The sequence below is a fragment of the Nicotiana tomentosiformis genome, chromosome 7 (assembly GCF_000390325.3).
Source record: "Nicotiana tomentosiformis chromosome 7, ASM39032v3, whole genome shotgun sequence".
NCBI lineage: Eukaryota > Viridiplantae > Streptophyta > Magnoliopsida > Solanales > Solanaceae > Nicotiana > Nicotiana tomentosiformis.
In genome coordinates, this window is record NC_090818.1 from 75,315,099 (window position 1) to 75,387,187 (window position 72,089).

The following is a 72,089-nucleotide window of genomic DNA, read 5'->3' on the forward strand; positions in this document are numbered from 1 at the left end:
GGGAGACTGGTAGAAAGCTAAGTAAAGCATTATGAGTAGATATGAGAAATCATTATAGAATATAAGCAAAGGTATGGTAGTATGACAAGGTTCATAGTCTAGTAGAAGAAGAGATAAGAAAAAGCAAGTTTTGAGATTATAGAGAGATGTAAGCCATAAGATTATGTTACATTATAAGTAGTGAATTGGCGAACTTATTGAGAATTATAAGAAGACCGATTTAGCCCCTGGACTTAGAGATACCACTATTAGGGAGTAACCTAAAATAGCTAATATCGAGACAGAGACTCGAAGAATTAAAGCAACAGTTGGCATCACAATATTAGAAAAAATAAATGATTCAGCAGTGAAAGGATGAACAACAGAAGAATAACCATTGTGGGTCTTTGAGAAAGAAAGTTCCTTGAGACAAGTGTCATAGGCAAAGTTAAGCACATTAAAATCAAGTATGGCAGCTATATATACATACCACTCCATAAATGAAAGAGATTCGGTTGCCCTAGTACGGCAAATTTAACCTAAGGTGAGTTATAAGATAACCAAGTGAGATAGGTTATGAAGGACGAAGATGTAACAACTTAACCTTTAAAGAAGCGGAATCCAACAACACAAGATGTTAATTTCTCTCCTAGGAAGTGGGGGTGGGGGTGTTGATGGTGTAGTGATGTATCAAAAAAGAATCATGTGTTTCATTTAGTAATAGAGTGGCAAGAAGGACTATGACAAAAAGGTTGCAGACAAATGGGATCGTATTTACTCAGTCTTTACATCTACGTCACGAACCCCGAACCATATGTGAGTAAACTATTAGGGAGAAGCCAATGACGATCTTCTGGCTAGAGGTTCCAATTGTTGTTAAATGCAACTGGGCATTTTAATGTTCAGAAAATTACTATGAGGGATAAGTGAAGGCAAACCGATGTAGCCCAATAGGAGTTACTCAGGATAGAGATATAAAGATAAATCAATTGGAATAATCAATAATTGACTTATGGAGGGCCTTGTTGTGGCTAAAAAAGAGGTCCAAACACGTAATTAAATTATACAGAATGACATAGTGAATCCAAGAGTATGAAGTTTCAGTTTCGTAAGAGCATAGTTGCAACTCTCAGAAGTATTTCAAACATAAGCAATGTTAGATAAAGTTTAGTATAAGCATTTTAAAAGCCAAAGGGGGACGATTGAACCTAGTATACTAGGAAGGCATTTAAAAGTTGTGATCAGAAGTAATAGTACCAGAGTAAAGGTAAAGTGAAAACCAATTAGGGATGATAGTAGACAGTTCAAAATCACCTATGGTTTTGCGAAGTACTAATGTAATGAGCTCGCGGCTTAATATGAACAACAGAATCATTTCTAAGTGCAATTGGCAAAAGACATTAGCCAAGAGATAAGAAGGGAAAATTTGGTCTAAGTGTTGAGATTTGAATTCGACATTATAGAGAAAAATGGCAGGTAATGCCAAGTTCTTCAGAATTTTTATGTATTCTATAAAAAAGTAAGTTAGTAACTCATCGTGAAGCATGTCCATTGGATGAAGGATTAGAATCAAGAGCGATGTTGGAGATTATGTATACAGGAAGTTCCATAATGTGTTGGAACCAAGATAAGTTCGTAAACATACGTTTCAAGCGTCAAAATGAATACAGAAAGGTAATTGTTTATACTTCGAGGTAATTGAGAAGGCACAAGAGGAACTATCTGATCTACGCTCTAGAGTTAACTGCAGTTGTACACGCAGTTGAGGTCGGAGGCATTATTTATTTGGCATACGAGTTGACATCCTCACAAATTACAAGAGTTATCTTTATATCCTCAAATAGGAGGAGCTAAATACATGTCTGAGGCGATATGTTGAGTATTAAAGATTATGGCGTTGATGCTTTATGCCATCTATGAAGGGCTAATATGGTAGCCGATGCTGTAGATCCATGGACAATTTAGCTTACTTGTCATGACCCAAATATCTACCAAATCGTGATGGTACCTAACCCAACCCGTTAGGTAAGCCAAACAACAGTTACACAATTCTACTGAAGATCATCAGTAATCAATAAATGAAATAGCTAAGTTTCCAAATAATAACCCAAGGATTGGTAGTACAAGTCATGAGCCATTAAGATTTAGGTTTACAAAGCTAGTACAAAAATAAATACAACATCTATTGGAATATACATAAACAGAGTATGAATCCAAAACCACCAAGGACTAGTTGTAGCTATATCCGGAAACAGGTACATCTTCAATGCCAGCTCCCTTCATATACATCAACTCAGCTCCAAGATCTGCAACCAAGGTGCAGAAGTATGGCATGAGTATAACCAACCTCATGTACTCAGCAAGTATAATAACTAACCTCGGCGAGCTAATAATGGCAAGAATTATTAATGATACTCGCTAATATTCTGTCCAATCCCTGAATTTCACAAGTACACAGCACTGGTGCTGTCTAGTCATACAATACAGATAAGACCACATTGGTGCACAAAGAGATAACGTGCTAAGTCCTGAATCAGTTAACAATCCAGCATATAGAGAATATATGTGTTCAATATCAATAAATCATCAAACTTGCATATAGAGAAGATATGCGTGAAATACAAGATAATCCTTCATCAGTTGCATATAGAGAAGATATGAATGAAACACTAATTAATCCTTCAACAATTGCATATAGAGAAGATATACAGAATTAAACAAGTCAAGTCACACGGAATCACATATAGAGAAAATATGTGTTGTCTCATTCCATCAAGTAAGGTAGCAATTAGAGAAGATATTCATAAAATCATGTATACACTCTGGGGCTAGCAAATACAGAAGAGACACAGCAAATTCATGTATACATCCTAGCAAATTCATGTTTCCATGTTGTGAAAGTATCATGAGGATTAGTCACATGTGCTAGTTTTTAGTGCAGTACAGTTAGATGAGAACTTGGCTTATGAGGAGGAACCAGTGGCCATTTTTGAAAGGCAGGTTTGGAAGTTGAGGTCAAAGGATATTGCATCGGTAAAGGTTAGGTGGAGAGGTCAACCGGTTAAGGAGGCGAGACCGAGCATGATATGCAAAGCATATATCCACATCTTTTTGGCACTCCAGGTATGTTTCTAAACTCGTTCAAAGACGAACATTTATTTAATAGGGGAAAAATTTAATGATTCGGCCGGTCATTTTATGTATTTGAGCTCCGTTTTTCAATTTGATGTTTTCCATATGTGTATTTATTATTTTTGACTTGCAGGATTGATTGGTTTGGCTTCGGAAAGTTTCGGGAGTGATTTGGAGCACTTAGTGTCATTTATGGAAGCTTAAGTTGTAAGAGTTGATCGAGGTTTGACTTTTGAGCAAATGACCTCGGAATGGTATTTTGATGGTTCTAATAGGTTCGTATGGTGATTTTGGATTTAGGTGTATGTATGAATTTGGATTTGGAGGTTCATAGGTTGATTTGGCTCTTTTTGGCAAAAATTAACAATTTGAAGGTTTGGAAGGTTCATAGGTTTGACCGGGAGTTGACTTTAGTGTTATCGGGTTCAGATTATTGTTTCGGGAGTTAGGATAGGTCTATTATGTCATTTGAAACTTGTATGCAAAATTTGAGGTTATTCCAACTTGGTTAGACGTGGTTCGACATGAGTTTTGGAAGTTGGATTAGTTTATTAGGCTTGAATTGAGTTCCGATTTGTAGTTTTGATGTTATTTGGGGTGACTTGAGACCTCGAGTAGGTCCGTATTATGTTTTGGGACTAGTTGGTATGTTTGGACGGGGTCCGGGAGCCTCGGGTGAGTTTCGGATGGGTTTCGGATCATTTAAGGTTGAATTGGCGGGTCCTGTTCTTGTACTTTCGCACCTGTAAAGCTTTGTCCATAAATGCAGACAGTGGATCGCAGATGCGGAGGGGAGCAGCGCAGGATGAGTCTGTAGACGCAGAAGGTTGGTCGCAAAATGAAAGCGCAGGTGCGCCCAGGGAATCGTATAAGCAACTCTGCAGAAGTGGAGCCTTGAACGCAAAAGCGAAGGCTAGAGTTTAAGTGAATTTCCTGCATCAGCGAGGGATTTTTCGCAGATTCAGCGTCGCAGATGCAACATTTGCACCGCAGAAGTGGAATCACTAGGCAGTGTCTCTTTTAATCGAGGGTTTGGCCTCATTTATCATATTTTGAGATTGGAATCTCGGATTTGGGCGATGTTTGAGGCGATTTTTACCACTTTGATTGGGGGTAAGTGTTCTTGACTTAGATTTGGTTTTATTCCATGATTCTATCATTGATTTTGGTCATTGGTTGGTGAATCTAAGAGGGAAAAATTGAGGGTTTTGGCAAAACCTTTCTAAAGTGGAAAATCGAGATTTGAACCCCGATTTGAAGTTGGTTTTGGATTAAACTTATATATTTGGACTCGTATTCGAATGCGTGTTCGGAATTTATGAATTTTGTCGGGTTCCGGGAGGCGGGTCCGAGTTGACCTTTTGGTTGACTTTGTGCAATTGATTAAAGATTCAATATTTATTATTTGGGTTCACTTCCTATGGCTTTATTTAACGTTATTGAGTTGTATTTGACTAGATTCGCTCGTTTGGAGGTCGATTTGAGAGGAAAGGCTATTTTTGGAGATTAGAGGCTGCCAGGTGGAGGTAAGGCTCTTGGCTAACCTTGTTAAGAGGGAAATCCCTAGGATTTGACTTGTTTGCTATGAGTTTTACGGTATTGGGAGTAGTGTATATACGTGGTGGAGAACATATACGCATTTACCGAGTTTATTTCATGATTCTGGGTAGAAATTCGAATATTTCATGCTTTGTTTGATTATGTGCTCATTTGATTCATTTATTTATTTGTCTTATGTGACTACGTTTGCTCTCTTATTCATGTTAGAAATCATGACTAGGCTTATGATTAATTGTGAAGGCATAGGAACTTATTCTTGAGTTTGGTGGATTTTGTGAGGGTATGGAGTAGTTATTATCATCATCATCATCATCATCATCATCATCATTATTATTATTATTATTATTATTATTATTATTATTATTATTATTATTATTATTTTTATTATTATTATTATTATTATTATTATTATTATTATTTTGTGAACATGTTCAATCTTTTATACATGATGTTATCTTATAAATGTTGGCTTTTATTTTTTTAGAAAAAGTTCTCTATCCCAAAACATGGAGAAGCGTGGATCTTAAAGTCACTAGAAAAGAAATGAAAAGATTACAAGTGCGATTTAAAAGGTCAATATACGCGAAAATATAAGATTAAAGACGCTTTGCTAAAAAATAGATCAAGTCGCATACCGAGGGATCAATGGAGTGGTCTTATTTTTTATTATTTTTCTGATAAAGTTAAGGTATCAACCGTGAAAATTCTCCTAGTATGCTCATTTTCATAGCATTTTGATTTTAGTTATTCTCAAATTTTATTTCAAATTTATAATATATCATTTTAATATTTCAATGACAGAGACATACCTGAGCAAATAGAAATAATAGGGCCAAGCAAAAGAGGCCTCACACAGGAGGATCCAAAAGTATTGATACATTGATGAATGAGCAGGTAAACCTGTGAAATTACAAACTATAATATTTTAAACCTTTTTTATCACGCATGTCTAATATCATTTTTAGTGTATTAGGCTGTAAATGGATGGATTCTACACGAGCAAATTTTTTTATATTAACTCATAAAAACGTAAGAATGGTAAACCACTAGATGATGATTCTGCCAAGACAATCGTAAGATTTATTCTTTCTTTTATTTTATAAATTGGGAAACATTTAGAACATGAGAAACATGTTTCTTCATTCATTCAAAGATATTAGGTATTCCTGTTCATAAATTCCAAAATGGATTTATTGTGTATTCTATGGTCAGGAAATGATAAATGAAAGGATGAGCAATAGTGAGAGATCTACTAAGCAACCTCCTCGTAGTGTTGCTTGGGAAGGCGATGTGTATTCTCAGGTGCTGGGGTAGTAGGTCTTCCTTAGAAAATATTATTACAGATGATTCGTCTAATGAGGTTATACAAAGGTTAGAACAGGAGATGATCGAGTTAAAGGAGAAATAAAATGAAGAAATGAATATGATGAAACAAAATCAAGAGAAGATGCAATCAGAATTACTCCAAATGAGACAATTCATGCGCAAATATGCTCCTAATGCATCTATGCTTCAAAGTAGCAATGGCACCTCAGGTAAATATGTGTAATATGATTTATAAAAAAATAGTAGTGGTTATGATTTCATTGACTACACAAAGGTGAAAGTTGATATATGTGTGTTAGTGCGGTCTTCTTTGAGTTTTGAGATTTTGTGTTGACTCTTGACAAAAATAGCTCTGTGATCTTCCTAAGACATTCAGTAAAGTCCTTCACCAACTTCTGCACTGCATCTACACATTAATCATCATATTACTGTTTCTACCGATCATCTATACTTTTTGGTTTTAAGGCTCTTCAAAACGGAACAGGGTGTTAGATTAGTGCTTTACTGTTGGGTTGTCAGAAGGAAATACAACAACAACAACAACAACAACAACAACAACAATCCAGTATAATCTCATTAGTAGGGTCTGAGGAGGGTAGTGTGTACGCAGACCTTACCTCTACCCTGGGGTAGAGAGGCTGTTTCCAATAGACCCTCGGCATCCTTCCCTCCAAGAACTCCCACCTTGCTCTTGGGCTGACTCGAACTCACAACCTCTTGGTTGGAAGTGGAGGGCGCTTACCATCAGAGCAACCCACAATAATTGGATATATATATATATATATATATATATATATATATATATATGATGATGTTGTTCCAATCTTGTTTATCAATGGAGCGACTATATTTTCTCGTTTCCCTTTTAACGTAAAGTTCCTTGGTTTTAGAGTTCTTTTTAAAAAAAGCTTGTGATGAAAACAAATTTGGTTATGCAGTTGTAGATGTTTCTGTCTTTGTGTTTGTCAATTATTTGAATAGTTAAAGAGATTGGAAAAATTGGGTATTCTTGAAGTTGTCATAGTAGTTAATCATATTAGAATTTGTCTAAATTTTCATTCTGCTTGTTACTTTTCAAAAAAAAATATTCATTCTTATTGAAGTTCGAGTCTTTATGCAAAAGAGAGGATTTCAAAAGTTTGATTCGGTGGAGTGGTAAAAGTCGGAGATTCCAAATGCGGAAGGATACTTTTTTCAATTGTATTGCTTATGTTGAACTGTAGTACGCGTGACAAAGATACTGTCTTGTCACTCATCTATGAGGAGTTGGAAAGAATCCCGCTTACGATGGTCAATTACATTTTGATCTGTCTTATTAAAATATTTATTCCCTGACAGTTATTTAGTCGAACATTTTACCTCTAATCCTATCTGATGAAAGATAAGCATTAACCAATGGCTAGATATTCTGTAGAGTTTAATTGGGCATAACAATAGTCAAGAAATGCGATATTCGATAATTTAGCGGGTGTAAGATATCAAAAAGATGAATAGTTGCGAATTGCATATATAATGACGTTATATTCGTTTGGATTACGTATATAATGACGTTAGCTATTTAGTTTAAACAATATAAGTTTATTTTTTAAGTTACCATGACATTAATATTTTTTATTAGTACTTTCTTTTGTTTGTTAAGATTTAATGAGATATATTATGTTTTTTTTGAATTAATATTAATATATTTATTTGGGTCATATTCTGAACTAATATAGTAACTATTATTAATGGTGGCTAAACTATTGCTATTACCCGCTTGTGACTTTTTGCGCTAATTTAGTTGGATATAGCAGCTATAAAAATGAACGATAAAAGGCAAATTAAGATATCTTCTCAAGGGATATTACAGCCGTTATAATTGCTGGAAAATAATCGTCGTTAAAAATATTGACTTTTAGCGGCAATTTAGTTAGACATATTAGCCATTAAAATGGACGCTAAAAGGAAAAATTAAGATGTTTTCAGAACGGATACTATGGCCATTTTAATTGCCACAAAATATTGGCCGTTAAAGATGCGAACTTTTAGCGGCAATTATTTTGAATTTAGCGGCTATAAAAATGGATGCTAAAGGAGTATAGTTAGCCATTTTGGATTGGATTTAGTAGCCATTATAATTGTCGCAAATAATTACCGTTAAAGATAATAATTTTTAGCGGCAATAAACCATACATTTTACCGGTTTTGTTAGAAAGGCCGCTAAAGGCTTTGCCGACCTCGGCTTCGGCGGCAAAAAACTAATGGTCGGTAAAAGATACAGCGGCTATTGTTATTGCTGGTAAAGCCGTTTTGTATTGTCGCTAAAGCCCCTTTTTATTGTAGTGCATGAGCACATATCCGTATGATATTAATTAAGTCCTCGTGAACCCTTTATCTATAATTCGTGAGCATATACATGCATTTAAAATAATAAATACATGGTTCAGACTGAGAATTTTGGCATGAAGGGTAAGCGTGCGGCTAAGATACAATTATGGCACATTGGACTTGATGATCAGACATTGACTTATGAGGGATGCTATTATTTCCCTCTTGCGCTTGTATTTGGATTCGTTCCTCCGAAGTCATGTGATAACCCATGTTACTTTGGGCCCTGTGAGTGTGGTTGGTACATGAATTTTGTACCAGGACGATATATGGATTCTGTATCGGGTTATGTGATGCATGGATTGTGTATCGGGGTACATGAATCTTGTATCGGTTGAGCATGCATTATTATTATTATTATTGACTCGTTTTGAGGTATTTATCTCATTGTAAATTGTTACTTGATATCCTTATATTTCAATTGGAAGTCCCGACTCCATTATTTGAACATGTCATCTTTTATTATTATAGCTGAGCAGCGATAGGTTTAATTTGTGCTAGAAATGTATGCTTATCCGTTGATATTTTTGACTCTTGTCTCTCATGATATTACTTATTGTTCAGTTATCAAATTCTGCTATTATATTTGTGTGGTAAGTATTCGGAAGCATCTAGCCTCGCTACTACTTCTTTGATAGACTGGGTTAGGAGATCTTATGGAGACTTAAGGTAAGTTGCACTTTATGGATCTATTTCACATGTTTCTGTTTCTTTTTTGTATTTCTATCTATTGTATTTCAGACAGCTTGACATGGATACAGACTTTGTTTTCTTTCCGTATTTGCTTGTACACTAGTGGTACCTAGTCTTGAGAGCGTATTGTATTGGCCGTGTTTAGGCATTGCTTGTGCTATTATCATATATTATCACTATTTTGAGACTATTTCCATCGTTTATTGCTATATATCTCTGTTAAATAATAAAATGGACTTTATTTGTTATTTTTGGCTTGACTTGCTTAGCAAGTTCGGCTAGGCGCCATCAAGGGATTGAGGTAGGATTTTGGATCGTGATAATTTATTGAGACAAATATATTTAAAATATAGTTCAAATTATTTTATTGAATATACATCCAATAAATTTTACATGGGTACAATTGTCTATTTATATGTTTTCTTTAAATCCACATTGAATCCTTAATTAGTCACGTAGGGAAAGATTTAACAACTTCGAATTCAGTGATTCTCTCATATTGATTCTCTCTTCCCTGTTTACTGTAAAGAAGATATTCTTTCTTTAACCTGCATCCTCTTCAATTTTCTTAAAAATCTGAAAAAAGCCAAGCAAAAGGGGGGAAAAGAGGGACGAAGAAGAATTGGTTGAAAAATGAGGGAAAACAAAAACAAAAACAAAAGAGATACTGCCAAATTTCAGAAAGGATATAACTTGGCTAAGATAAAAGTAGTAGTGTGTCAAACAAAACTTTTTGTAAACCCACTATCAAATGATAGCAAATAATTCTCACAGGATATGCCATTTCCGTCAACATTACTACATACTTATTATAATATGTTTTGACAATTCAGCTTGACTTTTCTTGCTGAAGCGGCACATATCCATTATTCATTATCATCCTTACCTGCCGTCGCCGGATTTTAAGATCGCCGGAACGGAAATGGGTCGTCGAAAAATGCTTTTCCCGGCGACCCGCTTCACTTTATTCTTCTTAGTTTACCTGATTTTATCCCCTTCCCTTTCCTCTTCCTTCCCCTTTCACAAGCGCAAGCATCACAAAATCGATGGACCCATCAAGACCCTTGTCGTTCTGGTCATGGAAAACCGCTCCTTTGATCACATCCTAGGTTGGCTTCACAAGGCCCGACCCGATATCGACGGCCTGAACGGCTCCGAGTTTAACCTGGTCAATGCGTCCGACCCTTCTTCCCCGAAAATCTTTGTCTCCGATGATGCTGTCTTCGTTGACTCCGACCCGGGTCACTCCATTCAAGCTATTCGAGAGCAGATATTCGGGTCCAATGATTCCTCCGCTAACCCGGCTCCCATGAACGGGTTCGTGCAGCAGGCTCTCAATATGGGCGTCCATGATATGGAGCAAACCGTGATGAGCGGGTTTAAACCGGAGTTGTTACCGGTTTACAGGGAGTTAGCGAACGAGTTCGGGGTGTTCGACCGGTGGTTCGCGTCGGTTCCGGCTTCCACTCAGCCAAACCGGTTTTATGTTCACTCGGCAACTTCTCACGGAGCTTCCAGCAATGTCCGCAGAGATTTAATCCATGGGTTCCCTCAAAAGACCATCTTCGATTCTTTAGACGAAAATGGCCTCTCTTTTGGAATTTATTACCAAAACATCCCAGCTACGTTTTTTTTCAAGTCACTGAGAAAACTCAAACACATTTTTAAGTTTCATGATTATGCATTGAAGTTCAAACTCCACGCTAAACTTGGGAAACTACCAAATTACGTGGTGATTGAGCAGAGATACTTTGATATTAAACTTGACCCGGCTAATGATGACCATCCATCCCACGATGTAGCACTTGGACAGAAATTTGTGAAGGAGGTTTATGAGACTCTGAGGGCGAGTCCACAGTGGAAAGAAATGGCACTGTTGATTACGTATGATGAACATGGCGGGTTCTTTGATCATGTACCCACTCCGGTATCTGGGGTGCCTAATCCTGATGGGATTATAGGGCCTCCTCCATATTACTTCAGATTTGACCGCTTGGGTGTGCGTGTCCCTTCTTTCTTGATTTCCCCATGGATTGACAAAGGCACTGGTGAGTCGCTTGATATTGACTAATTACTTGTATTTCATTTCATTATCATTTAACTGTTTAAGGTACTTTTGTGGTTGATATTTACTACTTAGCATTTTATAAGGAGAAATATATGTGGTAGAGCTGGTGATAGGAATAGGATTCAGTGGGGTTGTTGCGTTTTTAGGATTCTTTGAGATGAAAAGTTTGTAAATTAACTAGGAAATCTTTCTAGTCGTGGTATTGCTATATGTGTGCAGTTGAAGCTTATGAGTTATAACCATGTTGAACACGAAAGAGGTGCCATTACAACTTTACAAGAATATCTTGCACTAATGTATCCTGTTGAAATTAAATCAACGGTACATTAGATGGTAACGTCAAGTAACCTATATGCTTGGAATATATTCTTCTATGATAAGAAACTGGCGCATATATAATTTGCTTTTTTTGGTAAAGGTGGATCAGAAGTATGTTTAACCTTACCTTATCAATATGTTTGATGCAGTGATCCATGAAACAAATGGTCCAACCCCATCTTCACAATTTGAGCACTCTTCCATACCAGCAACTGTGAAAAAACTTTTTAATCTGAAGTCGAGTTTCTTAACCAAACGAGATGCATGGGCTGGGAGCTTTGAGAACTATTTCCACCTGCGTAAGACTCCCCGTGATGATTGTCCAGGTACAACTTCATCAAACCATGAACAATTATTTAGCGTATTGCCCAATTACTACATGCTTAATACTGAAAATACTATGTTCATACAGACTGACTAATAGTCACTTAGACTGGAAAGTAAAGAGTTCCATGGAATATATATGGTTGTTTTTTAGATGTTAAATACTTTAGGAAACACTATACAGTAAAAATATATCTGCTAAAATTCTTCAAAAGCACATATGGTGAAGACTCTATTACTAAACGTTTATTCGTACTTTTAACGCGTTATGACTACTATTACTAGTAAAAGCTGCTTCTTTCCTCAAACGAGTTATGATGCTTAGCAAACACAATTTTTTTTTCTTCTGGATAAGCTGCTTTACACTTCCTTATGGAACACTATGGGCTCCCGCGTGAACTCGTTTTCCCGACTTCAAGAGGGTGTTCTTTTAAGCTTTTTCCCACTTTAGCTACCGCAGGAGTTGTAGTTCTCTTTCATCATTTAAAGCAATGGGGTGTTTTCCATCTCTGGTATTGGTGAAAGCTGCAGTTATCCTTTATTCTGGTGTGTGATATGATAAAACTGATTTGATCTTTTATAGCTTTTAGAATGTCGGAGGAAGAAGAATGGGGTGCTTTATCTTTGATAATTTGTGAAAATTGCTTCAATGCGAGCTTGAGTTCTTGATAGAACAGATGGGATCTCTGATATAACCATCAGTTTGGATGAATTGAGTGGACCTATGATTTATACTTGTGTGGAGTTGCGTGAATAAAAACTTAATTGATGGTTAGAAAATTTGTTTAATTATTTTAGGTTTGACAAGAGTGGGTTGCTCTAGTGGTAAGCACCCTCCACTTCCAACCAAGAGGTTGTGAGTTCGAGTCACCCCAAGAGCAAGGTGGGGAGTTCTTGGAGGGAGGGAGCCGAGGGTCTATCGGAAACAGCCTCTCTACCTAGGTCTGCGTACACACTACCCTCCCCAAACTCCACTAATGGGATTATACTGAGTTGTTGTTGTTGTTGTTGTATTTTAGGTTTGCAACACACTCCTGCACATGCAAGCCTAATTCTGTTGGCTAGGCCAAGTACATAGGGAAATATTTATAGTGATGACAGGCGGTTTGAAACTCGAAATGAGGACTCGTGCTTGCTCTAATACTATGTTGTAATATGTGAACCTTCATTGACAAACTTTAACGGTTACAAGGGGAATTGTTTTCGTTATTTATTATATGTTTGCAATAACTTAATATGCATTTTTATTATCTTTGGCCATTAGGAGTCTCCTAATTCTTCAAATAAAACAAGAGCCTTATCACCCATTTACCGGCTAATCATAATCATTTGATCCGTATGATGTCTGAGCAGAGAAACTTCCCGAGGTGAAGACAAATCTAAGACCATGGGGACCAAGAGAAGATGTAAAACTCTCTGAATTTCAAATAGAAATGATCCAGCTTGCTTCACAGCTTAATGGTGATCATGTGCTCAAAAGCTACCCTGATATTGGACGGAACATGAATGTTGGTGAAGCTAATCGATACGTAGAGGATGCAGTCAATAGGTTCTTGGAAGCTGGACGGGCTGCTCTAAGAGCTGGAGCAAATGAGTCTGCCATTGTTACAATGAAACCAGCCCTCACTAGCCGAGCATCAGAGGGAGGATTCAACAAGTGCCTGGAAGCCTAATAATTTGGTTTATGGGTCTTGTAAGTACTGCCCTATTATATATGTGTATATATATTATGTTGCATGTAATCCACGTTCCTGCATAACGAACAACACTTGCCATCAATTGTCCTTCTAATGATAAATAAATTATATTATACTCTTGAGGAGTAATGCTCGTTAAAAAAAATTAGGAAAGCTTTTTCTTTGTAAGTGTTGAACCGGTTATTGTAATCACTTTTAAGTATAGAAGAATTAACCCAAATAGCCGCCCACCCAATAACCTTAAACTAAAAATAGTCGGTGAAGGTATAATATATGTATTGTATGTGTATAATTGTGTACAATTAATGTATAATCTATGTATATGGCTAGAAAAAGTAAACAATTAATATGACCGACTATTTTGTGTAAAGATCACTTTAGTAAACTCATTTTAGAGCCCGTTTGGCCAAGCTGTCAAAAACTGCTTATTTTGAAAAGTATTTTTTTCATAAGTGTTTTTTCCAAAAGTACTTTTGAAAAAAATAGTTTGTGTTTCGCCAATTCATTTAAGAAGTACTTTTTGCAATATTTGGTAAACAAATTATTTTTGGCCAATCTTTCTAAAAAGTATTTTTAATGTCAAATTACCAAAAAGGATAGTACCAAGTGTAAGCATTTAAATTTTATTGGATTTAAATCCAATAAAATAATTTGGACTATATATTAAATATATTAGTTCAAATAAATATTATGGGCTGATATAATTGGATCAATTACTCAAGTCCAATATATATGGATTAAATAAATAAGTCTTAATCCATTGGGCTAGCCCATTTAATTGGGCTAAAGTGATGAGCCCACTTCATTAAGTCCAAGATGTCATCTTCCTACAGGCCTAGTTTGGTGCCATATGATGTGGCACGCCAAGTCAAGCGAAAAAGTCAATAAGATCATGCCACGTGTCAAAATGACAAAGCATGCCAAGTCACATTAAAAGGCGAATGAAATCGCGCCACGTGTGCAAGTAACATGTTCTGGCCAATCAAATGCGGCCTTGTCACACTTCAATTTGATTGGCCGGAAAGAGTTTGTTCTTTTCATAACTCTCCCCTCCTACAACTATAAATAGGGGTTTTCATAACCCAGAAAAGACACCAGAAGTTATAACAATATGCAAGAGAAAGCTCGTGGATCAAATGCTGCAAATTTCTTTACAAGTTTCAAGCTTCAAGCAATCAAGTTCAAGTTCAAGAAATCAAGTTCAAGCTCAAGAATGAAGAACAAATCAAGATTCGAGTAGTACAGGTTCAAATCAAAGTTCGTTCTAGTGAATTCAAGATCATCATTTGTGGCAACAACTACATATTCAAGATCAAGCTCAAAAGCCCTTGGATTTATTTACTATTGGAAAGAAGAATCAAATGATTCATAGAGATTGTACACTCATATTATTTGAAATCAAATACTACGATTGTGGCAATATTTTTTGATCTCGATTATTTTCTTGACGCAAATTTATTGTCTACAAATTCTGGCACGCCAGTGGGACAATCTCTACATCTCATCTCAACTTTTCAATCACCAAAGTTCAAGAACATCGAAATGGCTTCAATGAAAACCAACACCAGATCAACATCCACCAAGGCTGCTAATTCCAGGTTCTACGCTGATGTGGAAAGCATTCTCGATGTTACCTTTGGAAGCTTTGGACCATTTACAAGGAGCAAAGCAAGCTCTTTAGGACAACAAGCACTACAAGTGTCGTCCGCATCAACCTCTGTTTTCGGATTTTCATCCTCAAAAGGAGCAAGATCTTCCACGAACACACCTGAAGGAGGAAGCAATGTTGCTGAAAAGATTAAGAAAACTCTTGCTCTGCTTGACCTCTCCGGATCCAAGAACTCTGCTGTGAAGGAAGATGATGATATTTCCAGTGATGGATCCTCTCCACTTACACCGCATAGCGTGAGCCTATCGAGAATCAATCTGTGTGATAATCCATGCTACTCTCCATCGTCCACAATAATCATGCAAGCCATAGTGACAAACGCTTCATCTGTCGAGGAGCAGTTGGCAAACTTGACGGAAGCAATCTCTGGATTGACCAAGTGCATGCAAAATCAAGATGTTAGAATTGACAAGCTAACGGTCATGATGGGAATCTTGATGGAAGAAGAATCCACCCATGCACTTGGCAAGCTCCCAGAAGTTCCAGAGAGTGATTCTCCCCAAGACATGTAGCATCCGCTAAGGCTATCCCTATCTCATCTGAAGGGATGATTCCAATCGATCAACTGAAGGAGTTCATTGAAGGAACTATTAAAAATAAGTATGAAGTTGTTGCCAAGTCTTCTCTTACATACGCAAAGCCGTATACTGCAAGGATCGATATGTTGAAGATGCATGTTGGCTATCAACCTCCAAAGTTTCAACAGTTTGATGGTAAAGGTAATCCAAAACAACATGTGGCGCACTTCATTGAGACGTGCAACAATGCTGGGACTTATGGAGATTACCTTGTCAAGCAATTTGTCCGCTCGCTAAAAGGAAATGCTTTTGACTGGTACATAGACCTCGAGGTTGGATCTATCGATAGCTGGGATCAACTAGAGCAAGAGTTCCTCAATTGCTTTTATAGCACGAGACGTACTGTGAGTATGATAGAACTTACAAATACTTGTTAACGAAATGGTGAACCAGTTATCGACTTTATCAATCGTTGGAGAAATGCAAGCCTCAACTGCAAAGAGAGGCTTAGTGAAGCTTCTGGCATAGAGATATGCATCCAAGGTATGCATTGGGGACTCCGCTACATCTTGTAAGGTATCAAGCTTAACACATTTGAAGAACTTGCGACTCGTGCCCATGACATAGAGTTAAGCATGGCCTCCGCCGGAAACGAAAGGCTGCCTATCTATGAGCCTCGCAAAGGGAACGATAAGCAAGAAGTCAGGAAATGGAGCAAGTTTGCACCTAAGTCTGAAAACAAAGAAGCTATGAATGTCAACACATCACCTGTGAAGTTCACAATGAAGGTGAGCAAGAAGCAGAGTACGAAATCCACTTCTTTTCAAGATAAACCAACTGGGAAGTTGACTCTAAAAGAAATGCAAGAGAAGGAGTACCCATTTCTGGATTCTAATGTGCCAGCAATTTTTGAAGAACTCCTCGAGTTAAATCTCATTGGGCTTCCGGAGATGAAGCGGCCAAATGAAGCTGGTAAAACGAATGACCCAAATTACTGCAAATACCATCGACTTGTGAGCCACCCTCTAGAGAAGTGCTTTGTATTCAAGGACAAAGTTATGGATTTGGCTCGTGAAAAGAAGATCGTGCTTGAAGATGAGAAAGCAAGCACAAACCAAGTCTCTATCACCTTTGGCTCATTCAGTCCGGATGAATTATGTGGTTTTAAAGAAAGTAAAGATGAAGAATTACTGGAGAACAACAAAGTTGAAGTCGATCAACCTAATGATGATGAAGGTTGGACGTTGGTGACTCGTCGTAGGCGCCACAAAAGGAGCCCACGAAAAGAATCAATAGAACAACCAATAAGGAAGATGATGGTAAAAAGACCAAGGAAACAGAATCCAGTTAGGCGTTTGAAGAAAGCAAAAGTGGAGGTGCACCACCCTCAAAAGCCACGACATCCAGTGACCTTGTAGGATTTCTTGCCATGTTGGTTCCGCATGAAAATTTCCCGTGATGGTATTGAAGCCTTTTGTTGCAATGCTAATAAAGGGGAAGAAAAGAGTGATGACCTACCATCGGCACCATCTTCGGAAAAACTCATTGAGTCCATTCCTCAAGAAGTTAATGCTTGTGAGGAAAAAGTTACATTCACAAATCACGATCTTCTACTCGGTGACACTCCTCATAACCGCCCATTGTACCTAGTTGGCTATATGCGCGATGAAAAGGTAAATCGAATTTTGGTTGATGGAGGATGCTCAGTGAACATCTTGCCAATTCGCACTGTGAAAGAACTTGGTATTCCCATGAACGAACTCTTGGAAAGTCGTGTGATGATTCAAGGATTCAACCAAGGGGGCAAAGAGCCATAGGTGCGATCAGGTTGGGAATCACCATTGAAGATATGCAATCAAGTGTATGGTTGCATGTGATCGATGCAAAGACTTCATACAATGTCTTGCTTGGAAGGCCTTGGATACATGAGAATAAAGTAGTTCCATCTACCTACCATCAATGTTTAAAATACTACGAGGGTGAAGTCGAGAAGAAGATAGTTGCTGATGATGAGCCATTCACCGAGGCTGAGTCACACTTCGTCGATGCAAAGTTCTATTTGAAGAACCGCATTGTGAAGGAGCTAAAAGCTGAGCAAGAATGACGAGCCCACAACTAAAAAAGCTGAGGTGACTACTGGTAGAGCCAAAGCTGTTACTAAGGAGGTACATCCTAACTCGAATAAATGTTATAGATGGGATATTGCGTCTTATGGCAAGAAAGTAACTCATGCACTCCAATATGTCTCTAAAAGGAAGAAAGATGAAGGTGAATCATCTAATCTCCAAACTAACATGCTGAAGGAGTTAACTCTTCCGGTAAAACGAATTGAGGCAGTAAAGTTGTCCTCAAAGCCACTTGCAGGGTTTGTGGCCCAAAATCGTTTGCAGAATGTGGCACTCCCTACAAAGCGAACAGATGAAGGTTTTGATCCTAACGCTTACAGGATATTTGCAAAAGCTGGATACAATCCCAATGAGCCGTCAAAGTTAGGGAAGCTCCCATCAGAAGCTGCGACGAGGCAACCACGTGAAGGTTTGGGATATAAGTAACCGTCACCAGTGCGCATCTCCATAAGAAGGGTGAGCAGCAATTATATCACCGTAGAAGATGAATCTGCCGCTTCTAACAAGCCTTATGTCTTTGATCGACTTGGAAAATCAAATGTGAGGACTTCCGTGTTTGAGAGGTTGGGTCCATTAAAGAAAGGGAATAAGTTCCAGAGAAATTATCGAAATACAAGAACACCCGCTTCGCCCAAAATTCAGAAGATCTCTAAAGATTTCCAATGTTTGGTTCCTTCTAGAATGAGGCCACAAACAAAAGTCATGGTTTTGTGTAATGAGGTACTAAAGGTGAAGCCATACACTGTGGTCTACACTAAAGAACGTGATGAAGACGAAGAAAGTGTGGGTTCTTCGTATCATGTTACTGCACAAGGCGAGCACGGTGTTTAATCTCTAATGGAGGATGACGAGAAATTGGAGGATGTTTCACCGTGTTATCACATATCCTTCAACGATGGGGACCCTCAAGAAGATGAAGATGCAAAAGATGCTCCCCCGGAACTTGAAGAAGGGGTGAAGGCAACGATTGATGCCTTAAAAGAAGTTAACCTTCGCACAGATGAAGAACCAATTCTCACATACCTAAGTGCTTTACTAGCAATCGATGAAGCAAGCACTTATATCGAGTTACTCAAGAAGTTCAAGGATGTCTTTGCTTGGAGTTACAAAGAGATGCCTGGCTTGGACCCTAAAGTAGCAATCCATCACCTTGCAGTCAAGAATGATGCTCGTCCTGTTAAACAAGCTCAAAGGTGCTTTAGGCAAGACTTGGTTTCCTTGATTGAAACGAAGTTAACAAACTCATCGAAGCTGGCTTTATTTGTGAAGTTAAATACCCAACATGGGTTTCAAGTATTGTCCCTTACTTCTTGGCAGATCACCCTATACCTGATGATTGGGAGCTAACTGACGAACTAACTGATGAGGACGCAATGGTCATCGAAGTTCAACATCCATAGAAGATGTACTTTAATGGTGCTGCATATCGCGGAGGAGCTGGTGTAGTATTTGTCACTTCTTTATGTGAAGTTCTGTCCTACTCTTTTACGTTGATGCAACTCTGCTCTAACAACGTTGCTGAGTATCAAGCACTAATACTTGGGCTTGAAGTGGCTGTCGAAATGAAGCGGTTGCAATTGCAAGTCTTTGGTGACTCTCAGTTGGTGATCAACAAGCTTTTAGGTAGTTACGAGGTCAAGAAACCTGAACTACGCCCATATCATGATTATGCAAAAAAATTAATGGAGTGGGTCGGTGACGTGACTATTCAACATGTGCCAAGGAAAGAAAACAAGAAGGTTGATGCTTTATCTGTCCTGGCTTCATCGTTAATCCTGCCTGATCAAGCGTAAGTTACTGTCTGTCAAAAATGGGTAGTACCGCCGCCACATGAGGCTGAAGGTGAAGAAAATGAACTCAAGCATCTTGTCGCTGTTTCTGAAGCTGAGAAAAAAGAATGGCGACAACCCATTATCGACTAGTTAAGCTATGGGATACTTCCTGAAAATCCAAGGAGAAGGAATGAAATCCGTCGTTGTGCACTTCGCTTCCTTTACTACAAAGATACTCTATATAGAAGGTCATTCGAGGGAGTACTCTTGCGATGTTTAGGGGAAGAAAAGCACTCCAAGCTTTGCAAGAGGCACATTCTGGGGTATGTGGGTCACACCAGTCTGGATCAAAGCTCCACTTCCATATAAAAATGATGGGATATTATTGGCCAACGATGGTAAAAGATAGCTTGGAATACGCTCGAAGGTGCGAGGCTTGGAATACGCTCGAAGAAGGAAAATGTTGCAAGTTTCATCCGAGTAAACATTATCTATCACTTTGGCATTCCTCGTTACATAATAATGGATAATGGCAAGTCAGTCAACAATAGGTTGATAAACAAGATTTGTGAACTCTTTGGCTTCAAGTAACATAACTCTTCTATGTATAATGCTTCCGCCAATGGTCTAGCCGAGGCATTCAACAAGACTCTATGCAACTTGTTAAAGAAAGTCGTCTCCAAATCCAAACGGGATTGGCATGACTGTATGGAAGAAGCTCTGTGGGCATATAGGACAACTCACCGCACGCTAACACAAGAGACCCCTTATGCAATCGTTTATGGAGTCAAAGTCGTCTTGCCACTCGAGCATCAAATACCTTCATTACGGTTAGTTATTCAAGAAGAGATCACTGATGAAGAAAATGCTCGACTTTGATTAGCAGAGTTGGAGGCTCTTGATGAGAAGAGGTTGGAAGCTCAACAGAGTCTTGAATGTTATCAAGCTCGATTGTCTCGCGCCTTCAATAAAAGAGTTCGCCCAAGATCCTTTCAAGTAGGAGATCAAGTCCTTGCCATAAGAAGACCCATTATTACTTCCCATAAACCTGTAGGGAAGTTCACTTCAAAATAGGATGGGCCATATGTCGTGCAAGAAGCTTATTCAAGTGGGGCTTACAAGTTGGTTGATGCAGATGGCATGAGAATCAGCCCTATCAATGGCAAGTTTTTGAAGAAGTATTATCCTTGAAATTGCAACGCTCCTTGACGCATGAGCCTAAACTGCATGTTCCTACACTCCTGGCCCGCATGAGTCTAAACTGTGTACGGCCCAAAAAAAAAAGCTCGCTAGGTTAAAAACCTCGAAAGAGGCGACCTAGTCAAAAGTTAGGATATAAAAAAATAGAAAAATAAAAAACCCACCCATTCTGAACTACGGTATGACTTGATCTTCTTCATCGAGGTACGTAGGCAGCTTAGAGTTTCATTCTAAGTTTGGAACCCAAGTATCTCAAGAATGACGGACATAGATATGTATTTGTGATTTAGGTATAGTTACGACCGAATTTAGCACATCAACATACTCACAAAGAGTCCATCATATTTAATCAAGTTGTAATAAGCTGAAGCATGGTCTCCAGAGTTGATATTTGTGCTCATATTATAGGAACATGAGGCAAGAAAATCATAAAGTTCAACAAGGAACAAAGAATTATATAATCTACCCCAAGTATGGATAACCTTGGAACATGCACATATGCTCGTTACCTCGCATATGCATCACCCTCGCATGTAGCAAATAATATCATTTTATTAGGAAAAATCCCTCCAACAAAGCTACACAAGACACTTACCTCATTCGGGCTAGTCCAAAGCTCCAAAATCGCATTTCCCATAGGAAGTAATCCCAATCAATAAAGCCTCAATCTTTGAGGAATTCCCCATAAGCCAACTCTGGGCCTGCGGGTCCAAATCCCGTAACCCGTAACCTGTCGACTCCTAATATGATTAGATTCAAAAATCGAGTCCAAATCGGTACTCAAATCCTCAAAATACAGTTTCTTAAAGTGTAGTAAAAAATCCCAAATTTCACGTTGAAAATCCATGTTTTTTGTGTAGAAATCCATGTAGATTCTTGAAATATAATCACAAATAGGTACAAATCACTTATCATATTTCCTTGTATGACCAAGAACAATCACCCCTCACCAAGTCTAGGTTCAAATTATGAAAGAATGAGCTAAAATCCCAAAATTTTAACTCTTAACCCAGTTGCAGATGTCGCATTTGCGATAAAAAATTCGCAGTTGCGTATGTTCGCAATTGCGACCAAAGGTTTGCAATTGTGGAACTAGCAATTGCGACCATAAGTTCGCAAATGCGGAGTTCGCAATTACGTCCAAAAGTTTGCAATTGTGAAGTATCAGCACCAGCAATCCCAAACTCCACCAAAATGATCCAATACCAACCCAAAACTCATCCGGAACCTCCCGGATATAAACCATATATGTATTTCAATCATAAAATACTCTACAAACCTCCTCGCGCACTCAAAACACCGAAAAGAAGTCATCTTGACTCGATATAAACCATGGTCAAATTCCAAATCCTTAACTTGTCTCTCAACCAATGACCTAAAACATACCCGTGCCCCTCGGGACCCCGTCCAATCATACCAAGAAGTAAAAATATCTTATTATAAATTGTCCAAAGTCTCAAACATGAATAACAACATCAAAACCAAAAATCTAAGATCGAATCCGTCTCTTAACTTTCAAACATTCAAACTTTGCCGAATGCATCTGAATCACACTTAGGCATTCCGGTTGACAACCAAACTTTGCACACAAGTTCCAATCAACCAAATTAACCTATTCAAAATCTCGGGACACCATTCAAAGCCCGGTAACACCAAAGTTAACTCCTTGTCAAACTTATAAACTCTCCAAACCTTCAAATTGCCAACTTTCAGCAAATAGAGCCAAAACCTTCTAGGAACCTCCAAATCCAAATCCGGACATACGAACAAGTCCAAAATTACCATACAAACCTATTTCAACCCTCAAATCTTGATTATGAGGTTGTTTGCTCAAAATGCAAACCTTGGTCAACTCTTCCAACTTAAGCTTCCAAATTGAGAATTACTTTATCAAATCAATCCCGAACTTCCCAAAAATAAAAACCAACCATACATGCATGTCATATTACATCATATGAAGCTACACAAAGTTTCAAACCACCAAACGGAATGCTAAAGCTCAAAATGACCAGTTGGGTCGTTATATTCTCTCCCACTTAAACATACGTTCATCCTCAAACGTGCCAAGAGTCGTTCAAAAGATGCCAAATCACTGTATAAGCTTGTCATACATATACCCACGGGTGATGTCATGTCACCTTAATCTATTTAAGTTTATTAACACAATCTGACTAAAGATTCTTCCTCCGACCTTAGTCCACAAGCCTTAGAACAAAATTTCAATATCTGGAAACCCATATAAGTTGTCACACCCCGACCTCGGGGAGCGCGACCGATAATCAAAAGAGTTACCCCGGTCGAGCAATCCTGCATAGTGCCGTCTACCCAACTCACCCATGAATAAAGAGAAGAATACATTTCATTAATTAAATAGTAAGAGGTCATGTGAATAACACCAGTTCATTTCCATTAGTTACGTCATTAACAAGTCCCCAAAACAGTACACTATACATTCGTGGTTAAAGTGGGACAAATGATACAATTACAACAAATTTAGTTCAACCTTCCCAAAACAAGATACAACCCACACTATGTCTACGGAGCCTCTAATAGAAACAAAAGAGTGCTATGACAGTACCGGCAACAAGGCCCCGGCTATACCTCAAAACACTATGTACATGGACAAGAGATATAGGACCCCGAAATGAAGTGGGGCTCACCAAGTCAGCTAAGGAGAGGGTGTGCTTCTATCACTGATCAATACAACCTGCTATGGAACTAACTGAATCAATTAAAGATGCAGCGCCCACGGCAAAAGGGACATTAGTATATATGGAATAGTATTAGTATGTAAAACTAAACACCCTCTCAATAGAACGAGTAACAACAAACGGAGCAGGAAACATGAAATCAATAAGAGAATCAAATAGTATCAACGTGTCAAGTTAGGGGAAAGGCAAATTTCAAGTAAGTTCCAATCTTTTTAAGTTGGGAGATCTTAGCACCGATACACCACCGTGTTTTAGCACGATGTCCGATCTCATCCCGACCGGCTAAGCCGTCTCACCCCGAGACATCCACTCACAATACCACCATGTGCGCGGCATGGCGTCTGATCTCAGCCCGATCGGCTAAGCCATCTCGCCACAATGCCGTGTGGGTCGACATCACGTCACATCTCGCTAGCAATAATCTCATCCCATATAAGGGGAAACAACTCAACACATCAATCTCATCCCATATAAGGGGAAACAATCTCACCATATTAACACGAGGATTTACCCCTCAATCACTCCTACACCGGCACGTGTAGTTTTGGGGTTAGGTTATTTCGACATACCGTTCCTCGGTGGCTAATCGATACTCCCAAAGCATTTACTATTAAAAGAATTTACCAATTATTTCGTAATCTTTTGCATATCATTCATTTCATTGGCACCAATGGTGATGACGCAATATCATCCTTGGCACGTTGGCCGCACATCATATTTCAATGTTCTCTTCTTTCATTTTCAAATATCATCATGGATAATCAACAACAAGGACTTTCAAATTAAGACTTTAAACACATATTTGAGCAATTTAGGGTCTTAGGCACATGTGATTTCTTACACAATTTGACGTGGTAGCTTTCATTAGAAACACATTTTAAAATCATAACATAATAACACACAGCCCATACTTAAACCACATTCTCATACAACAACTCAACATAACAAGAATATTTGGAATGCATATTGAACGCATATTTAAACAATAAAGTGGTCATGTCTGTAATTACCAATTTCTTACCATAAGTTTCACCATTTTTAAAGTCTCAAATGGACAAGTAATACAACCACTACATAGCATAGTTTGTCTTTCTCAGTACCAATACACAACCCACACTATATCTACGGAGCTTCTATAGATAAAGAAGAGTTCAATGATAATGCCGGAAACAAGGCCCCGGCTATACCTCAACCATAATACATAAAGAACAAAAGATACATGACCTTGAGATGAAGTGGGGTTCACCGAGTCAGCTGGGAAGAAGGTGTACTGCTATCACTGATCAATGTCTCCTGCTATGGAACCACCTGCATCCATTTAAAGATGCAGCGCCCCCAGCAAAAGAGACGTTAGTACCGTCGAATAGTACTAGTATGAAAACTAAACACCAATTTAAGAATTTAGAAATACAAGATAATTATGATGAACTAGTGCGGCAATAGAATAATATAGATAACTATCTCAACCATAGCAAGCTTATTAAAAGCTATCAACAACATTTATAGGATTTAAGATGAGATCCTCTATAACCATCTTCACACAAAGAGGCCCCACCGCCTCACCCAATGTATGCAGGTGGAGGTGTACGTACAATACCACAACTCTAATCAAGCGGCCCTGCCACCTCACATAAATGTATGTGGGTGGATGTATAACCACAGTACCATGAACCTACACAAAGCGGCTATGCCGCCGCACCCGAATGTATGCGGGTGGAAATGCATCAACGATATCAATACCAACACAAAGCGGCTATGCCGCCTCACCCCAATGTATGCGGGTGGTGGTGCCACAACAATACCAAAACCATACACAAAGCGGTTGTACCGCCTCACCCCAATATAAGCGGGTGGAGGTGCAGTCCCACAATATCATAATCCCTACACAAAGCGGTCATGCCGCCTCACCCCAATATATATGCGGGTGGAGGTGTGTCACAATCACAATCTCTACACAACTTGGCATAATAATTTTCACATAAATCACGACTAGAAATTATAACATATGGATACGTAATCCATAGTTTGGGACACATCCTTAATTTATAATGCAATATGATAAGAGCATTTGAAATACGAATTAAACATATATCTTCATCACAAAACTTATCGGAATACTCGATTTATAATCAACATCTCGGAACTTACAAGGATAATGAGGATTCCAATTTTTTATAGAAGAGTTTAGCCAACATACCTCACTTGAGCTTCCTTACACTCTAAATATTCCGGAATTATTAGCAACTTCAATCTATTTTAGAAATATAACAAATATAACCAAAATTAGGAAGATGATTATGGTTCTAGCTCATTTGAGTATTTTATCAAACACTAGGTGTGCATTACGGTTTCGAGGCCCTTTTTTTTTATGGAGAATTCCATCATCCCACAACCCAATATTTACCATGCCTAGTTCAACAATCTTCCTACACCCCTTGATATCACATGCATGTAAATAAACAACCCTACTGTCCAGAAATTATCTTGCTAATTATCTAATTCTACACAAAATTCGAAAGTGAGGGTTAGGGTGTAGAATCTTACCTCTAAGATGAAGACCTAGTGAGTTTTCCCTTCTTAATCTTCCAAAACTTGGGCAATATTTGAAGGACAAATATTGGAGAACACCTTCTCACTCCATGGCACTCTCTCTCACTCTAAAATGTCAGATAATAGCTCAAAATTGACCCAAAGAGTGTATTTAATGAAATAGGGTCAGGTTTTAAAAACCCAAAAATGGAGCTCCAGAACAAGGTATGCGATCGCATAACCGATATGCGGACCGCATATCGGTCGCATAGTTGGTTACAAAATAGCCAAAAGAACTGTCTGTGTAAGCGGTCACTATGCGGTTTGCATAACCATTATGCGGCCGCATAATGCACCGCAAAACAGTTATGTGATCGCATAGTCGACCGCATAATTGCTTCCAATTGGTCCAATTATCTGCCTCACTCTGCGGCTATTATGCGGTCTGCAGAGTGGTTCTGCGGTCGCATAATGGACCGCAGAAATGTACTTTTCTGCCAAAACTTTTCCTTTACTTTCCGGTGCATTCTATAATCCTCAAACACATAAGCTTAGTCCGACACCATGAAACATTATTTTCTTTGCAAAATTTACCGGGCTTACCACTTAAGTACTTCAAAATTTTTCGGGGTGTTACATTCTCCCCCGCTTAGGATCATTCGTCTTCGAATGAGGGTAAAAATCCGTCATTAGCATCTTATTCAACTTAGTTTGTTTTATACCACAAACTAGCAACCCCAAATTTGACTAACTCCCTAAAAGTCCAAAATTTCGCCAGAGTTTTCCTTGTAATTAGGCCTATCCACCTGTCAGAGAGCCCCCAGAAACACATCCTAACAGCATATACATAATCTAACAACGTAACATAATACAAAACAACACCAACTGTGGCCTCACAAGCAATTATATTACCAGAACGGAACACCCTTAACACCAAATGTACAAGTCATACATATTTCATAGGAATATCCCTTAGCATTTTCATAAGGCACAACTCATAATTACATGGTTATTCAAATAAATTAGCATACTTTTTCTTCATTTCTTCTTCGGCCTCCCAAGGAGCCTCTTCAACCTGTTGGTTTGCCATAGCACTTTCACGGATGCAATTTCTTTATTTCTAAACTTTCGGACTTGCCAATCAATAATAGAAACTGGAATCTCTTCATAAGTCAGTTCTTCATTTACCTCAATAGTCTCAATCGGAACAATGGCTGTCGGGTCTCCAACTACTTTCTTTAACATAGACACATGAAACACCGGGTATACTAATGACATCTCAGGTGGTAGCTCAAGCTTGTATGCTACCTCACCGATCCTCTGAATGATTTTGTACGGTCCGACATACCTCAGACTCAATTTCCCTTTCTTACCAAATCGCATTACACCCTTCATGGGGAAAACTTTTAAAAATACCCAATCATCTTCTTTGAATTCCAAATCTCTACGACGAACATCCGAATAGGATTTCTGACGACTCTGAGCAGTCTTCAACTGCTCCTTAATGATTTTAACTTTTTCCATAGCTTGACGCACGAGGTCTGGCCCTATCAACTCTGCTTCCCCAATTTCGAACCACCCAATGGGAGATCCACATATCCTACAATATAAAGCCTCGAACGGTGCCATTTGAATGCTAGCATGATAACTATTTGTTATATGCAAATTCTATGAGTGGTAAATGATCATCCCAGCTACCTTTGAAGTTTATAACACAAGCATGCAACATATCCTCAAGCGTCTGAATAGTCCGCTCTGCCTGCCCGTCAGTCTGCGGGTGAAAGGATGTACTAAGATTCACTTGAGTACCCAAACCTTGCTGAAATTTCTTCCAAAACTTAGCAGTGAATTGTGCCCCCGATCAGAAATGATGGAAACTGGGGTGCCATGCAACCTGACTATTTCTTTGATATATAACTCAACATACTTCTCTACTGTGTCGGTAGACTTAACCGGCAAAAAGTGTGCTGATTTTGTGAGTCGATCCACAATCACCCAAATTGAGTCAAACTTGTGCGGAGTGCGCGGTAATCCTACCACAAAGTCCATATTAATCATTTCCCATTTTCACATTGGAATTTCTATGTTCTGTGCCAACCCACCGGGCCTTTGGTGTTCGGCCTTCACTTGCTGACAGTTCGGACATCTTGCTACAAAGTCCGCCACATTTCTCTTCATATCATTCCACCAATAGACTTCCTTAAGATCATGATACATTTTCGTAGAACCTGGGTGCACGGAATACCTAGAAGTGTGAGCTTCAGTCATAATTCTTTCCCGATGACCATCCACATTTGGAACACAGAGTCGCCCTTGGTACCTTAGTGTACCATCATCCATGCCAAGAGAAAAGGCCATGGTCTTATGTTTATGAATCCCCTCTTTCAACTGCACCAACAATGGATTGTTGTATTGCTTCTCTTTGACTTCCATAACAAGCGATGATTCAACCCTATTTTGCACAATTACCCCTCCTTCACTAGAGTCCGCAAGACGAACTCCCAAACTAGCCAATTAGTGATCGCATAACCCAAAAATGAAGCTCCGGAACAAGGTATGCGATCGCATAACCGATAGGCGGACCGCATATCAGTCGCATAGTATGTTACAAAATAGCTAAAAGAACTGTCTGTGTATGCGATCACTATGCGGTCCACATAACCGTTATGCGATCGCATAATGCACCGCATAATAGTTATGCGGTCGCATAGTCGACCGCATAATTGCTTCCAATTGGTCTAATTAACTGCCTCACTCTGCTGCCATTATGCGGTCCGTAGAGTGATTCTGCGGTCGCATAATGGACCGCAGAAATGTACTTTTCTGCCAAAAATATTTCTTTACTTTTCGGGCTAGTCCGACATCATGAAACATTATTTTCTTTTCAAAATTTACCCGGCTTACCACTTAAGTACATCGAAATTTTCCGGGGTGTTACAAGTTTAACCAACATACCTAGCTTTGAGATTTCCTTAATTCACTACACAGTTCCGGAATCCTAGCAACTTTGATCTATTTAGAGACACAACAGCATTGAACACGAATTAGGAAGGAGTTCACGATTCTAGCTCATTTGAGCATTTTATCAAACACTAGGTGGCCATTATGATCTCAAGGTCCTCCTATGGCGGATTCCGCTATTTCACTACCCAAAATCTACCCAATTGAGCTCAACAATCTCCCCACAATCATAGATAGTACATGCATGCATATTGAACAACTCCCACGCCCAAGAATTGCCTGGCTTACTACCTATTTTTAGTTAAATCTCGAAATTGAAGGCTATGGCTAGAATCTTACTTTTTTGGTTGAAGACCTTATGAGACCCTTGTGAAATCTTCAAGGCTTTCGCAAAGATTGATGAACAAATGACTTGGAAATTCCTTTTCTCACTCTAGACTACCTTCCTCTCTCTAAAATATAAGTTTGAACCTTCTAATATGATCCCTAAGATTATTTTATAAGAATGGGGTCGAGTTTATAAAACCAGAAAAATGAAGCCCCGATGCAGATCTGCGGTCGCATACGCAACCGCATAACGCTTCTGCGGCCCGTGAAATAGACCGAATAATGGCCCTCCGGAACTGGGCACTCCTGCCTTACTCTGTGACCGGTCTGTGGTCTGCGGTCCGCAGACCTATTCTACGGTCGCATAGTGAGCCGCAGAACTTCCCCCCGAAAATTTTCATGCTGGGTCTATGATAGGTTGTGCGGCTCGCAAAATGATTATTCGGCCGCATAATGGACTGCATAATGGTCCAAAGATTAGCCTAGATTTCTGCTTCAGTCTGCAACAGATCTGCGATCCGCATATCAGTTCTGCGATCGCAGAAATGCCCTACACTTCCAAATATTTTTCTTCAACTCCCCAACGCATTGTTCAACCCAAAAAATCTGAATACTTCATATCAATCATCAACGCATAAGTCTACTCCGACATCACGAAACCCCGGGTTTAGGTAAAACATTTATGGGGACTTACATCCTCCCCGCTTAAGATCATTCATCCTTGAATGAGGGCCAAAATCCGCCATTAGAAACCAATGTGAATCAGCTGCTATAACACACACCAATAGTTCCAAACTTTTGACTAACTCCCCAAATTTCCAAAATTTTTGCCAGAGTTTCCCCTGTAACTGGGCCTATCCACCTGTCAGAGAATCCCAAAAACCAACCTTAACAACATAACCACAACACAACGGTGTTAAACAATATGGAAACAACACCGGCAACAATGCCATAAACATTGCATTACCAAAAGGGTGTATCCTTAACATAAGCTGCACAGGGGGAAATCATAATTTGCATAAAATTAGCTCTTAACATCATAGACAATTACATAGCTATTCAAATAAATTAGGGTACTTCTTCTTCATCTCTTCCTCGGCCTTCCAGGTGGTCTATTCGACTTGTTGGTTTTGCCATAACACTTTTACGGAGGCAATCTCTTTATTCCTCAACTTTCGAACTTGCTTATCAAGAATTGCAACTGGAATTTCTTCATAAGTCAATTCTTCATTAACCTTAATTGTATCAACCAGAACAATGAGCGACGGATCTCCAACCACCTTCTTCAACATGGATACGTGGAACACCGAGTGCACTAAAGACATATTTGGAGATAGTTCAAGCTTGTATGCCACCCGACCAACCCTCTGAATGATTCTGTATGGTCCGACATACCTTAGACTCAGCTTCCCTTTCTTACCAAATCACATTATGCCCTTCATGGGGGAAACCTTCAAGAATACCTAATCATCCTCTTTAAACTCCAAATCCATGGGACGCACATCCGAATAGGACTTTTGATGAATCTGAGCAGTTTTTACCCGTTCTGTAATGATCTTAACCTTCTCCATAGCAGATGCACGAGGTCTGGTTCTATCAACTCTGCTTCCCGAATCTCGAACTATCCAATGGGAGATCTATATCTCCTACCATATAGAGCCTCAAACGGTGCCATCTGAATGCTAGCATGATAACTATTATTGTAGGCGAATTCTATGAGCAGTAAATGATTATCCCAATTACCTTTGAAGTTGAGAACACAAGAGTGCAAAATATCCACAGCGTCTGAATAGTTCGCTCTTCTTGCCCGTCGGTCTGTAGATGGAAAGATGTACTAAGATTTACCTGAGTACCCAACCCTTGCTGAAATTTCTTCCAAAGGTTAGCTGTGACTTGTGCCCCCCGATCAGAAATGATGGAAATTGGAGTGCCATGCAGCCTGACGATTTTCTTGATATACAATTGAGCATACTGTTCCGCTGTGTTGGTAGCCTTAACAGGTAAGAAGTGAGTTGATTTCGTGATTCGGTCCACAATCACCCAAATCGATTCGAACATGCGAGGAGTGCGAGGTAGTCCTACCACAAAGTCCATATTGATTATCTCCCATTTCCACATCAAAATTTCTATGTTCTGTGCCAACCCACCGAGCCTTTGGTGTTCAGCCTTCACTTGCTGACAATTTGGACATTTTGCCACAAAGTCCCCTACATTCCTCTTCATATCATTCCACCATTAGACTTCCTTAAGATCATGGTATATCTCTATAGAGCCCGGGTGCACGGAATACCTAAAAGTGTGAGCCTCGGTCATGATTCTTTCCCGGAACACATAATCGCCCTTGGTACCTTATTGTACCATCATCCATGCCAAGTGAAAAGGCCATGGTCTTATGTTTATGAATCCCCTCCTTCAATTGTACAAACAATGGGTCGTTGTATTGCTTCTCCTTGACTTCCACAACAAGCAATGATTCAGCCCTATTTTGCACAATCACTCTTCCTTCACTAGAATTCGCAAGACGAACTCCCAAACTAGCCACCCAACGGCCTTTGATATGCCTCCAAGTGAGCCAAACTGCCCATAGATTTCTGGCTAAGAGCATCCGCTACAACATTGGCCTTCCCCGGATGATATAGAATATCGATGTCGTAATCCTTGAGTAACTCACATGGACTCCATACAGATAATGAAGCCAAATCTTCAACGCAAATACCACCGCCGCAAGCTCTAAGTCATGTGTTGGATAGTTCTTTTCATGATTCTTGAGTTTCCTATAAGCATAAGCTATCACCTTGCCATGTTGCATTAATACACACACAAGTCAGATTCTTGAAGCATGGAGTGGGGTTTATGATCCTTCTAATATGATCCCTAAGATTGTTTTATAAGAATGGAGTGGGGTTTATAAAACCAGAAAAATGAAGCCCCGATGCAGATCTGCGGTCGCATATGCGACCGCATAACGCTTCTGCGGTTCGCGGAATGGACCACATAATGGCCCTCAGGAACTGGGCACTTTTGCCTCACTCTGCGACCGGTCTGCGATCCGGAAGACCCTCGACTCAGGAAGGGCAAGAAGAAGAAGAGGAAAGCAAGGAAGGAAGAAAGATGGAAGAGAAAAGAAAAAGGGAGAGATAAAGGATAATTAGTACCCAATAATAGCAACAGGAAAATACAATACCTGAGGCGAACAATGAAGAGACATGCATGCTACTAAGACTATCGGTGAACAATTATAAACTGCCCACTAACCTTCTACCTTAATCCTCGACCTCCACACCATCCTCTCAAGGGTCATGTCCTCAGTGAGCTGAAGCAGCGCCATGTCCTGCCTAATCACCTATACCCAGTACTTCTTAGGACTACCTCGACCTCTTCTCAAACTCTCAATGGCCAACCTCTCACACCTTCTGACAGGAGCATCAATGCTTCTTCTCTTAATATGTTCGAACCATCTCAGCCTTGACTCTCGCATCTTGTCCTCCACGGAGGCTACTCCCACTCTGTCCCGAATAGCTTCATTCTTAATCCTATCTTTCTTGGTACACCCACACATCCATTTTAACATCTTCATCTCTGCTACTCTCATCTTCTGCACGTGGGAGTTCATGACTGGCCAACACTCAGCTCCATACAGCATAGCCGGTCGAACCACCACTCGATAAAACTTATCATTAAGTTTTAGCGGCACATTCCTATCACACAAAACACCGGAAGCGAGCCTCCACTTCATCCATCCCGCTCCGATGCGATGCGCGACATCTTCGTCAATGTCCCCGTTACCTTGGATAATAGACCCAAGATACTTAAAACTTTCTCTCTTGGGGATAACTTGAGCATCAAGCTTAACCTCTACATCTGCATCAGGGGTCCCGTCACTGAATTTGCACTCCAAGTATTCTGTCTTGGTTCTACTCAGTTTGAAACCTTTAGATTCCAAGGTCTGTCTCCAAACCTCCAACCTCACGTTAACTCCACTACGCGTCTCGTCAATCAACACTATATCATCGGTAAATAGCATGCACCAAGGCACCTCCCCTTGGATGTGATGCGACAATACATCCATCTCCATGGCAAATAAAAATGGGCTAAGAGCCAGCCCGCAAAATGATTATGCGGCTGCATAATGGACCGCATAATGGTCAAAAAATTTTCCCAGATTTCTGCTTTAGTTTGCAATAGATCTACGGTCCGCAGATCAGTTTTGCGACCGCAGAATGGACCGCACAAATGCCCTGCACTTCCAAATATTTTTCTTCAACTCCCTAACGCACTGTTCAACCCAAAAAGTCTGAATACTTCATATCAATCATCAATGCATAAGTCTACCCCGATATCACGAAACCCTGGGTTTGGGCAAAACTATTACGGGGACTTACATAAGTTTCGATCCTTATAATTATGCACTGTATCAATCTCAACAAGTTGTATGAAGCCGTCAATACAATGCAAAGATCAAACCACACGATGTACCCCATAACCCATATGCTCACAGCAATAACTTCTGACTACAATAGCTGCTCATTACCAACCCTGGTACCGGTAATATACTTCATATCAGATAAAACCTCATTCCAAACCTTCGTAGCACTACAATGATGAAAGAAACACATAGAAACTCATAACCACCAATCAAACCAACAAGTAATGGAGTTCCCTCGCCCAACAAGAACCGTAGACAAATTTTGAGTTGATTAATGACATTATTCTTCCAAAAATACCTTATCCAAATCCAATTGCACAAATTCCAGGTCCAATAACCTCGCCTCACCCAATACAAGCTGCCTGACCGGCATGCCACATCAAATTCAATCTAGAACCAATCACCCTAGCATACCACATGAAAGTCTTAACACATGTTACTACAAATGTGAGGCATTCATTACCGAGATTTAAGACAAAGTAAGTAAACAGATTCTTAAACATTCAAGCGTCAATACACTAACTAAACAATCTTAGGAAGATTCAGATTACCCAGTTATGCATAGATAATCTCAGAACTAGCAGCATTAGTACTAGTTAAATGCTAAAGAGACTTAAAGCGCATGCAAAGTTAATAGAGTGGTGCTTCAAAGTAACCCAGAAATATATTAAGCCATGGATTTTAGAAGGAAGAACACATGAAAATCAGAGACACATAAGGATGAAATTGCAAAGGGCAAGTAACTTACCAGTTAAACGAAAATACAAGAAAGAACAAAAGTCCACAGTATTCTGAACATCAACGAGAAGCAAGAACCCAGAATTTAGTGGCCTTGGCTTTCAGCCGGCCAAAACCAAAGTATAGAACGAGATAATGAAGAATGACTGAGTAAAGCTTTAAATATTTAGTGAGATTCTAGCGATTCCCAGCCTTTTTTCTAAAGGGGAATGGGGATGGGTTTATATAGTGACAAAGATTGAACAAGTAAATAAGGAAAGGTGTCAATCAAACACTAGAAAGGAAAGAACATCACATGCAATCGAAATCAGTAAGGAAAAGAGAGAAATTTTAAAACCCTAATTTTAGGGAAAGTACAAAAAATCGACAGAGTCTAAAAATAAAAAATCAAACGTTGCACAGAATCAGATGAATATAGACATAAACATCGCTTAAAATCAAAGAATCAAACCAATTTTGGTTCGATTTAAAGAGATCTGAAACCCTAATTATTAGGGTAAGTAAGAATCAACAGAATATAAACAAATGTTTGAACTCACAGTAGCATAGGATGAACATAGACGGAATAACATTCAAAAAATAGGGATTTGAACCGATTTTGGTTCGATTTTGAGGAGATGTGCTTGCCTTTTTTAGGCAAGCACTATAGGAGAGTAGCCAGTACCACAAGGGGGTCGAGTATGGTAAGTAATAGCCATAGAATCCCATATTAGGTGGGATTAGGAGAAGATTTAGGGGGCGGCGGCTAGGGTTCTTGAGAGGGGGAGAAGGGAGATGAGAGGATGCAGAGGCGGCGGGCAAAGGAGAAATGGGTTAAGGTTAGGGTTAGGGTGATTGGTTAATTAAGAAGGGGGATTAAACAGGGGCCGTTAATCTTAAGAGATCAACAGCCTGGATTTAAAGTTTGAATGGGGCGGGTTAAATATAGCGGGTCCGACCGGGTTGGGATTTAGTCGGTCATTGGTTTGGGCCGGGGTTATTTGGGTTAGTGTATTAGGTATTTTGGGCCATTGTTTGGTCTGAAAATAGGTTTAAAAGTGGGGCTAATTTTTAAATACCCAATATTTATTAAAACAATAATTTATAAAAGTTATTAATAAATAAATAAATTATTATTTGTGCCCTAAAATGATTAAAAATAATAACTTAATATTATAAAAATATAAAAAAGTTAGTTTTTGCATAAATAATATAATTATACATGAATACAGGCTATTATTGCAAAAATGTACAATTAGCCTAAAAATGCAAAGGTAATTATAAAAAGAATGCACTGAAAAATATTTAAAATATCATGTTCGTATAAATGATAAGTTTAGATAATTAAATAATCATAAAAATAATTTGGAGGATAATTACTGGATATTTATATAATAAAATGCAGAAATAAATTGGTTTAAAGTATTTACAAATTATGAAAAATTATAAAAAAATACATGTATATACTTATGAATCAAAATGATGATGTTTATGCACTATTTTGAAAGTATATATATATATTTAAAAATATGAGGGAAAAATTGGGTATCAACAGTTGCCCATTTTTACCCGAGAATGATAAAAGAGTTGTCGGGTAAAGAAATGATGACCGATTTTGACCGAATGGGGTGATTTTAAAAAATATAGGCCAAACCCTAGTTTCTGAGTTGCCTACATATCCCTGATTTTACAGGAATCAGGCCATGTGTAGTTCTGGATCCAACGGTGGAATAAACCGATGGAGTTATTGTAGGAACGGACAAGCTCTTCTGGATAGGACGATATCGGAACTGTGAATGGATGTATCTGGGAATGGTTATGGATATTTTAACTATTATCAAATGGGAATGGGTAACGGACGATGGTTGGTTACGTTTGCAGGATATGAACGTTGAACGGAAACCGGAGCGAAGATTGCTCCCGTTAGGAGGACGGTTACTTCCGGGATTACCTGCAAAACTTAAAACACAACGCATGCAAATATATATGGATTATTACGAGAATTTAAACATGATGCAAATTCCCTTTGGATCATGGAGATCGTCTTTGGACGGTGAGGATGATGTCCTTAGACCATGACATCGCGGGCCATGAATTGTGAGATATGGGATTCGCATGCAATGAAATAATGTTCTCGGGCCATGAGGATGATGCCTCTGAACCATGATGCCTTTGAATAATGATGTGCAATATTGATAGATCCTCAGGCCATGGCATGATGTCTTCTGGCTATGAGGATGATGCCTTCGGACTATAACGTCTTCGGACAAAATGGCGATATTTCAGCCCATGAGATGCAAAGACATGATACTTGGTTATGCAAAACGAAACAGGACAGAGCTTAGTCTTGTGTAAGATCGGGGGCAGAGCTTAGCCCCGAGGTAGAGAATAGTGCAAGGTTTTAAATAGCATAGCATTTGGAGTTACATAAAGAAAGGCAGAGCTTAGCCTTATGCGACTAGGGAGGCAACACCTACTGAGGAGGTCTACCCGTCTGTCTGTCTAAACCTGCATGCATGAAATGCAGCGTCCCTAGAAAAAGGGACGTCAGTACGAAATAATGTACCAAGTATGTAAGGCAATAAAATAACTGAAAGAAGAAACTGAACTAATAATATAATAACTGAAGGTAACTGGGAGTCAAAGATGATATGGAGATATACTTACCTGTTGATACTGACTCAACTCTCTCAATATAGTAAGTAAAATTAATGTCCGTCTCTATAAGGCTCGAAACGTGTAACTGCTCCTCCGTAGTAGGCTCGCTCATAGGCCCTCGGCCATACTAGGCTCTGTATCTCGGCCATTCTGGGCTCCCTCATAGGTGCTCGGACATAGTAGGCTCAATATATAACTTACCATCTGATCAGAGGTTGCCCAATAAGGGCCTGCCCATCGATTATAGCTAGGTGGTAATGAAAATACTGTAATACTGTATATATAGGCTCTCTGCTCTCTTGACTAGAAGAAGACAATACTCAATTAAATATGAAGTCCCGATAAGGAGAATACTGTAATTTATGAGACTAGGATAATTTATATAAATTCGGGAGTATGAACTTCTCTTTATGCCTCCTTATCAAATACATGTAATTACGAGATCATGCCAAAATAAAGGAAAGGTTTAGCCTTAACATACCTGAGTCGACTCTCTTGACAATACCTCTAACACACGTCAATTGCGACAACACGTAACGGCGGATCGAAGTAGGGGAAAATCCGTATGATATTCTTGAGAAGGATTGCACCGTACTCCCTTAGAATTGCAAAATCCCGTTGCTACATTTTCATACGAATTTGTTGAGCATTAATCCGTTACTTTTTGTAGTGTAGTATGAACTTGATGAAGTAATTCACATTACTATTGAAAAAATATGATCATTGTAAGTGTGACCCTTCTTTATTTGGTAATTTTAGAAAAGATTTTTGTATTAGTGGGTGTGGGCCCCACTTGTAGCATTGTTGGCCAAAGACATCTCCAAGTTTTGCCACATTTTATTTGAATTCAAGAGTCATGTTTATGTAAGGTATTTGGCTTCCACGTTAATCTCCATTAGGTTTATCCAAAACATTTTAATTAATTACCAGTCCCTTAACGAACTTGATAATTCCCCACTAATCTAATAATTAACCAATTACTCACATAATTAAGAATTATCTCAAATTACTTAAAATACTACTCACTTTTAATACACTTTGTACACCTTACTATTATGGTCATGTGGTACCTTGTATCACACTAGTCCATAAATACCGGCTATTATAGCTTGGACCGTATTTTATCTCAAAGTGACAAACTTCGACGAAACTCATTTTCTTCGATCCGCTTACCCTCTCACCTTCACGAATTTACTCATGAATTGTTTGAAATAGCATAATGCTTATAATCTCATAATAATCCCATTCCCTAACTTACGTCGATTTACGACGAAACTTTAACATACGAAAATGCGGGATATAACATCTCATTTCCGAGCTTCCATCAATTTACTTATGGCGTACTTTCACGTACGAAAACATGGGGTGTAATAGTATCGATGCTAAGGTCAGCTTTCTTATCCCTTTGGCCATAGCATCAAGTTGTACCTGCACAAATGTGTTAGCATTAACTTGGTGAACACCAGTTGATCTTCTTCTTTCAGCACTCTCAGAGGGCCACTGATTTGCATCTTCAGATAACTCATCAAGAATTGTGACTATCTCCTCTGGAGTCTTCTTCATCAATGGGCCTCCAGCTGCATTGCTCAATGTTCTACGTGAGGCCGGTGTCAATACATCCCAAAAGTCCCGAAGTTGCATCATGAGTTCAATTCTGCTATATTGACACTTTCTAACAATCTCCTTAAATGTCTCCCATGCTTCAAAAATAGTTTCCGTATCTTTCTGGCGGAAGTTATGGATTTCTCTTTTAAACTTGCCTGTTTTAGCTGAGGACAAATATTTATCAAGGAATTTTCTGGTCATCTCCTCCCAAGTTCTAATTAATCCCGTGGGCAAGCTTCGAAGCCACTGTTTTGCATCATCTTTAAGTGTTGAGGGGAATGCCCTTAAGTACACTACATCTTGTGACACACCATTGTATTGAAAGGTGTTCATAATCTCCTCGAAGTCCATTAGATGTGTGTTTGGATCTTTGTTTGGCTTCGCTCTGAAGACACATCAATTCTAAAGAGTTTGAAGCAACCCTTGCTTCAATTCAAAGTTATTTGCTGCAATTGGAGGTGGTCTAACACTTGGTAAACTTTGATTGTAGACCGGTCTAGCATAATCACCAAGTGGTCTCCCAGGCATGGGAGCTATATTTCCGAAGTGGTCTGCACCCAAATGTTGATTCTGAGCAATTCTACGATCCCTCTCTTCTTCGTAGATAATCTGTGCATCTCTAATAGCTGCTTCTTCAGCATCCCGTGTAACTTGTTCTCGTCGTTGGGCTGCCTCACTTATAGCCAAATCCACATTATTATCATCGGTTCCAGCTATATCTTCTTTGGTTGAGGATTGCCCAACCTTTCCTGATGTCTCGGTGAGATTTCTTTCCTTCCTCAGTTGTCGCGGTCGTTTTTCAATTTCTGGCTCGTATGGTAGCACTTCCTTCGCAGAAGTTCGAGTCATGCACCAATCTAACCTGTAACCTGCACACAGTCAAAGAACACCAAATGTAAAAAAGACAAAATAATATAAAAATAAAAGAAAAATTTGTGAATTTACGCTACAAACTACTTCAAACACTATTAATTGCAAATCCTTGGCAACGACGCCAAAATTTGACGAGCTTGAAACACACACTTAAATTATGCTCGCTAGTCAAAGATAGTATAGTATAATATCGTATTCACATGGATTGGAGTTAAACAGTATTTTCGTAGTTTCTAGCTTGATTGCTATCTAGGAGAATCGACAATTGAGGTTTATATGATTTCTAACTAAAATAAACTAAGAATCCTTGGGCTTAATCCTTGGGCTTTTACTCAGACTTCAAAGCTCCAAATAGCTCGAATTAGCTCCATAACATCTACATCACTCGGAATCACTTCTACAAGGCATAAAATATTTAGTTAGTGCAAAATACTATCAATTAAAACTCAAAACAAGTAAAGTGCAGTAAATTAGAGTGCAATAAGCGACTAAAATATGAGATTATAGCCTACAATCAATTGTGGAGAACATCTTATTGACTGAAGATATAGTTTTTGACATTAGGAAGATGGGTAAACCTTTCAATGTGGTGATCAAACTTGACATGACAAAGGCTTATGACAGGTTATAATGGTTGTTCTTGACAAAAGTGCTTAGGCAGATGGGCTTTGATGAGAAGATCATTGACATGGTATTCAGGTTGGTTTCAAACAACTGGTACTTAGTTTTGTTGAATGGATAAGACGGTGGATTATTCAAATCAACAAGGGATGTCAGGCGAGGTGATCCCTTATCTCCAACTTTGTTTATTTAGGCTGCTGAGGTGCCAGTGAGAGTATTACATGCCTTGTATGATAATCAAATTTTTATTGGTTTTGGAATGCCAGAGTGGAGCCAAAATATCAATTACCTTTCCAATATTGATGATACAATTATATTTAGCTCATCACACTATGGTACCTTACAGTTGATCATGAATATTCTTGAGGAGTATGAAAATGCATCTGGACAAAAGGTGAACAAGGAGAAATCATCATTTTATATGCATGAAAATGCAACTTACCATGAAGCCAGTATTGTGCATCTAATCACAGAGTTTCAAAGGTACCCCTTCCCCTTTACTTATTTAGGTTGTCCAATCTTTTATATTAGAAGAAGGAAAGAGTTCTAGAAGGACATTATTTTTAAAGTACAAGAAAGGCTTCACTCATGGAAGGGAAAGTTACTGTCCATTGGTGGAAGGGCAATATTGATAGCACATGTGCTTGAAAGTATGCCTATACATCTCTTATCTGCAGTCAATTCTCCACAATATGGTATAACATAAATGCATAAGATGTTTGCAAGGTTTTACTAGAGTAATTATGGGATAGCCAAAGAAGGGAAATGGGCATCATGGGATACTTTATGCTTGCCTAAAGAGGAAGGTTGTGTTGGCTTTAGATCTTTTGCATGATGTTTCAAAAGCTTTGTTTGGGAAACTATGGTGGAATTTCAGAACTAAGGATACATTATGGACATCATTCATGATGAATAAATATTGCAAGAAGATACATGAAGTACTTGTGTCTTGGAATTATGGTTCACACGCATGGAGAAAAATGTTACAAATGAGAGACATAATTGAGCATCAAATATGGTGGCAATTAAAGAGTGACAGTGCCTATTTCTGGTATGATAACTGGGCAGGTGTAGGGTCTTTATACCATGCCTCAGGACCTGATCAATGGTGTGATGAGTCTATTGTACATGTTCACGAAGTTATAGAGGATGTGCAATGGAATGCTGATATGTTGAGAGGCATATTACCAACGGAACTTACTGAGCACATAATTGAAACCATTGGGCCACCTCCACCTTCTAACATACAAGAAAAACCATGGTGGCAACTAGAATCCAAGGGAATGTTTACTATGAAATCAGCCTGGCAATATATAAGGAGGAGAAGGCAAGAGAACAAGTTGTACAAATTTATTTGGGTGAAGGGTGTACCATTTATATGGTATTTATGGAAGAGAAGAAATGCCAGGGTGATCTATAAAGTATATACCTCAATCAATATGTTACTAAAGGTTAGAAGACCTACATTCTCAGGTCTCACTACTAACTGGCCATACTTGCATGACAAACTGATGGCTCGCATACCAAAATTGAAGTACAATATGGTGTGGTGGCAACTGCCTCCTATAAGGTGGATAAAGTGAAACACTGATGGAGCATATAGAGAAAATGGTAGAGTTTCTTATGCATTTTGTATTAGAGATGGAATTGGTGACTTACATTATGCACAGGCAGAGGAAATTCATGATGCCACCAACAATGTTACTGAAGCAAAAGCCACCCTGGAAGCTCTAAGGTATATTGTACAATCCCAGTTACCTCTTCGTGTCATTGAGACAGATTTATTATTGATGAAGCGAATATTGAATGAAGTATTGGAGCCTCCATGGCATATTGTGGTGCGAGTGGAAGAAATTCTTAATCTCATATCTAGGTGTGTAGTGGTTGTAACTCATGTGCTTAGGGAAGGGAATAAGTTAGATTATCACTTGACTAAATTAACTTTAAAATTAGATGCTCATAATCATGTTGAATCATTTAGTGATTTGGACATTCATGGGAAGAAAATCTTGAACAGTGATAAGATGCAAGTACCATACATTAGAGTAATGAAGTATAAACCTAATCATACATGACAAGAATGGAAGAAGATGTGGTGATTTGGAGTGTGTGGTGGGGAGTAGCCGTGGGCTATGTATTGTTGTAAAATTGGTAGTGTTGTTTGGGAGATGTTGTGGCCAATGTGCACGTGAGGTGCAGTTAATTATTGTATTGTGAATGAGATGCGCATGCAACAAAATATGGGTGGTGTGTATATTGGTGTGCATGTAGCGAGATAAGGGGGTCTATGTGCGTGTTTCTAGAAAGGATAAATACTTCATTGTGAAGCACTCGCGGCGAGATAAGGGGTTTATGCGCATGAAGATATTTTGGGAAAATGTTTTAAAATGTGAAGTTCACGCGGAGTGATAAGGGTGACTTGTGATTTGTGATTATATATCGGGGTGATTCTTGTTATAAATCTTGTGTTGGAACGACATGATGATTTGAACTGTCACAGTTTTCCTTAATTGATCTCATTTGTATTCTTACTATGTTTTGGTTAATTTGTTGTGTTATCACATGTTTACTTGTTGATTCCATTTATTGATTTTGCGGACTGTTTTTAGATTTATATTGCTATTCTGCACAGATTTTATTTCTAGTGAGAGTATTGACATAAACCTCGTTACTACACCTCCGAGGTTATTCTTGATACTCACTGTGTACTGATTGTGGTGTACTCATACTACGCTTATCCATATTTTTGTGCAGATCCAGGTACCTCAGATTGTTCCGGACAGTAGAGAGTTGAGGTATAGTTGCAGAGACTTCAAATTATACTTGCTATTCCGCACGTAGATCTCGGAGTCACCTTCTATTGTCTTTCCTTAATACCGTTATTTGTATTTCAGAACAGTGTTGTATTTCGAGATTTCTAGTGTATTCTCAGTAGAACTTATGAATTCATACTACCGGTTTTGGGATGTATTATTGTTGATCCCTTTTCAGTTACACTATGTCATTTATCAAGTTTTACTTAATAGTTAAATATTTTTAATCTGTTAATCTCAGCATGTGTTAGGCTCACCTAGTCATAGAAATTAGGTTCCATCACGATCCTTAAGGTAGAATTTTGGGCCGTGACACCAGTGCCTCATCAGCTCTTCACGACTGCAAATCATATTACTAGTGCCGACGAAGTAACTGATGGTCGACTCTCTTTGAAAGAAGTGCTCTGTTTCCCACACTTACAGCAGCATGTTGCAACCCTTAAAGAAATTGTAGGCTCTTGAACATGCTGATAAAGCCCTAAACATTTCTGCCAACAGCATCGGGACGAGGGTAACTCTCAAGTTCCCCCGAAATGTGGCCAAGACAAGAGGTAGCACATTGACATTGATCTATCCTTTCCACTGTCGAAAAACCAATAGTCCTAACAATGCCAAAGAGAAGATCAAGGGGCGAAGGATCTCACACGTCTCCTTGTCGTACTGAAACTCCTTATAATGTAGGTCACAGCTCTCCAGATGCCCAAATCTATCGAATAGTTGGTCTAGACCTATCCACCCGTCTTCGGCATTACTCAGATTCCAGCTGCTCTTAAATCCTAATGCATAGAGAAACCTATGACCCGACATGATGACCAGCAATATTGTCTTTCGTCCAGCGAAGGACAATTTCAGTAAAGCTGGTAATATCCTAGAGCGTAGGTGTTAGCTCACAATCGACAAACTTAAAGATTGCTTTGGCCGGATCCCAAAATTCAATCAACAACTTCGTAAGCACTCTATTAGCTCAGACATTCAACAACACAGTCAGTGCTCCTAGGTGTGTCCTAATTTTATCTCCATGCACCCGCCAGATGTTCCTCCACCATTATTTCAACTTGTGGGGCGCTCTCATAACTATACTTATATCAAGGATGTGTTGGTTGATTACATCTAAAAGGAGAGAAAAAGTCTAGGTAAGTGTGTTGCTTCGAATCCTTAGTGTCTTAATCTGAATTAATTTGTTATTTCATAGAAGGCATATCGTTAGGTGCATAACCTGTTGACATTATGGAGGTTTTTCTACCTGTGAGTCAATGCCAATGATCAACTCACCTATGTTGTATGCAGCATGATCTATATTTTCTAAGAGTATAGTGTTTCCTAAACTTTTTGAGTGGTACTGAATAATTGCGAGACGACATATCAGTTGACCTCATATGTCGTTCTCTAAAACTAGAGAGTTTTAAAAAGAAGGTTCAGAGGGGTGAAAAGACAACCCTCGCATGATATGTGTATTATTGTGTACGGCAAAGACTCGATAGAAAAGTGCAATGACAGTGTATAAAAGCAGTAACAAGTAATTGTGATAAATCGATGACAATGTTGGTGATAAAGCAAGTAAATACATAATTATAAATTATGAAACATAAAAAAATATAGTGAAGTATTTAAGCAAACAGAGTATAAACAAGCATCCCAAGTGTTTAGAATTTAGCCTAAGTCTATTAAGGTCAGAAAATAAGTGTAAATCCCCAACAGAGTCGCCATGTTGTTGCACCCTATTTTGCACTTGTCAAAACAAAATACAACTTGTGGTTCCTCTAAAGTTAATAAAAGAAGAGTCCTCACCTAATATTTAAAGGTATACTAGGGTACCTATAAGTTAGCAAAGATCAACATCTTAATGATCCGCTAAACCGGTGAGAATCTGGGTAAGAGTTCTAGTTATTCTAAGGGAAAGGTGTTAGACATCCCATAAAATCCACACCAATTTAGTTCCTTGAACTTAGGCTAGACATGGGGAGGGAATTATTTATATCCTAATCAATTAGTGATTAAGATTGCTAAACAGGTCTATGTGAAGGCTTAATTAAAGTGATAAAGTGTATTAGTCTTATTGGAGATACTTATTTTGAAAATTGGTTTGTAGCTTAGAAAGTTTTTTTTTAAATTCAAAACTACGTTTAAGGCCTTTTTAAAATAATGAAAGTTGGTTTTTTATGAAAGGTAATAAAAGTATGAGTTTATACCAATATTCAACTTTTCATAAAGTAGAAAACGTGTAAATATACATATATCTTGTCTGTGTTTTAAAGATTCATTTGGTCTATTCAACTTTCAAAAAAACTTTTATTTTTAATAAAAAGACCGGATCCAAATTGATTCTGCCCGCATCGCTTTTCTTTTCAAAAATGTTTATGGTTTAGAGTTTGCCTAAATGATCAATAGTAGACACTTTTTAAAGATTATTTTTCGTTTATCTCAATTATGCAAATGCTTCTACAAAATCGTTAGAGAAAAACAAGTGACTGAAATAAACTGAATGGATAACAAGTTAATATATGCTCATGTTTTGAGTTGTTATTATAGTGAAAGCCGCCTTAATTGCATTTAGCTTTTATCCTACAGGATTAGTTTGTACTAAGATCATTTCCTAAAAAAATCACAACAAAAATAAGAACACATAATAACAATGTTAGTTTTATAATACAATATGCACAGTAATGGGATAACAGTGATAGTAATATGAGGGAGGGGTGGGGGGAGGGGGAGGGGGAGGGTTGAGGGAAACTAGACTTTTGTAATGGGTTGACAAGCATCAGGCCCATTTAAAAATTATCCAACAGCATGCTTTAGCAAGCAGTAATGAGACAAGAAGAGTGGACGCCCAGTTCATTGAGCTTGGGCCAGAGTTCAAAGTGAACCCCACTGGCCCAAGGTGCTCATGCAAATGAAACAGGGGAAATAAATTAGTATTTGCACTTAAAAGGTAAAAGCAGAAATGAATATTATAATTTGAAGTAAACGAAGCAAGTCAAGTTATATTTGTGATAATCCTCTGGAGATCAGACAAAGTCAATAGCTATTGGCTATAGTGAACCATATTCCCCTTTCAAGGATTCCTTTTGAACCCTTGGTATTTGAGAGTTCACAAGGAATTCTAGGGTCCCGCGCAGTGCTTGTGCCAGGGAGGGATACATTGACAGTGAAATTAGATCCACAACAATGGACATATACCTCTGATATTTGTTCCTCCATAGAGGTTGAACACATATATTAACTTAGAGCTTCAACCAACATTCTGGCCAATTAGACTCAACCAATTCTCACAAGGAAACTTTTAATATAGAGAGTCTAAGGCAGTGCCTCAAATAGTATAAACATGATAACATTCGAAGAACATAGTTATGTAGAAACACAGACAACTCAAGGCAATGTACCAGATCATGTCAACGGAAAACATCACTTTGTGACTGAAGCATTAATCTAACCAGACATTAAAAGCAGGATGCTAGAAATGATGTAGATTTTAAGTCTTCTCAACAAACTAGTCACACTTAGAGGCACAACAACATCACATATGGTTATGGTATCTAAGAAATTCTTTAAGAGGTTTCAAGGCCTCAGAAGGTAACTTATAATCACTTTGCATGCAATAACAGATACAGCCCCTTGAGAATCACTATTTTAAACAGGAATGCTCAAATGAGAGTCACACAAATAAACTGTACCAATAGTGTACCCTTATAAGCACGTTTCCTATATTAAAGATGATTTTATGTTAATCTAAGTCACCTAAAATACTAACTAGAGCTTAGCAGAAGGTAAATATCCAAACATGTACTTATCTATTAAAGTTCAATAGAGTCTTGGTACTTTACAAAGGTTAGACAAGTGCATTAAAGTACCATCTATAGCTAATACTAGTAAAACAAATAAGTGACTTCAAATCGGCTGGGGTTTAATCAAAACAAAAAAAGATCAGTGTTAAAGGCATGAAATATAACATGATAAGTAGAAATATCTCATAGCATGCTTCATATCACATTCATGCTAACAAGGTAAGAAAATACGACTGTCAACTTGAGCTTTCCATTTGTATACATCATAATAATTGAGTATAAAAACTATCAGGTTCACATACTGTAATGACTCGACCGGTTGTCTTGATAATTTACATTCATTTTGGTGGTTGAGGTCATGATTAGCTTTATACGGTATATTATGACTTGCGTGTATCGTCAGTTTTTATTTTCAAGTGGTTCGGGATTGGTTTGGAAGAATGATTCTCATCTTAGAAGCTTTAAGTTGGAAAACTTGACCAAGTTTGACTTCAATATATTTGAACTTGGATTGGGGTTTCGATGGTTCCGTTAGGTCCGGATGGTCATTTTGGACTTGGGCGTATGCCCGGATTTGCATTTGGATATTTCTAGAAGGTTTTAGCACTATTTGGTAAAAGTTGGCATTTTTAAGGTTTGAAAAGTTCATATGTTTGACCGGGAGTTGGAATAGGTTCGTGTTGTCATTTGGGAGTTGTGTGTAAAATTTGAGGTAATTCCGAGTTGTTTAGACGTGTTTGGCATAAGTTTGGAATTTAGAAACTCGAAAAAGTTCATTAAGCTTGATATGAGGTGCGATTTATGGTTTTGATGTTATTTTGTGGGATTTGATGCCTCCATTAGGTCCGTGTTATATTTTGGGACGTGTTTGTATGTTCAAACATGGTCGTGAGGGGCTCTGGTGAGTTTCAGACCATTTTTCTTTCATATTGTGTTACTGGTTTTCTGTTGTTGGTGATGTCATTCGCTATCACGAGGGACAAACCGCAATCACGTAGTGTATGATGAGTTGGATGCTTCTCCTCTTCGCACTCGCGACTAGAAAGACACTTTTGCATACTTTGTGGTGGCTAGGAAAACGCGTTCGCGATGAAGAGCTGGGATCTGGAGGTGATGTCTTCGCATTTGCGAGGATTTATGCCGCGTTCGCGTAGTGTTGTTTGATAAGTGCAGTGCATTCGCATGGTATATGACGCGAACACATAGAGTTATTTTAAGTTATGACTTTTGTGCTTTGCGATCGCGATTCTCTTCCCGTGATCGCAATGTGTATCCCTGAAGCAGTGACTATAAAATACTCTATTTCAAAGGTTTTGGTTACTTTGTTATATTTTGAGTTATAGAGCACGAATTGTTGCGATTGTTTAGGGGATTTTAGCCACATGGATTGGGGTAAGTACTTTTTACTCGGATTTGATTATTTTACATGATTTTTGCCACATGGATTGGTTAGTTTCGAGCCGATCGGAGGTTGATTTGCGCAGAAAGGCATTTCTAGAGTTTTATTTGGCTTACCCGGTATTGTATTTGGCTTGTTCTGGTAAGTAACATATCTAAACATAGAATTGAGGGTATTAACCCCTGAGAACTATATTATTTGAGATGTGTTGAGGTGATGCACATGCTCGGTGATGGGCATGAATGCGTGCACTAGAGTATTCACGATCAGAGTGGACTTTAGACTATTACGAGACTTGTTTTACTATCTTTTTTTTATTATATCGATGTTTCTTTATTCTCTTGATTATTTGAGATATGATTCATGTGAGAAATCATGTTTAGGCTACGTGCTTATTTTGTTGAGACATAATTGAGCTATTCTTGTTGTTTTGAGTTGTATGTTGTAACTACAGTTATTTACTCAGTCATGATTCCTCATTTGTATGTCATATCTCAGTCTTAGTACATTAATTGTTTTCTACATCACACATGGTTGTTGTATTCCATATTTGATACTGTTTGGGGTTGTGCTCTATGAGATTGTGAGCAATTGAGACTTAAGAGGTTGTTGACTGATGTGGACCATAGAGCCGTGTTGTGAGTGGGACTTGGATCGAGTTGCATGCCGCAACAGGCCATATTGATTATTGATTGATATTTGGATCGGGCTGCACGCTGCAACACGCCATATTGGCTTTTGATTAGCGCTTGGGCTAGGATCCGCTCCTTCGGATTCTGATACTTCCATTGAGCGCACAGTGATATATACACGTTCTTTGATGAGAGGTATTTATTCCAGAAACCCATACGGTGTTGAGCGATCATGTGTCTGATGAAGTGGGACAGTTGAACCAAGAACCTTGAGTGTGCTAAGAGTGAGTGTACTTGTTGATATTATTGTGACATTATTTACTTGCCATGTATATTTGACATGTTGGCATAGAGATATATTTTCCTCATGCTAGATTGTAATATGACATTTGATGACTTGATATGTATATTGATATGTAGGCATAGAGATGTATTTTTCTCATGCTAACTAGTAGACGAAAAGTCTTATATGATGTTGTGAATCGGAAAAACATAGTTCTTTTGATAAACTCATGTTTAATTGATTTCAGTGGTAAGATTTGGACTTGTTTGTTGTATTTGAAAAGCATGTGCACTTTATCGTAACTATGAACGAGCTGAGCATAATATCTTTTAAGTTATTACGAGTTGTTATTAGCTATTGGTGTTGGATACTGACCATCTTCCGAGCTCATCATTACTTTCAACCTAAGGTTAAGGGTTGTTACGTATTGCGTACATGGGGTCGGTTATATTCATACTACACTTCTGTACCTTGCGTGAAGATCTTGGAGCTAATGCTACTATGTATGGCGGGAGCTAGCATTGAAGCTGTACCTTCTTTCGGATATAGCTACCACTTGTCCTTGGTAGTTTTAGAGATTTTATTCTTTTATGTATATTCAAGATAGATGCTGTAATTATTTTCATACTAGCTTTTTAAATCAAAGTCTTAGCGGATCATGACTTGTACTACCAATCCTTGGGATTTTGTATAGAAGTTCAGTTATTTCACTCATTGACTCTTATTATTCTCATTTGAGTTGTGTTAATTGTTATTTGTCTTACCGAGCGGGTTGGGTTAGGTGCCATCATGATTAGATGAATTTTTGAGTCGTGACAAGTTGGTATCAGAGCTCTTGGTTCATGGTTCTACGAGTCATGAGCAAGTGTCTAGTAGATTCTTGCGGATCAGTATGATGATGTCCATACCTATCTTCGAGAGGCTACATGGCATCTAGGATAAACTTTCCATCTTTCTTTCCTTATCGTGCGACATTGATTCAACTTAAAACGCATCTCCTTGAATTCCTTCCATCCACTTGTATGTTAGGTTTAGCACTCGGTATCAGGTGTGTATCGATGACTTGTGATGTCATGGATGAGGTGCGAGATGTGTTATCTCTGTTTTGGTGATGGGTCAGTCTGGAGGAATCTAGGCCAGATTCTGACCGCAGCTTGGGCTCGGTGGTTTCAGTTGTGTTACTCTGTGTTTTTGGACTTATATGACTTGTAGTGTCCCTATGAGTGGGATTATGTAAGGCCCCGTAAAATTTCACCAAGATATTTAAGGTTTCGTGATGCCGAGGTAGGCTAATGTGTTTAAAGATTATAGAAAAAGAGCTGCGGTACGGACTTTTTGGGTTGTACAATGCATTGGGAAGTTGGAGAAAAAATATTGCAGAACATGGCATTTCTGCGGTCTATAATTCGACTACAGAATTACCCCGCAAACCGCATATCCGCCGCGGAGTGGAACAGAAAAGGGGCAACTTTTGAAAACTATTTTTGTTGGCCACATAATGATTCTGCTGACCGCCTAATGATTATGCTACCATAAAATTGCATCGCGGAATGGACAAGACTCAACCTAGAATTTGAAAATCATTTTGTGGCCATTCTGCTGGCCATATATTTATTCTGTTGGCCACATATTCGTTGTGCTACCGCTGAATTGCACTACATAATTGACTTTGGGGGGTCATTTATGAAACTTTTCTTACTCGATCCCAATTTGATTAGTAGCCCTTGGGGCTCATTTTAGAGCAAAAATCTAACAATTTCAGAGAGAAATGGGAGTATTTTAGAGAGAGGGAGAAGGCCATTCTAATCATCCATTCTTGCCCCAATCTTCAAGAATCATGGAAGCCACTCACTAGACCATCATCTATCCGGGTAAGTCCTTCTCCTAAGCTTTCATGCAAGAGGTTATGGGTTTAAGTATGTTGTGGGGTTGGAGATAGGCCATGAATGTGCTAATAAGTGGTAGTATGTGGGATTATTGAACTATTCTGGGTAGTTTCCTGTTGAAATTGGTTGAGGGAGGAAGATATTACCATTGTAGAGCTTTGTAGTTGATTTTGCGTAATAGGTGTTTGACAAAATTTCCAAGAGAGTTATATCATGAGAATCTTTCTAATTATTATTCGTTTTTTACTATCTTCCTACAGATTGATATTGCTAGAAGTGTTGGGATGTTATAGTAACCCAACGAAAGCTCAAGCAAGGTATGTTGGCTAAACTTCTCTCTTAGAATCGAATTTCATGATGTTCCCATAAGTTTCAAGTATGGTTGGCCCAAGTTCCTAATTCCCATGTTCCAAGTTATTCCTTATAAATTTTACTATTCCTAATAAGCTTGTTTTGAAAGATATATACTAAAAATGTGCACCAAATTCTCCTATCATCTTGTGTTCTCCGTCGGGAATGTATCCTAGTGTGACCAATATATCGAGATAGTATGATTTCAAATCATGTTTAAATTGCAAGTTGTTATGCCCAATTGTGAAAGAAAACTCAATGCGCCTAAGACCCATATTGTCCATATATATACTTAAGGCCTTGATTCCAAATGCTCTTATTGATGATGATCTATAATATGCTTGAAAGTAAAAGAAACGAGAGTGAGATATAAAATGTGGCCATGGTTGTTATAACTAGTGCATTTGATTTGAAGTCTTGTTTAAATCTTAAATCACCATGCTCTCCTTTGTAAATATTTCCAATATAATTTGAGTTCTTACATACTCATGAGTTGAATTTGTGTATTGCCTTTTGGGAAGAAGCATTTCAAAAAGATACGATGTATGACTCATTTATGATTTTTAACTTGTGTTGTGATTACAAGTCATTGTGCTCCATACCTTGGAAAGGAATCTATTGTGTATAAATCCTTCACTACTAATGAACTTAAAGTTATGATTTTTGAAATATTCTATATGTTGATGTTTATGATGATGATCATGGAAAGTCAAGAAATAAAAGTGTGGAATATGAAATACAGCCAACGTGCCATGAATGAAGTATCATATATATGGCTAATAGAGCCAATGAAATAATGATGCTGTGAGTGGCCAAAAGTACTAATGAGGCTATATATGGTGTGGAAGGTTACGAGGTGAATGTATTTGTATTTCTATTTTTGTTGTGTGCAAAGAAAAAAAAAGTTTTTGGGAGCATCATTAGTCACCGAAGAAGGGTAGGTTGAAATAACCTAACCCCGAAACTACACATGCCGGTGTAGGAGTGCGTTGTGATTATTCCTCTTATTTGGGATGAGATTGATATGATGAGAATATTCCTCTTAATTGGGATGAGATAATTGCTTGCAAAGGGTGATGTCAATCCACATGGCATTGTGGTAAGACGGCCTAGCCGATGGGGTCGAGATCGGACGCCATGCCGCACACATGGTGGTGATTGTGATTGTGATTATACCTGCACCTGCATACATTTGGGTAAGGCGGCAAGGCCTCTTTGTATAGAGATTGTGATTGTGATTATGACTATGATTGGATGTCTTTGGGTGAGACGGCCTAGCCGATCGGGCCATGTTCAGACTCCATGCTAAAATCACGGTGGTATATCGGTACTAGTGATCTCCCAACCAAAAATAATATTATTTTCGTACTTTGAATATTTTTCTGTTATAACTTGATGTTTGGATATCATTGTTTGTTATTTTTTGCTTCCACAGTTTTCCCCTTCTTATATTGGCATTCTATTTCTAAAGAGGACATTTAGCTTAACATACTAGTATTATTCCACATGTACTAACGTCCATTTTACAGAGGGCACTGCATCTTCAATGGATGCAGGTGGTTCGTCTGCGGGCAGCTTTGAACCTCATTAGCAGTTACTCTCTATTCAGCAGTTTTTGGTGAGCCCTACTCTATTCCAGGCTCGATGTCACTTGATGTTGTATTTTGTGTTTTGAGGTATAGCCGTGGCCTTGTTGCCGGCACTTCCATACTACTCTTCTGTTGTACTTAGAGGCTCCGTAGATATGTTGTGGGTTGTACATTGGTGTTGGGAAAGTCAAAAGTAGAAATCTTGTATTTGTACCACATATTCCACTTCAAACTATGAATGGGTAATATATTTTGGGAATTATAAATGAATCTACTAATGGTAATGGAATTGGTGTTGATTAAGAAATCCTCGTAATGTTTAAATAATGGAATATATCTCCACTGTATTCATAGGCAAGGTCGGGTAGAAAGTATCTAGTAGACTTCCTTGACCAGGTTATCTTGGTTGAGCGTCGGCCGCTCTCCCCGTGGTCGGGGCGTGACAAACTTGTTATCAAAGGCTAAGGTTTTAAAGTGCTCTAGGATGTCTCAGAGCCATGTCTAGCAGAGTCCTTCTTATCAGTGTGTTGTCGACCACATCTATAATTAGGAGGCTACTTCGACATTTAGGAATGTAACCCTTCTTTGATACTCCAGATCGTGCGATAGAGCTCCAGATATGAAGCTAATTTCCTCGTCATGTGTCATTTTCCAGATGAGTAACCCACGAGTTTGAAGCAACAAGGAGGGATTGAAAGAACTAGTTGCTAGGGGAAGTGTCCTTGATCCTATTACTGTTACCGCGCCACCAGATCATGTGGTGAGAGCACCTAAGAAACAAATGAGGGTTGTTGGTACCAATAAGCCGGAATGTTTGATTTTAAGAAGCGCCACTTGGGTTTTTGTTTGATGACTCTTGAAATATGTTATGGTTGTGGAAAGAGTGGGCACAAGTAGAACAAATGCCCTAGATTGGGTACACATAGCCCGATCTGCCCGATATGTGGGCAGGAACATTTGGCTTCGTATTGTGAGTATGCTCTGGAGCGTGTTAGGGGTGGTAGGCTTGGGAAATTCCAAAAGCCCATACAACAAGCTGGTACAGAGATTGTTAATCCCATCACGAGGTCTTGGAGGAAGGATATGGGGAATGCTTATGATGTATGCAAAAAGGGTAAAAATCAGGTCAGTGAGGCGAGTCAGTTCAGCGGACCTTATTCTCATTGCGAGAAGTGTAGAAGATATCATTCGGGGGTATTTCACTATGGTACCAATGTATGTTATGTATGTGGAGTCGAGGGGCATCAGTTAAAGTACTGCCCCGTCAACCTAAAGTCACCAAGTAAGTCACTCCTTAGTACATCATTATGAACACCACATATTGTTCCTTGTCGTATATGCACATATGCATTGAAGAGCCAACATATATATGGTCTTAATAACATACTGAATCACAAGACATTGCATGTACCTACTCTTTGAACGCAACGCATAATTCGCGAAGCCTCCTTATCACATTTCTCTTACTTACAATCTCTTGAGGAATTGAGTTCTACAACTATTTCCTTGAATTGAGCTATAGCCCTAGGTTAATACATCCCACTTGCTTCCCCAAATTCTCAACAAAGGTTTATGAACATCATCATGAATCATTCTCACGGTCTAGTAACATAATAGCATATCTCAACACCTATCATACATGCTCATGACAATTGAAATGGTCACTTGTCTGCATAAAGTTTCTCGGGAATTTGAGATTTTCACAAATTCATCGTAGGAATATCTATTGTTCGCCCATATCAGTATAACCTTCATGTCCACCTAGATCATGCCTCAGTGAGTAACTCACTTTGTTTCTTGTATTGTAGTTGCCCATGACGTGGCCTGATATTGCATTTTGAGAGTTATTATGGCAAAAACGTGTCCAGCTCATAACAAGTGTCCATTCTATCTTTACACCTCTACAACATGTTCTGATTATGATCCCTAGTTAGTGAACTTATTGTGATAGTCTCCTGATACTTTCTGGGATAACCATTAGAGAGCGTGTCCTACCACAAGTTGTTTTAGCACTGCCTTTTTCATAAGACCCTTAATAGGCTCCCCGTCATGACTGAATACCCCTTTGGGGTTATCACAACATCATGTCTGTTTCCCATATTTTCCATCATTCATTACCATCTACGTACTTTTTAAGTCATAAAATCCATGGCGAACTCATTATGAATGTTCACAAACCTTCCATGATTATTCTATAGTGCATCCCTGGGTTCCGCTATCTTTAAACACTCGATTTCTAGAATCATTTACTATGCCATTTTCATGTGCGGAGAGTTTAATGTCCTTAACATTTCCACCTCCCTAGGTGAATAGGGGTCAATCATTTTCCTTTCTCCCCGGAGCATCATATTAACCATTAGCACCTCTCTAACCAATACATGAATTTATCCCAATATTAAGATGTCCTAGCTATATGGTTTCACTCGTGTATGGTTGAAGTTAAGTAGCCTTACCGCGACTTGTCCCTCCCCACTTCAGGTGGATGTTTCAGATTTTGGCACATATCATGAGCATATTGATTTGAAAGACAAGTTTATCGTATCTCTAGTCCTCTCATATAGGATCAACTATCGGAAAGGGTTAAGCTATCAGAATGATAATAATCTCACAAGTGTTCAACATGTTTTTCAACCTCGTGGGCTTGTGGCATAGATTCCTTTTATCAAATACTGTTATGAGCATAATGCAACTTCATGTATTTTGAAACCCCTATCACATTCATGGTGAAAGAATCTTCTCATTTCGAACTAAAATGATTTTCCATACACTCAAGGAGGCAACTGGTATCACGTACTTGATAATTCATAGTCTTCCAAGAATAACTGATGCTAACGTCTTTGTCCTCCTGATCATGCCTTCCATATAACACATGTCTAAAATGACTCACTTCTTTTACATCTTAGGATCATGTACATGGTTCCCACATTATCCATATGTACTAGTTAACTCTATGCCTCATTTGTCGAGTCAAGGATGTCATCACAATGAGTAGCCATGTCAGCGCTATGGATAATAACCTTCATGTCTCTTAGGATATAACCAATCTTGAACCTCGTTTTTCCCATTTGTAGTAAATCTATCGAGAGTTATAGGTTAAAACATGTCAAAAAAGAAGCATTGTTCCGTGATCAAACATGGTGGGTAGGAAAATCTATAGTCATATTCTTTCTAGCACATCATAGAATAATTGTTGAAGGTTGCCGAAAGTTAAATTTGGGTGTTTGACGTAGATATTTAGAGTTAAAGAAAGTGAACGGGTTATTCTCCAGATTTTTTCCATGAAGATATTATGTGAATGGTTAATAAAGGTAAAGTTAATGGATGATTGGCTTATGAGAGGTACCTAATTGTCATCCTTGTTAGATAAGTCCGGAAGTTGAGATCGCCTCTGTCAAAGTAAAGAAAATATTCTCAATTTTTTGTATAGCCAAATGGTTGTGCTTCGAAAGGTACTTTCTATGTATTATGACTTAAATATGTACAGTTCATATCAAGGTACCATTTTTGTTAATATAGTGCATGTAACGTCGAGGTTGGTGTTATTGGTATATATATTTTGATGCTTTGTTGAGTTATGGAGGTGTTGTTAGTGTGGTATTGGTGTTACTACGGCAGGTGGATAGGCCCAATTACAGGCGAGACTCTGCCGAAATTTCTGAAAAATTTGGGAGTTAGTCAAATTTGTGGGCTTGAGATGTTTGAGGAATAGTTGAGTTATGTTAGGTGTGTGGAGCAGACTCTACTCCTTATTCGGGGACGAATGATCCTAGGCGGGGGAGGATGTAAGGCCCCGTAAAATTATTTCAAGGAATTTAAGGTTTCATGGTATCGAAATAGGCTAATGTGTTTGAAGATTGTAGAATACGAGCCGTGGTACAGACTTTTTGGGTTGTACAATGCATTGGGGAGTTGGAGGAAAATTGTTGCAGAACATGGCATTTTTGCGGTCCATCATGCGACTGCATAATTACTCTGTGGACCAAAGATCTGCCGTGAAGAGGAACAGAAAGCGGCAAATTTTTAAAACTATTTTTGCTGGCCACAAAATGATTCTGCCGGTCGTATAATGATTATGCTACCGCAAAATTGCATCGCGGAATGGACCAGACCCAACCCAAAATTTGAAAATCATTTTGTGGCCATTCTGGTGGCCGCATAACCATTCTGCTGGCCACATATCTATTCTGCTGGCCACATATCCGTTATGCTACCACAAAACTGCACCACATAATTAACTTCGGGGGTCATTTTTGGAAATTTTCTCACCCGATACCAATTTGATTAAAATCCCTTGGGTCTCATTTTGGAGCAAAAATCAGACAATTTTAGAGAGAAGTGTGAGTATTTTACAGAGAGATGGAGAAGTCCTAGCCATTCTAATCATCCATTCTTTCCCTAATCTTCAAGAATCATAGAATCCACTGACTAGTCCATCATCTATCCGTGTACGTCCTTCTCCTAAGCTTTCATGCAAGAAGTTATGGGTTTAATTATGTTGTGGAGTTGTAGATAGGTCATGCGTGTTCTAATAGGTGGTAGTATGTGGGATTATTGAACTATTCAGGGTAGTTTCTTGTTGGAATTGGTTGAGGGAGGAAGGGATTACCATTGTAGAGTTTTGTAGTCGATTTTGCATAATAGGTGTTTGTCAAAATTCCAAGGTGAGTTATAATCATGAGAATACTTCTAATTATTATCTGATTTTCGCTATCTTCCTATAGATTGATATTGCTAGAAGTGTTAGGATGTTATAGTAACCTAAGGAAAGCTCAAGCAAGGTATGTTGGCTAAACTTCTCTATTGGACTTGAATTCCATGATGTTCCCGTAAGTTTCAACTATGGTTGGCCCAAGTTCCTAATTCCCATGTTCCGAGTTATTCCTTATAAAGTTGACTATTTCGAATAAGCTTGTGTTGAAAGATATATACTAAAAATGTGCACCGAATTCTCCTATCATCTTATGTTCTCCGTCGGGAATGTATCCTAGTGTGAGCATTATGTCGAGATAGTATGATTTCAAGTCATGTTTATATTGCAAGTTGTTATGCCCAATTGTGAAAGAAACCTCAATGCGCCTAAGACCCCTATTGTTCATATTTATGCTTAAGGCCTTGATTCCAAATGCTCTTATTGATAATGATCTATAAATATGCTTGAATGTGAAAAAAATTAAAGTGAGATATAAAATGTGGTCATGGTTGTTATAACTAGTGCATTTGATTTGAAGTCGTATTTTAATCGTAAATCACCATGCTCTCCTTTGTAGATATATCCAGTATGGTTTGAGTTCTTACATACTAATGAGTTGAAATTGTGTATTTCCTTTTGGGAAGAAGTATTTCAAAAAGATACAACGTATTACTCGTTTATGATTTTTAACTTGTGTTGTGATTACAAGTCATTGTGCTCCATACCTTGGAAAGGAATCTATTGTGCTTAAAGACTTCACTACTGATGAACTTAACATTAGTACTAATGAGAAAAGTCAAGAAATGAAAGTGTGGAATATGAAATACGACCAACATGGCATGAATGAAGAATCATATATATGGCCAAGAGAGCCAATGAAATAATGATGTTGTGAGTGGCTAAAAGTGCTAATGAGGCTATATATGGCTTGGAAGGTTACGAGGTGAATGTATTTGTAAATCTATTTCCTTTGTTTGCAAAGAAAAAAATATATTTTTGGGAGTATCGTTAGTCACCGAGGAAGGGTAGGTTGAAATAACCTAACCCCGAAACTACACGTGCCGGTGTAGGAGTACGTTGTGCTTATTCTCCTTATCTGGGATGAAATTGATGTGATGAGAATATTCCCGTCAAATGGGATGATATGATTGCTAGCAAAGGGTGATGTTAATCCACATAGTATTATGGTGAGATGTCCTAGCCGATCGAGTCGAGATTGGACGCCATGCCGCACACATCGTGGTGATTGTGATTGTTATTACACCTCCACCCATATACATTTGGGTGAGGCAGCGAGGCTGCTTTGTGTAGAGATTGTGATTGTGATTATGAATGTGATTGGATGTCTTTAGGTGAGACGGGCTAGCCGATTGGGATGTGATCGGACTCCGTGCTAAAATCTCGATGATATATCGGTACTAATGATCTCCCAAACAAAAATAATATTATTTTCGTACTTTGAAAATTTTTCTGTTATAACTTGACGTTTGATATCATTGATTGTTACTTATTGCTTTCACGGTTTTCCCCTTCTTATATTTGTATTCTATTTCTAAAGAGGACATTTAGCTTCTCATACAAGTACTATTCCACATGTACTAACGTCCCTTTTGCCGGGGGCGTTGCATCATCAATGAATGCAGGTGGTTCATCAGCGGGCAGCTTTGACCCTCGTTAGCAGTTACTCGGTATTCAACAGGTTTTGGTGAGCCCTACTATATTTCGGTCCTGATGTCACTTGATGTTGTACTTTATATTTTGAGGTATAGCCGGGGCCTTATCGCCGATACTTTCATACTACTCATCTGTTGTACTTAGAGGCTCCGTAGACATGTTGTGGGTTGTACATTGGTGTTGGGAAAGTCAAAACTAGAAATGTTGTATTTGTACCACATGTTCCACTTCAAACTATGAATGGGTAATATATTTTGGGAATTATAAATGAAGCTACTAATGGTAATGGAATTGGTGTTGATTATGAAATTCTCGTAATGTTTAAATAATGGAATACATCTCCACTCTATTCATAGGCAAGGTCGGGTAGAAATTATCTAGCAGAATTGTTTGACTGGGTTATTTTGGTTAAGCACCGGTCGCGCTCCCCGAGGTTGGGGTGTTACTAATTAATGGCTCAGTGAGGTGTTAGATAGCTATATGATGTGTATTATATCACCGAGGAATGTGCTTTGATAGTTGGATGTGAGGAGAAGCATTTTTCTTTAGATGCGAAAGGATGATAATGATTGATTTTTGTCCCGATATGTTATGAAGTGTTGAAATAATAGTGTGTTAGGGATCTTACATGTTGTTCATTTGTAAAACGATGTAGATTCCTATGTCTTGATGACGAGTTCAAACTCGGGATGATTTAGCGATTTCATAGGGGTTGCGACTAGGATGAGGCCATAGAGAGATGTCCATTTGAGGCTGAGTAGGTGGGTTATCACCTGCGGGGTAGTCTACAGAAGTGTGACTTCAATGATGTTTCTATGGAGAGTTTCTTTCCACCGCTGGTTTACATGTGTTGCAATTTGAGTTTGGTCGCTTGAAAGAGTTTGCACGAATGTCACGATGATGGATATGCGCTTAGCAGATTATTTGAGGTATTTGTTCGTTAGAGCTACGTGAGTGTAGGAAGGATTTTATTGAATTAAAGTGCTGTATTATGGCAGTTATGGAGTAAGGGTATTGTGGGTTATAGGATGTTATATCCTATGGCTTTGAGCCATGTGGCGAGCCTGCTATTGATGATCAGATTGCAAGGTCATGTATCATGTCAGTTTTAGTCTGAGGTATACTTGTGGATAGGTTATGACTTGAAGAGGTTGATTTCGAGGATGACACATGTAAGGAAATTTCTGGATGCATGATTTATTACAGTTTATGGATATATGAAAATCTAGGAGTGATACAGGTTTGTTATTTGTGGTGGAGGTAGTTTGCGGGGAGTAGGGATTCAATCAGTTGCCTAGAGATGTGGGTTATCTCTTGAGGTGCTTGTGTAAATGAAGTACAGGTCGTTCGGCTCGTATCAGCGATGTGCTAGGGATTTGACTGGAGTAGATGACTCGCGAGAAGGTTTTAATGAGTTAAAGATGCATATGTGAGATATGAGGCTTTTCCGGATTTCTATATGTGTCATGCCCCGACTGCGGGGAGCGCGACCGACACTAAACTAAGATAACCCGGTCAAGCAAGCCTGTACAATGCCTTCTACCTAAACTCACCCATGAATCAAGAGAAGATATATTTCATTAGTTAGACAATGGGAAGGTTACATGAACAATCCAAATATCATTATCGTTAGAACTTCATTCAAGATTTTCCAAAATATTACATTACACATTCATAGTTTAGAAGTGGAAACATATGACAGAAATACAACATTTCTAATTTGACTTCCCAAAACAAAGGTACCACCCACGCTATATCTACGAAGCCTCAAATAGATACAAAAGAGTAGCATGATAGTTCCGGCAACAAGGCTCCGGCTATACCTCAAAATAATATACATAGAGGACAAGAGATACAAGACCCCAAAATGAAATGGGGCTCACCAAGTCAGCTGAGGAGAGGGCGTACTGCTACCATAGATCGATACCGCCTGCTGTGGAACCAACTGCATCCATTAAAGATGCAGCGCCCCAGGCAAAGGGAATGTTAGTACATATGGAATAGTACTAGTATGTAAAACTAAACACCCTCTCAATAGATCGAGTAATAGTAAAAGGAGAAGGAAACATGAAATCAATAAGAGCCTCAAACAGTATCAAGGTGTAAAATTAGGAGAAAAGTAAATTTGAAGTAATTTTCAGTATTTTTAAGTTGGGAGATCTTTAGTACCTATATACCACCGTGCTTTTAGCACGGAGTCCAATCTCAGCCCGATCAGCTAAGCCATCTCACCCTAAGACATCCAATCACACCACCATCAAGTGCGCGGCATGGCGTCCGATCTCAGCCCGATCGGCTAAGCCATCTCACCACAATGCCGTGTGGGTCAACACTACATCACATCTCGTTAGCAATAATCTCATTCCATTTAAGGGGAAATATCTCAACACATCAATCTCATCCCATATACGGCGAAACAATCTCATCACATCAACACGAGGATTTACCCTTCAATCACTCCTACACCGGCACATGTAGTTTTGGGTTAGGTTATATCGACCAATCCTTCCTCGGTGACTAAACGATACTCCGAAAGAATTTATTATTCGAAGGATTTACAACTCATTTTATAATCTTTCACACATTTTTCCATTTTATTGGCACTAGTGGCCACAATTGTAATATCATTCTCGGCACGTTGGCTGCATTTCATATTTAGTACTCACCCTTATAACCTTCAAGTGTTACCATGGATTATTATCAATAAGAAAATTTTATGTCAAGACTTTAAGTACATATATGAGCAAACAAGAGTCTTAAGCACATTAAGTTTCTCTTCCACCATTAGGCATACTAACTTGCTGTTGAAACATTATTTTTAAATCACAAAACCTTTGGTACATTGATCATACTAGATTAAGTTCTCAGAGGGAATCATAATATAATAGGAACATTTGGAACACATTTTGGGTACATACATCTTTCAACACAACACTTATTTTAGAATAATCAAATCTATTAGGAAGGACTCGGAACATGAGAAATAAAAAAATGAGCCGATCATGATCGCTACTTTCGAGGGCATCATGGAAATCGATTCTACAAGAGGAGTTTAGCCAATATGCCTCGCTTGAGCTTCCTTAGATTACTAAAATGTTTCGGAAATCCTAGCGCCTTCAATATATTAGAAACATGACAAATTTTAACTATAATTAGGAAGATACTCGGGGTTTCAGCTCATTTGAGCATTTTACCGAATACTAGGTGTGCATTAAGGTTTCAAAGTCCTCCTATGATGAATTCCTTTACCCCACTTCAATAGGTCACCAAATAATACTTCACAACCTCCCTACCACCTTTATTCTCAATACCTTCTTCCCCATTACCTTCTTCCCGTCTTATTCTCAATACCTTCTTCCCCATTACCTATTCCTAACCCAAATTTCGAAATTGAAGGCTTGGGCTAGAATTTTACCTCTTGGATGAAGACCTTGTGAGTTATCCTTATGAATTCTTCCAGACTTGAGCAATGATTGATGAACAAATAGCTTGGAAATTCCTCTTCTCACTCTAGACGACTCCTCTCTCTCTAAAATATCAGTTTGAACCTTCTAAAATGACCCCTAAGGTTGTTTTATAAAAATGGGATCAAGTTTTAAAAATCAGAAAATGGCCCCTCCGAACTCAACTCTACGGTCGCAGAGTGCACCGCAGATCAGGTCTGTAACCCACAAAATGGACCATAGAAATGTACAGGGGAAACATAATTTGTCGAAAGTTAGCTTTTAACATCATGGACACAATTACATAGTTATTCAAACAAATGAGGACACTTCTTCTTCATCTTTTCCTCGGCATCCCAGGTGGCCTCTTCGACTTGTTGGTTTTGCCATAACACTTTCACATAGGCAATTTCTTTATTTCTCAACTTTCTGACTTGCCTATGCTTAGCCTCATGCGAAATGGGAGAAAATGCTTAGTCTCATGCAAGAGGAGGCAGGGCTTAGCCTCATGTAAGTGAGAGACAATACTTAGTCTCGTGCACGGGAAGGCAATGATTAACCTTATGCAATTGAGGAGGCAGGGCCTAGCCTCATGTAAAGGTGGAGACAATGCTTAGTCTCATGCAGGGGAAGGAATTGCTTAGCCTTATGCAATTGAGGAGGCAGGGCTTAGCCTCATGCAAAGTTGGAGACAATGCTTAGTCTCATGCGGGGAAAGACAGTACTTAGACTTATGCAATTGAGGAGGCAGGTCTTAACCTCATGTAAAATGGAGATAATGCTTAGTCTCATGCAGGGGAAGGCAGTGCTTAGCCTTATGCAATTGAGGAGGCAGGGCTTAGCCTCATGCAAAATAGAGACAATGCTTAGTCTCATGCAGGGGAAGGCCGTGCTTAGCCTTATGCAATTGAGGAGGAAGGGCTTAGCCTCATGCAAGATGGAGACAATACTCATGTAATGAACAGATAATAAGTAGTAGCAGAGTATTTCTTAGCTAGAAATGTGTTTGTGTTTGGCAGCTTTGTCGTTATGAAGATAGTGATCCTGAGGTGGGCATGTATTTGCGAATATTCCTTGTTCCTGCATCTAAAGGGAAATTGTGAGTTCTACGGGGAAGGTTGGTTCGTGCCTTCGCCTGCTTGCTTTGCCTTGCTCTGTATAGAAATCCTGCTCGAGTTACCATGGGTAGCATCTGGCTGTTTCATAAAATAATATTTTCAAAAAATGTGCGTGCATATGATGAATGTAGTTATTTAAAATACATTAGTATGCAATATCAGATAAATTAGATGAACCAATGACTGTGACACTTTAGAGGCATTGCGAGTTCCTTAGAATTTTGAGGGTCCTCCTCAAAATTCTGCCCAGTCTACTTAGGCGATTCTCTGACCGTTCTACTTATGATGACGTTGGCTGGACTTGCTCCGGAATTTTGAGGATCCTCCTCAAAATTCTGCCTCAGTTTCTGGTTGTGGGAAAAATGAAAATTTATTGAATTGTGACCGAACCCACAGGGCTGCCTACGTATCCCCTCTTAAACGGGAATCAGGTCGAGCGTAGTTCAATTACATCAGATGAAGAAATGCAAACATTTTAAACATAATATCTTTTGACGGCGTCTGAATTGTTAGGCTTTGGCCAAACCTCTCCATCTATTTCTGCGAGTATGAGTGCTCCTCCTATTAGTACTCTGTGAACCATGTAGGGCCCTTGCCAATTGGGCGAAAATTTCCCTTTGGCTTCATCTTGATGGGGGAAGATCCGCTTCAGTACTAGTTGCCCCGGTGCGAACTGTCTAGGTTTGACCCTTTTGTTGAAAGCTCTGGACATTCTATTCTGATAGAGTTAACCATGATACACTGCATTCATTCTTTTCCCATCAATGAGAGATAATTGTTCATAGCGACTTCTTATCCATTCTGCATCACCGAGTTCAGCTTCTTGTATAATTCTTAAAGAAGGAATTTCAACCTCGACAGGAATGACAACTTCGGTACCGTAGACCAGCAAATAGAGAGTTGCCCCGGTTGATGTGCAGACTGTGGTACGGTACCCCAATAAGGCAAATGGTAATTTCTCGTGCCATTGCTTATGATTTTTTACCATCTTTCTCAATATTTTCTTGCTATTCTTGTTGGCGGCCTCCACGACTCCATTCATTTGAGGCCTGTATGCTGTGGAATTCTTATGCTTGATTCAGAAGGTCTCGCACATAGCTTTCATTAGGTCACTGTTGAGATTGGCGGTGTTGTCGGTGATGATGGACTCTGGAAACCCGAATCGGCAAACAATACGATCTCTAACAAAATCTGCAACGACTTTAATGGTTGCAACTTTGTAGGATGCAACTTCGACCTATTTTGTGAAGTATTTTATGGCCACAAAATGAACCTGTGCCCATTTGAAGCGGCGGTATCGATTGGTCCAATGATGTCTATTCCCCAAGCGGCAAAAAGCCAAGGTGCACTCGTTGCATTGAGTTTATTTTTGGCGGGCACCCGTATCATATTTGCGTGTATTTGGCACTGATGACATATCTGGACATACCTGATGCAATCTGTTTCCATAGTCATCCAAAAATAACCTGCTCTCAGTATCTTCTTGGTTAAAATGAAACCATTCATGTGTGGTTCGCAAGTTCCAGAGTGTATCTCTTCGAGCAGTTCAGAAGCTTCCTTAGCTTTAACACACCATAATAACACTAAATCAGGAGTCCTTCTATACAGAATTCCTCCACTTTGGAAGAAATGGTTGGACAATCTTCGTAGCGTGCGTTTTTTAGTATGATTTGCATTCTCCGGGTACTCTCCTTTTACCAAGTACTCCTTGATATCATGGAACCATGGATTCTCGTCTGCTTCTTCTTCAATGTGAGCGCAGTAAGCTGGCTAATTATGAATCCTTACCAGAATGGGGTCGATGAAATTCTTGTCCGGATGCTGTATCATGGAGGACAAAGTGGCTAATGCGTTTGCGAACTCATTCTAGATTCTCGGGACATGTCTAAACTCTATCTTCGTGAACCTCTTCATCATCTCTTGCATATGATATAGATATGGTAAAATCTTGGTATTCTTTGTAGCCCATTCTCCCTGCACCTGATGTACTAGAAGATCTGAATCACCAATTACCAGTAATTCCTGGATATTCATGTCAACAGCCAAATTGAGCCCCAATATGCAAGCCTCACATTCTGCCATATTATTGGTGCACGGAAATCTAAGTTTTGCGGATATCGAATAATGTTGACCTATTTCTGACACCAAAACTGCTCCAATACCCACTCCTTTGAAGTTTGCGACTCTATCGAAAAACATTCTCCATCCGTCGTAGGCTTCGGCGATATCTTCTCCTACGAATGATACTTCTTCATCAAGAAAATATGTTTTTAGTGGTTCGTATTCTCCTACTACAGGATTTTCTGCAAGGTGATCCGCTAATGCTTGTCCCTTAACTGCCTTCTGAGTCACATAGACGATGTCGAATTCACTCAACAATATCTACCATTTTGCCAGCTTCCCTTTAGGCATGGGTTTCTGGAAGATGTACTTCAAAGGATCCATCCTTGATATGAGATATGTGGTATAGGCGCAGAAGTAGTGCCTCATTTTCTGGGCTATCCAGGTCAAAGCATAGCAGGTGCTTTCCAGCAAAGAATACAATGCTTCGTAGGGTGTGAACTTCTTACTCAAATAGTATATGGCCTGTTCTTTCCTTCCCGTCTCATCGTGTTGTCCCAAGACACAACCGAAAGCTCCATTTAATAAAGAGAGATAGAGTAGCAGTGGTCTACCAGGTTCTGGCGGGACCAGGACTAGCAGTGTGGACAAATATTCTTTGATTCTGTCAAAAGCGTTCTGGCAGTCTTCAGTCTAACTGGTTGCGACATCCATCTTTAACATTTTGAAAATCGGCTCACAGATCACGGTTGATTGTGCTATGAAGCGGCTGATGTAATTATGATGTCCCAAGAAACTCATCATGTCTTTCTTGTTCTTTGGAGGTGGCAAATCCTGGATAGCCTTGACCTTTGATGGGTCTAGCTCAATTCCTCGGCGGTTGATGATGAATCCTAATAACTTCCTTGCGGGGACCCCGAAGGCACATTTTGCGGGATTCAATTTCAAATTGTACCTCCGAAGCCGATCAAAGAATTTCCTCAAGTCTGCTATGTGATCTGTACTCTTCTTGGATTTGATGATGATGTCATAAACATATACCTCTATCTCCTTGTGTATCATGTCGTGGAAAATAGTTGTCATAGCCCTCATATAAGTGGCCTCAGCATTCTTTAGACCAAACGACATCATTTTATAGTAGTACACCCCCCACGGTGTAATAAAAGCTGTGTTTTAGGTATCCTCTTCATCCATCCAGATCTGATGATATCCCGTGAAGCAATCCACAAAGGATCTTACAAACTCATATCTGGCTAGAACTTTCTGAGCTTCTGCTTTACTGACAGACACATTAGGTTGGTAGATAGGTTATGAGCCACTATGGACGTGCTCAAACCGGTCATATCATCATAGGACCATGCAAAGATATCCTCATATTCCTTCAGGAAACGAGTGTATTCTTCTTTCTCTGATGGTGACATGTGAATGCTTACACGTGTTTCCTTGACTGTTTCGGAGTCTCCTAGATTAACTTTTTCAGTCTCATCCAAATTGGACTTAGGCTTGTTTTCAAAGTTTTCCACTTCTCTGACAATTTCCTCGAGTATTATATCCTCTTCCAGATCCTCTGAATTATTATCCTTATGTTGCGTTGTCTCATTACATGTCACAGTCGTAAGTTCATCGGGATATGTAATTATAATGCTGTAGAGAAAAAACGTAAAGAATAATAATAAATACTAAAAATAATAATGCATTAGAGAAATCTTGTAAACGTCAAACAGGTACACTCGATGACCCGAGCAATTATTTCAAAACAAGACATGCTAAACACAAAAAAAATGCTCATAAAAATTGCTTTTAAAATAGATGATGCTAATTGCCAGGCTACCCAGGAACTCGACGGGCCCTTGATGGTGCAGTAGTCCAGTTCTTGAGAATAGCTCCCTTCTCCACGGTATGAATAATGAGGCCTTCTTCCTCCTCCTCCTCAACTATCGCACTGCAATCCATGTCTTCATCATCCATAAATAGATTCCTTATACCAGCTAGAACTTCATCTTCTTCGGACTCCCACATCATGTCAGCTTGATGAAATGACTTGCTCAAATGTGGTACTAGTTGCTTTAGAGGGTAATAAGGACCATGCCATGGTGGCAACAAATTGTGATACTCGTGCCAAGTGTATTCATACCCAAGCAGAAAAGTTGTGCCGTGACGCTTTAGTTGTATTGGTTTGGTGTTCCCTTGGAGATTCTTACCGAGACCTTTGCCAGGCTCATACCATGTCCATGCCAATATGCCTTCTATCTTACTGCTCCACTATTTGTCCTTTTCAATTGTGTTGACGTGCTCGATGCGATGGTATGTTTCTCCACCTAACTTCCTTCTATTCTCGATGAACGGAACAGTTAGACTGGTGTAAATGGGATTACTTCCGTCCCCATGGATGATCACTTCTTGATGGTTCCAATCAAACTTCACGACCTGATGTAGAGTAGAAGCTACGGCCCCAGGGGCATGTATCCAAGTTCGTCCAAACAATAGGTTGTAGGTAGCAGATATGTCCAACACTTGAAACTCAACATCAAACTAGGTTGGGCCCATCTATAGGCTGAGGCTGGTTTCCCCAATTGTGGCCCTTTGAGACCCATCAAATGCTTTCACATTCATACTTCCTGCTCGTATCTCGTGTAGGCATTTACCCAATCTTTTCAGAGTAGTTAGTGGGCATATATTAAGACTCGAACCCCCATCTATCAGGACTCTGGCACTGAACCTATCCTCAAACTGCACTGTGATATGCAGTGCCCTGTTGTGAGTTAGTCCTTCTGGTGGTAGCTCGTCTTCATGAAAAGTGATCTTGTGGCTTTCCAACACTTGTCCTACCATATTGTCCATCTCCCCACTGGTAATGTTATTGGGTATATAGGCTTCATTCAACACCTTCATCAGGGCATTCCTATGTGCCTAAGAGTTTTGCAGTAGTGATAAAATTGATATTTAAGCAGGGGTTTTGTTCAGATGATCAACCACAGAATACTCTCTTGCCCGCACCTTTCTCCAAAGATCATCTGGGCCAATCTCACTGACAGGCAGTTTAGAGGCCGCTTCTTTGCTCGTTCCTTCCAAATGCTCGGGTGTATAAATTCTACCAGTTCTGGTCATGCCGCGCTGCACCCGTTTCTTCCATTTTTGCCTTTCATTTCCTTCTTGCTTCCGCAATATAATCCCATGGTATAACATTAGACTTATAAGACGGTGTAGGTGCTACCATCACAGTGAAGGGTGTTGTTACTTCAACCTCAAACGGAGTTGGTGCAGCTACCTCAACCTCAATTGGTACCTGAGTTTGTACCATGATAGTTGTGAGAGTGACTGGAGATGTTTCAGGATTATCCCCTTCTCGAATGAGTCCAATTGACCCCTCTGAGTCCCATTCTTCATCGGTCTCTATCATGTTTACCCCTCCGCCCCTGTGATCCGGGAGAGGATTGTTATGGACATTGGGTGTAACCTCCTTTACCTGTATAACTTTGGTGTCAATTAATGTCTGAATCTTATCCTTCAAAGTACGACACTCATCAATAGTATAACCTTTCATGCCTGAGTGATAGGCACATGTCTTATTTGGATTAATCCACTGGGAAGCCTTTTCCATAGCAATAGCGGGAATGGGAGTGATATAACCAGCAACCTTCAGTCTCTCGTACAGTTGGTCTATAGGTTCGGCAATTGGGGTGTATTGTCTGGGTGGCCTGTGGTCGAAATTTGGTCTACGTTTTTGGTAGTTTTGGCGGGCTGGTGGTGAGTGGTAGTATGCAGGTTGGGTGTTATAGGTATGGTAAGTGGTGGCAGGTTGTTGGTATCTGGGAGGTGAAGCCTGACATGTGTGTGGAGGTGTTTGGTATGTGAGAGGAGACTTCAGACCTTGGGCTACCATTACTGCACCTACTTCTTTCTTCTTGGAGATACCTCCTGACTGCAGGGCCGTATTTGTGGCTTGGAGTGCTTCAAAATTTGTCACCATTCCACTTTTGATCCCTTCTTCTATTCTCTCTCCCAACTTGATGATATCAAAATATTTATGGTTTACAATAACCATCAATCTTTCGTTGTATTGCGGATCCTGAGCTCTGACGAAGAACTTATTCATCTGTTCTTTTTCTAGTACTTGCCTTACTTTTGCAGCTTCAGACCTCCACCGAGTAGCATACTCACGAAAAGTTTTCGTTGGCTTCTTCTTGAGATTTTGAATATAGAAAACGTCTGGTGTATTTTCTGTGTTAAACCTGAACTGATCCATGAAATCCGATGCCATGCTTACCCAATTAACCCATTTTTTTGGGTTTTGACTGATGTACCAAGAAAGGGCGTCTCAGTGAGGCTTCTCATGAACAGCTTCATGCGGATTCTATCATCCCTGCCAACTCCTACAAGCTTATCGCAATATGTTCTCATGTGCACCTTCGGATCACCAGTTCCATTGAACATTTTGAACTTAGGAGGTTTGTAACCCTCTAGCAGTTCTACATCTGGCTGAATACACAAATCTTCATAATTAAAACCCTCAATGCCTTTGCCCCCCTTCAACACTTTGAACCCTGCCGGTAAGTTTCTTGAGTTCCTCTGTCATGTTTTTGATGAGTAGGTCCTTTTCGGCGGATTCGGGTATGTATAGGGTCTGTTTTGGGGTATGGGGTAAGGTTTCCACATATATGGGGTTACTTTTGTGGACTCCAGGGATTTGGGCGTAATGGTGATCATTGGTTGAGTTTTGGGGATCAGGGGTAGGTTGTGGTGCATATTGAGGAGTGTGGTATGTGGTAGTTTATGGGTACTGGGTCGGATGATGATGATGCTGTGGAGGAGTTGGTACTATTGGAGGATTAGGATTTTGGGGAGGCATGGCATATTAATGAGGTGCGGGAGGATTTTGCGGGTGCTGGTTTTGTGTGTTTTGAGGAGGTGTTGGGTTTTGGGCATTTTGTTGGTTGATGTCGGGAACATTCAGGGTAAGGGAAAGGTTTTTCAAGTTACGAACCTGCTCAAGTTCCCCTTGTAACTCCAGTATCTTTTGTTCTAACCGTAAAACTAAGTTATTCTGCGCTGGAGTACTTCAACCATCTGAAGTTTCGACATTCTCGGCGTGCGCAATGTTGTCTTTCCTGATACCACTCATATCGTCCATCTTAGATTTTCCTTTGTTCTTGGGATCACTCGGAGGAGGAGGAGGTGGAGGACCTCTAGATCTGGTATGATATGCTGATGATGACAGTATGCACGAACCAACCTTAGGGGATGGGAATAAATAAAGAAAAGAAGAAAAACAAAAGGTAAACAAGTCAGTAAGGAGTATTAAAAGGATATTTACGATATTTAAACACGTATTGAGGAATTATAAATTTGCGTCCTAATTTGGGGACCTCATTGTGCCCGAGGTAGGCCTAGCAACATATAGCTTTGGAGAAAACTCAATGACGATAACTGCGTCATTTAATTAATATGATAAATAGACCAAATCTCTACTAAAACGACAATAATTATAAAGAGTCACTAGTGGCATTTGCCTTATTACAACCAAAGTCTAAAATGAATCTAGAAAGCAAGTAAAACATCATTCCTAATCTATTTGGTCCCAGAGGGACCTTCTCCATGCTTGGCCTTCTTTGCTCCATCAATCAGATTCCCCATGTCGCGCACGTCCACCAACAGATATGCCCTTGCTAGATGCCCTCCTTCGTTGCCCTCTGCATTCTGACAGTCTGAGATCCTCTTCCTCATCTTTCCCTCAAGTTCCATCAAACCCTGCTCCAAATACTCAAACCTTTCTGTTGATTTAGTAGTGATTACCCTCCATTCATTGATTGCTTCCATGTCCACTTATGTTGTTCCAAATGACTAGCCTCAGATTCAAAGACCCTTTTGCGTAACCTCCTGTATTTGACTTGTGCTTCGGCAGCATCGTCTATGACCCTATTTGTTAAATCAACCCTTGGCTTGACCTCTCCTGCTATGTCATCGACCAACCGTGATGGGTAGAAGTACACATGGCCGACATGATACCTGTCTGGCTCGATGGTATCTTTCTCCATAATAACCTTTTGATGACACACGTGCTGTGCCTCGAACTTGAATGGAATGACATTCCCATGGAAGTCTGCTTTGTAATGAACCATTTTGGAAACTCGTGGTATAACCTATTTTCTGTCAACTTGCCTCATGACTCTGATAGGAGCATAAGGATAGAT

At 39.2% G+C, this 72,089-nt stretch overlaps 1 protein-coding gene and 1 long non-coding RNA gene across 4 annotated transcripts; both read left to right on the forward strand.

The window, feature by feature from the left end:
* The first annotated feature begins 5,526 nt into the window (after nt 1–5,526).
* LOC108946600 (uncharacterized) lies at nt 5,527–6,205 on the forward strand. Its single transcript, XR_011409362.1, has 3 exons — nt 5,527–5,565; nt 5,884–5,973; nt 6,048–6,205. It is a non-coding gene; the product is annotated as an uncharacterized lncRNA (long non-coding RNA).
* Nucleotides 6,206–9,663: 3,458 nt separating this feature from the next.
* On the forward strand, nt 9,664–43,225 carry LOC104104755 (non-specific phospholipase C1). Of its 3 annotated transcripts, XR_011409836.1 has the most exons (5): nt 9,664–11,105; nt 11,593–11,769; nt 13,121–13,460; nt 40,181–40,338; nt 42,932–43,225. XR_011409836.1 is itself a non-coding variant. In XM_070181674.1 (4 exons), the coding sequence occupies exons 1-3, from the start codon at nt 9,980–9,982 to the stop codon at nt 13,438–13,440; spliced, it is 1,623 nt and encodes a 540-aa protein (XP_070037775.1). In that variant the 5' UTR covers nt 9,665–9,979; the 3' UTR covers nt 13,441–13,460; nt 42,932–43,225. The 3 variants fall into 3 exon arrangements, 2 of the variants coding, with proteins under 2 accessions (XP_070037775.1, XP_009611203.1); XM_070181674.1 differs by lacking the exon at nt 40,181–40,338 and having other exon boundaries at nt 9,665–11,105; XM_009612908.4 differs by lacking the exons at nt 40,181–40,338; nt 42,932–43,225 and having other exon boundaries at nt 9,671–11,105; nt 13,121–13,586.
* Nucleotides 43,226–72,089: the final 28,864 nt, after the last annotated feature.

Coding starts and splice junctions, on each gene's coding strand:
- LOC104104755 (XM_070181674.1), top strand. CDS start 9,980: ATGGGTCGTCGAAAAATGCTTTTCCCGGCGACCCGCTTCACTTTATTC. Junction 11,106..11,592: donor ATGGATTGACAAAGGCACTG/GTGAGTCGCTTG, acceptor TGTTTGATGCAG/TGATCCATGAAACAAATGGT. Junction 11,770..13,120: donor TCCCCGTGATGATTGTCCAG/GTACAACTTCAT, acceptor ATGTCTGAGCAG/AGAAACTTCCCGAGGTGAAG.